This window comes from Hypanus sabinus, chromosome 4 (genome assembly GCF_030144855.1).
Source record: "Hypanus sabinus isolate sHypSab1 chromosome 4, sHypSab1.hap1, whole genome shotgun sequence".
NCBI lineage: Eukaryota > Metazoa > Chordata > Chondrichthyes > Myliobatiformes > Dasyatidae > Hypanus > Hypanus sabinus.
Window position 1 is genome coordinate 124191934 of NC_082709.1, and position 72089 is coordinate 124264022.

Consider the following 72089-nt stretch of genomic DNA (forward strand, 5'->3'; position numbering starts at 1 on the left):
TCCGTTTGCAAAAATGCCTTATTATGATGGCTTCTTTTTAGAAAGTGCATCTGCACAGTTGAATTATTCTCTTCAGGAGCAATACATTTCATGTCCCAAGAGTGTTTATTCAGGCTATTTTTTTCAAGAATCAAGATTATCTAATGTCATTTCCCGTACACAAGTGTAAAGAGAACAAAATAATTATTACTCTGGATCCGATGCAGGACAAAATATAAAAAAAACACAACAGCAATAATAAAAAGAACACACATAAATACATAAATACATAAGATAGCTTATAAACATACACTCACGGTATACAAAGACTGCCCATTGGGACACTAGGGGAGGTGACACTAGGCTGAAGGAAAATAATAAAGCAGTGGTGGAGTTAGTGGGTGGAGGTGTTCATCAGACTTGCTGTTTGGGGAAATAACCATTTTTGAGTTGGACGGTCCTGGTGTGGATACTAAATAGCCTCCAACCTGTTAGGAGTGGGACACACAATCCAAGAGCAGGGTGGGTGAGATCCTTCATGATGTTACTGGCCCTTTTCACAAGCAGTCTGATTCCAGTGATGCAATGGGCAGTTTTAAACAACCCATTGGAAAGCCTTCCTGTCCACCACAGAGCAGTTTCTGTACCAAGCACTGATACAGCATCACAACAAGTATAAAGAAGATTACGATTACCAAGAGTGGTTAGCAATCTTGTCCATGCCCCTAACTTTAATTGGTATGCTGTTGGAACACAACAGGCCATTGCTTTCAGAAGAGTTATTCTTTTACAGCAGTCCTGATCATATTCCATTTTTGTGTTTACAATATTTAGTTAATTATAATAAAAACTGTCCCTTTATGTTAATTCACATCACCTCTGATGGCTTTACTTTTGCCAGTGAAAGCTAAAATTGAAGTTTTGCACACGTTACCTAAGAAATGTCATCTATACACATGAAGCATTCACTTCAAGTTAAATTTTTCTGTCTGATAAATTGAAGTTCAAAATTAAACAAAGAAATCCTCACCATCAAATTTTTCATATTCAGGCATTTTGGAGATCATCTCCGATGAACATACAAATGACTCTGAACTGTTCATATCATCTTGTAGTTCTCCAGCTTCTTCACATTCTAACTCCAATCTTAGCTTGGAATTCATCCATTCCTGTAGTAACTCCTGAGCTACATAGAAAGGGAAACTGTAAACAGCATTTTATGATAGACATCTATTCACCTAACACAGGGCTCTCTCCACAAATAGTTTACCTGTGATTTTAAAATGATTTAACTTATACCCTAAAAGCAGAACTCATTACTCTGTTATAATCCAAGTATTACTGGCAAATGGAATTTTATTCTGTCTAATTGGGGCCTCAGCTAGAAAAAAAAAGGAAAATGTGGACAAAGGCAATCTTTAGAATAATGTAGATGAAAAAAAAGCACAAGTCATATGAATCACAATTTTACTGAAAGTAAAATTTTCTAAGATTCACTAGATATGGTTTCATCAAATTTTAATAGCTAGTGAAATATGCACCAAATGTAATGTAGGTATGCAAATATTTCAATAATTTTGACAAAAAAAATCTTTAAGTTGCATATTGTGGCAAACAGTAGATGCTTTGGTTGTCATTTCCAAATCTGATTATTATGAAACAGGGCATTCAGACTGGAAGGGTGGAGCAAATGTAACCTTATTACTTAAAAGCAAAATGCGAGAGAAAACAGGAACAAGTTACCAGCTAGCCTTACAGTACTAGGGAAAATGAGAGTTCATTATAGGCAACCCCTACAATATGGGTATTTTTAGGGCAAAAATACAGAAATTTGCCCTTACAGATATTCACAAATCACTACACAAAAATTTGAAATACTGGAAAAAAACTCACTCTCACAGAACTTATGTCAGGTAAATAAAGTTAATACAAAATTTTTTTTTAAAGCAGCTGGTTTCTTGACACATGCATAGGTGATGCAAGTTTGCATTACGGAAAATTACGATACCTCATTTCTAAAAACTTCCCACTTTCAGTCTTTACCTACAGTCTTTTCCAATGAACTTCTGGAAGTTCCAAATGCCTTTAAGATTTGCCTTGCCCTAATTTAGGACCTTAACTTGCAAACCAGGCCTACCTTTCTCCCACAGTATTTTAAAATTAATAGAATGATGATCACAGATCCCAAAGCACTCTCCTACTTGCACTGCCTCCAATTTCAATAGGATATCCAGTATTGCCTCCTTTTTTCAAACTTTCCTGGACACATTTAAGAAATTGAACATTTTGATGTGATTGGGTTTGTCCAACACTTCTGAACATCTAGTAGTATCCGGGAATTAATAAAACATTACTTCAGCTATGTGTGTGCAAACAACACTTGTAATTTAGAATCAGAATTAGGTTTAATACCATTGGCATACATTCTGAAATGCATTGTTTTGAGGCAGCAGTACATTGCAATACACAATAATGAAAAACTATAAATTACCATAAGTATATATCCCTGATTATTGTCCAGTTTACTGACTCTAAGCAGTTCTGTAAGAATCCCCTGCCTCCCATGGCCATACCTTCTTAGTTTTCACCACTGATGATGCCTATACACAGGGAGTACGGCCAGATGATTGGGCTTTCTAAAATGTGGGTGCAGGATGGCACAGTAAGAGTTCTTGATGGTGCTATAACAGTGGTCAAGTATGCTGGGTTTTCTAGTTAGATGTTAGAAGAACCTTCCTGAAGATAAATCCAAGGAAGGTGACAGGCCCAGATGGCGTCCTGGGACGGGTTCTCCGGGCCTGTGCAAGCAAGCTAGCTGGAGTGGTTACTGACATCTTCAACTTCTCCCTGCTTCCGTCTAAGATCCCCTCATGTTTTAAGAAGGCAACGATAATCCCAGTGCCAAAGAAAAGCAAGGTGGCATCCCTGAATGATTACCAACCTGTGGCTCTAACATCAATTGCTATGAAGTGCTTCGAGTGATTGGTTATGGCACACATCAACCATAACCTACCGGTCTACCTCGACGCTTTGCAATTCGCCTACCGGAGCAACAGGTCAATGGCAGATGCCATCTCTCTGGCACTACATTCCTCCTTAGAACACCTGGAGAATAAAGACGCATATATAAGGCTCCTTTTCATTGACTACAACTCAGTCTTTAATACCATCATTCCAAATAAACTGATTCCTCAGCTCCGGACCCTGGGTCTTAACACCCAGATCTGCTTCTGGATCTTCAACTTCCTCACAGACAGAACCCAGGCTGTAAAGATAGGGGACAAGCTCTCCTCTACAATCACTCTGAGCACTGGTGCCCCACAAGGCTGTGTACTCAGCCCCCTGCTGTACTCACTGTACACCCATGATTGTGTAGCCAAGTTTCCAATGAACTCAATATATAAGTTTGCTGATGACACCACAATTGTAGGCCGTATCTTGGATAATGTTGAGTCTGAGTACAGAGAGGAGATTAAGAACCTGGTGGCATGGTGCGAAGATGATAACCTATCCTTCAATATCAGCAAGACGAAGGAATTGGTTGTTGTCTTCAGAAGGAGTAGTGGACCGCACAACTCCATTTACATCGGTGCTGCACAGGTGGAACAGGTCAAAAGCTTTAAGTTCCTCAGGGTGAATATCGCAAATGACCTGACTTGGTCTAACCAAGCAGAGTCCACTGCCAAGAAGGCTCACCAGCGTCTTTACTTCCTGAGGAAGCTGAAGAAATTTGGCCTGTCCCCTAAAACCCTCACTGATTTTTATAGATGCACCGTAGAAAGCATTCTTCTCGAGTGCATCACAACCTGGTATGGAAGTTGTCCTGTCCAAGACCGGAAGAAGCTGCAGAAGGTCATGAACATAGCCCAGCACATCACACAAACCAATCTTCCATCCTTGGACTCACTTTACACCGCACATTGTCAAAGCAGTGCTGCCAGGATAATCAAGGACACGACCCACCCTGCCAACACACTTTTTGTCCCTCTTCCCTCCGGGAGAAGGTTCAGGAGCATGAAGATTCGTACGGCCAGATTTGGGAACAGCTTCTTTCCAACTGTGATAAGACTGCTGAACAGATCCTGACCTGGATCTGGGCCGTATTGTCCAAATATCTGGACCTGACTTGCACTACCTTACTTTCCCTTTTCTATTTTCTAATTATGATTTATAATTTAAATTTTTATTATATTTACTTTGATTTGTACTTCAGGGAGCGTGAAGCGCAGAATCAAATATTACTGTGATGATGGTACACTCTAGCATCAATTGTTTGGTGACAATAAAGTATTAAGTAGTCCCACGTGGGTTATGTTGGTGGCAGTTGTTCGGAGACTTCTTCAAGTTGGCGTCATTGAAATCTCCCACAATGACAGGAAAGCATCTGGGTGCACAGTTTTATTCTTGTTGATTACTGTACGTTGCTCGGTTCCTCCAGTGCCCGCCTACACCGCTATGAGGATGATGGCAGAAACCTTCCTTAGCAGATAAAATGGACGACCCAGATGTTCCAGGTTGGTCAGCAGACTGAGGCAGAACTGCCACATTAGGGCACCACCTAATCTGACCCTTAAGTGCAAACCCACAATGCTGGGAACTGCAAGAAACACTTTATACAACACACTTTCTGTGAATTATCTCTACAGTGAGAGAATCATCAAGGTACAATCACTGAGACTCTTACCTTCAGCATAGGCATTATCATGGTCACGAAGCTGATCAACTGTCTCCATTGTCATAACATAGCCACCGACCTTTGGAGTTTGCAACCTTTTTGAAGGAAATACTTCTGCTACAGCACATTCAGATGCCTGTTCAACTCTCTATCAAAAATTAATAAATATTTAAATAATGTTAAATAACATCATCTGCATAAATTCCACTTTGCCACTCCCATCCCAACAAACTGTGCTAACAACGTATTCATGAATTCAGTTACCCATACTTACTTTAATCCAGTCTTGAATATCATCATGATTCATGCTTTGCTGTGAGGGAAAATCACAGTATTGTTAACAACTTTTTAAAAAATTAACAGATAATGTATATATACAGCCAATCAAATACATTTTAGCTCCTTTGTAACTGAATTTAACAATGGAAATTCATTTAGGATATAAATATTAATATTAATGCACTGATATTTGACACATAACCCATGTCAAATATAAAAATATTAAATATGTATTCACAAGATGAAGCAGTTAGGTTAATTGATCACATGGGTGTAAATAGGTTGTACGGTCTTGTTGGGATAGAAGGGCCTGTTACCATGCTATATTATTAAAGAAAACTAGATTTTAAAATCAAGATTTCTAAATGTGGAGAACCTTGTAAAAAATGCACAAGCTTGGTTCAATTTTGATTTAGTGTAGGTGAGCAACAATCTAGATTTCCATTTTCTGCCTGGCAGCTCTTAAAGAAATCTTAATCTCCTTTTGGTTAGGCTTCATTCCTCATATAACTGGCTAAATTGCTTGAGATGTTCTTCATTATTAAATGAGTATATACATATCCTGTATATGCTGCCCACCACCTCACCTCTGCTCCTTCCCCAAAACTACAATTTTATTCATTCAATTGTATATGTTTTGTTTTAAACTAGTTGATGGATTTATTTTCAGAATATATTCAGCAACTACTGGTTAGAAGGATGGCCTAGCACCTGCAAATTAAACGCTGAAAGAATTTGCTTTGCCTGAGCAAATGTAAGCAAGATTTCAAATTGGTACTACAATAATGGGACATTGTTGCTTTCTCTACAAGGAGGACTTGGAAAACTAGAGAAAACACAGGAAGCACATACTACTTCCCAAACAGTCCACTCAATCCATCCCACCCCAAATCTCTCACCCCAAAGTCTGCAGATCCAACACTGACCTTATCAGTCACCTCAAAATTGTAGTTGAAACGGAGACTGCACAAGAAACAACAGATGCCAGGATTTGCAGCAAACTCAAATAGCTGGAGGAATTCAGCATGTCAGGCAGCATCTGCAGAGGGAAATGGACATTTGGAACTTTGGGTTGAGACGAATGGTTTGAGTCCAGAAGAGGGTTTTGAACTGAAACACTAATTTTCCATCTCCCTCTACAGTAGGGATGTTGTATAACATGCTGAATTCCTTCAGCAGCTCATTTCAGATTGTAATGGAAGCATGTCCTCTCCACTCAAGGGACTGCAGTTCACACACACTCCCAATCACATTCGTGGGACAAATGTACAATTCTACTTAAATGCCAATTGGCATGGGCCCCTCAGATATAACTGGTTTATTTTACTGCTAATTCAGTCATGGCTGCAGCCCTTAGTACAGCTGCAGGATTAGGGCTAGCAGTAGATCAATGCCAGCAGCTGAACTGTTCCAGAGGCTACAAAGTTCAGAATGACAATGATTTTGGCCTCCATAGGCAGAGTAGTTTAGGAACTGGACCATGCTGGAAGTGGAAGTCAAGGGAACACGCAACAGTCCTCATTGAGGACTGGTGGTCAACACCTGAGGATCGATCCAGGGTCCAACATATTGATGCAATTATGAAGGAGGCATGACAACAGCTATATTTCATGGGAATATAAGTAGTTTGAGGAGAATTGGAATGTCTTGAAAGACACAAATTTCTACAAATGTACCGTGGAGAGCTTCGAACTGATTGAAGCACCATCTCGTATGGAGGGGCCCCTGCACAGGATCAGAAAAAGCTGCAGAAAGTTGTCAGCTCTTCCAGCTCCATCATGGACACCAGCCTCCCCAGCCCCCAGGACACTGTCAAATGGCGATGACACAAAAAGGCAGCATCCATTATTAAGGACCTCCCATCACCTAATCTGCTAATTAAATTTGCCGAGGACACTACATTGATTGGCCTTATCTCAAACAATAACGAAGTAGCTAACAGGGAAGAAGTCATCTCACTGACACGGTGGTGTCAAGAAAACAATCTCTCCCTCAATGTTGCAAAAACAAAGGAGCTGGTTGTGGATTACAGGAGAATGGAGATGGGCTAACCCCTATTGACATCAATGGATCTAAGGTTGAGAAGGTAAACAGCTTTAAGTACCTCAGCATCCACATCACTGAGGACCTCACATGGTCTGTACACACTAACTGTGTGATGAAAAAGGCACACAGCGCCTCTTTCACTTCAGACAGTTGAGGAAGTTTGGTATGGGCCCCCAAATCCTAAGAACTTTCTACAGGGGCACAATTGAGAGCATCCTGACTGGCTGCATCACTGCCTGGTATGGGAACTGTATTTCCTTCAATTGCAGGACTCTGTAGCCCAGCACATCTGTAGTTGTGAACTTCCTTTGATTCAGGACATTTACAAGGACAGGTGTGTAAAAAAAGGGCCAGTAGGATCATTGGGAACCTAAGTCACCCTAATCATAATCTATTCCAGCTGCTACCATCCAGGAAGTGGTAATGCAGCATAAAAGCCAGGACCAAAAGGCTCCCAGACAGCTTCTTCCACCAGGTCATCAGACTGATGAACTCACCCTGATTTGAGTGTACTCTATATTACATTGACTGTTCTATTTATTATGAATTACTATGATTACACATTTAGATGGAGAAGGAATGTTAAGATTTCTCATGTATGCGAAAGATGTAAGAAATAAAATCAATTCAATTCACCTAGGGGACATAAGTCTTTTCATTACTACCATCAAGGAGGTGGTAGTGGAGCCTGAAGACACACACTTTTGCAATACTTATTAATTTTTGAAATATATGTACTTATTGTGATTTATAGTTTTTAATATTATGTATTCCAATGTACTGCTGGAGCAAAACAACTAATTTCTTGACATGGCTGGTCCCATACTCCTCTAAACCAGTGGCTTCCAAAATGGGCAATATCATCCCCCCACCCCCTGAGGGCACTGGGAGTTTCTAGGAGGGCAATAAAGATAAAAGGAGTGCTGGGGTTGGGTGCTCAGTAGCAAAGGGGGCAGCTGAGGGATTACTTGCTTAAATTAAGAAAATAATTACTAATTTTAAGCATTTGATTCTCAGTGCTCCATGACTGATTACAATGATCACGTAATCAGCTCATCTCTTGCTAACCCACCGTTCTCTTCGACTTTGCTTGAAATGGTGAAAACCAATGTGATACTACTGTACTTGGCTTATCATGGGAAACCTGGACTGAGGAGATTGTGTTATTTCTGGACCCAGCTGTGCATTATTGCCACTCACTACTGCAGTATATATATTTGCTAGTATAATTCCCAAATTCTAATCACGCAGAGGCAATTTCTGTGAATTAGAGCATGGCGTTTAAAGTAGAGTCTGCCCTTTCGAATGGCCTTGACAGCATTTATCTAGCCCACGGCCCAATCGAGACATCACTTCCCCACTTTATATATCTTCAGACACAGTCACACTTTGCCTAAGCTATGGTGACCCCAATACTTTCCCCTTTATTGATTGCAGCGCTTGAGGTTGGACTTAAGCAATAGTGGTTGACCGTGCTCATTAATCCACAACAAAAGTGGCAGAAGCAAACCAAACAGAAAAGTGTAGACAGTATAGTGTGGAGTAAATGAAATATGGATTTACATCAGCACCAAGCAACCAACAGCAGACAATGTGGCTGCTGTGTGAAAAAGTTTTTTCAAATGAGGCAATTAAATCGCCCAGGCCCCTTCAACACTTGAAGAGAATACACTGTGATAAAGCAAAGAAGATTTTGGTTTATTTTCAGACAATTCATGAAGATTTTCAGAAAAGAAAACACTTCAAAACATTTTTGCTTGCACTTCACAACAAAACACAGATGGCCTACATGCTTCATACAACATTTCATTGTTTATTGCTAAATCTGGAAAGCTCCATACAATTGAAGGACTGATTCTGTAAGGCAAGTTCTGAGTATGGTTTTACATAAAATCAGCAAGACCAAATAATTAAAGTGATTCTTCTTGGTGAACACTCTGTTCAAGGACAAACATATGAAGTGTCTGCAAATGTTGTGTAACATACTAAAGACAACAGAATTTGCTCTGCAGCTCGATGAGTTAACTTTGCTAGGCAACAAATCTTTGTTGGTTCAAGAGCTGTTATTTACAGACACGAAAGAAAATGGTGCCAGTGAACAGTACTACCAAGGGTGACATCTTTAAGATGAGTCACAAAGCAATTCTTTTCACTTCTTTTAATTTCAGATATGGTTCTGCTACTGTTGGAGCCTGTTATCTACATTCTGACAGTGTGTTTTCAAGTCGAACAAGCAATCTGACATTTTACTTTCTCTAAGAGAGTACCACGAGGCTGAGAGCAAAGCATGGGCCCTGGAGACGGGGCACAAGCCCATGATCGACTCCATCTCTTGCTGATTAAAGCACCTGCAAAGACCAGAGGAGGGTGCCTGTGTGTGACGGCTGCTCTCTCAATTCTCCCGAGAGAAGGTCCCTGCATTTGTATAATCTCTCTCTCAATGCTGTTGGACAAAGGAGCCAGAGCAAGATTTGATTGGCGCGGTTTGTGGATTGTGGACTGTGGATTCATATTTATGATGCGTTCTAGATTTAGGTCCCTTTTTGTTTTTGTAGCTTTAGGTGATTCTGAATTGGGGCAGCCTGCAGATAATGAGCACCGAGATGAAATGAAATATGCTTTTTGATGTTGTGTTTTACTTCCTGTATTTTTGCTCATTTTTTTGGTTCCCATTTGCATGATTTTTTTGCGCGTGGGGGGGGGAAGGGTCAGTTTGATGTTTTCTTTGAATGGGTTCCATGGTTTTTCTTTGTTCTATGGCTGTACCTGGGAAGTCAAATCTCAGGGTTGTATACTGCATACATATTTTGATAATAAATGTACTCTGAGTCCTTTGAATTGAAAGGTGAGTCAATATTTTGGATTGTTGAGCAGTATTTCAAAGAGAAGGACACTCCACTCACCAACATTCTAGCCCATGCAACAGATGGGGCACCATCAATGACAGGATACTCCTGTGGGAATAAAAACTGGAACTAACATAATTACCATTCACCGTGTAATTCACAGACAACGTGTTGTTGTGAAAACCCCAAGTGTTTGGCTGCACAGATTATTAAATGCTGTTATCACAGTGGTAAATTAAATCAAGTCCCAAGATGTCAAATTCAAGTTTTATATTGAGAATGATTAACAGTTTGAACACTTGCTGTTGCACACAGAAGCCAAATGAGTTTCAAAAGGAAACTGACCATTTTATGCACTTTTTGACCAAGTTAACCCTATTTAAGTACAACACTGGCCATGATGACCTTTTCCAATTTCTGAGCCTGAGTTGGAAGAGAAAGAAATAATACCAGATGATGATCTTCAAGTATACTTTGTCCACCCGAGTGAGCTGCATAAATACATTATCAGAGAGATTTCAAAATCTACCTTCAAACCAATTTCCAGCTTTGGTAATACATCCATTCCTGAACACTTGAGATGAGGAATTAACAGGAAGGATGGAGGAAGAACTGCTCTCTCCACAAGATGACTTTGAGCTGAAGTGAGATTTAAAAACTCCTATCAGGACTTTTGGTTGCAGAAAAAATCTGAGCTCCATCCTGCACTGTGGAGAAAGGTCAAGAATTTCTTTAATGCCTTTCCAACATTTTTAGTGGGGTGCAGTTTCAGTGCTGTAGCCCAATTTCTTTCAAAGTAATAAAGCAGACTGCAATTTACTGAACATGGGGATCTGAGACTCCTAAGTGACATTCAGCCTGTTGTTGAGAAGCTGATATCACTGCACCAAGCCCATCCATCTCATTGAAAGGTGACAAAGCAATGAAAAGCAATAGTTGGACTACTAATGTAAACTCTAAAATTATTGTTTTAAATCTATTTTACTGTAATTAAAGACATAATTTTATTTGTAATTTTAAATAGATGTGATTAGTTTTTGCAATTATTTGTCACTGCTTTGAATTTGCAGTTCCTATTTTCTTTCACTGTGCATCACAATTCAAAATTCTTTATAGTTATAATGTAATGGTTGGAAAGGGGGGTGGGATGTGGTCAAGAGGGCAGTAACGCGAAAAAGGTTGGGAACCACTGCTCTAAACATTTCCAGTTATTCCTGAACTATGGTGTTTTTGTAACTTAATTATAAAATATCAGTTTTCCATTTGGTAGTGCTGAGAAAGGTAGCACTTGGTAATCTACTTTCCAGGCTTAGAGCAAACTGCTGGAGAAACTCAACAGGTCAGACCACATCTGTGGAGAAAGTTTTCAGTTAACATTTCTTGTCAAGTCTCATCATCTGAATAATTGGTCCAGATGGAAAGTTTTGACCCATAATGTCAACTGGTTACTTTCTTCCACAGATGCTTCCTGACCTACAGCAGTTTGCCTCTGCAGTTACGATATATCACTTTGACTGGTTTCGCTTTATCCATTCTACCAGTCACATTCTTAAAGGGCAAGAAGCATTTTCTCTTTCAGAAATTCATTTCACATTTTCAAGTTGGAATTATTTAGTTCCATCATTTGTTTTCTAGGAATTCTATTATACCATCGTTAAATGTGGTTTTCCCCTACTAGGCTAACAGTAGTTTCATGTTTTCTTTCTGAGTTATTCTTGAATAGTGGGGTCTTGCTACTCCTTACAGAATCCATCATATAAACAGGACTTGGATGGAATGAACAAGCAAGAAAAAGTAGCGGAGAATGTGTTAAAAGGACTGTGGAAAGGCCATTAGAAGCAACGAGAAAGACGAAAGACAGAACAGTAACAGGCAGTGACGGTTGAGGAAACTATGACAGCGGACTCGTTTGGAGAAACCCCTCCCCAGTTAACTTTCCAAAAGTCGGTCGCTCAGCTACCTTTGATCCTTTTTGGTGCTTGGTGAACCGCTTCCAGCGGAAAAGCCCAGACGTATCAAGCTTTAACTCATCGACCTCTCCCAACATCTTCGGTCGTTTATTTCAAACAACTTAACTTGGAAACAGCCCCCCCCCCCCCGTCGCTTGCTGTTGCTCAGTCAGTTGGCAGTGCGGGACACTGGGACTTGTAGTTCCACTGTACGGGGGACCTGTTGATATCAGGTAACAGAAACAGTCCCCAAACTACAACTCCCAACATGCAGTACGTGCAAACACACCATCTCGCTGCTTATCACTATGACAACGACGAACGGCTACAATGAAACATCAAACTTGAAACATAAATATTAAGTTTAAAACCGGGGATCGTTCATGACAATCAAGGAATTCAAAAATTATAACGGAGAATCAGAGGTTTATAACAATGAACGTCCATATTCATGAACGTTCCTACCTTGCTATTAACATTACATCCCTTCGAAGACTTCCACAGGTTGAACGAGTCCACTCTGAACCTTTTAATTTGCCCACTGGTGCATTATGATGGATACCTTGGTGCAGTTTCCTCTTCTTCGAACGGAGAAATGTAGTCAATTTGTAGCCTTCCTTCAATTTAATCTATCTTTCCAGGCAAAATCTCAAAATCGTGGTTGATTTCTATATCTCCCGGCACAATGCATAACCTCCAGGGTCAGCATTTGGTGGGACAGCTGGTGCTTGATTGTGCAGGAAAGCATGTAATTTGGGAGTTGGCTTACTCCTTTCATCATTCATGAAAAACAATGTTCCAAAGCATTAATAAAAACACAAAATGCTGGCAGAACTCAGCAGGCCAGACAGCATCTATGGGAGGAGGTAGTGACGACGTTTCGGGCCGAAACATCAAAAATAGAAGATTGTCAATACCTCTAGTTGAACTGACTTTTTGTGTGTTTTCCCCTAGCTGTCAGTCTGTGGTTTTGTATTGCCATGTGTCCCTGCCCCTGCTCTACTCCGGACCCTGTATTACTGAGTACTGCATCTCTCACCTGTTTCTCATTATTACCTGTATTGCTGTCACCTGTGTCTCATTGTGCTCCACCTGTCATCTGCCTCTCTGTTTATTGCTCAGTGTATTTCAGTCCTGTGTTTTCACCTGTTTGATGCCAGATTGTGCCAGTGAGTTTTCCTGAGCCTTTCCAGTATTTGTATCTGACCTCTATCCATCTGAGTACTGACTCTGCTTGTTTCCAGATTCTGGTTTTTGGATTTCTCTGGAATTTTTTATCTCTGCCTGAACTTTGACACTGACTTTGTTGCCTCCCCCCACCCCCGGATTTGCTACTCAGTAAATATCACAGAGCACACAGTACGTGGTCTGTGATTGGGTACCTGCTTCAGTGTCCTGACAAAGATGTAATAATAATTTTGTATTTGTCTCTGTAGCCTTTAATCTGTGTTTTTATCTTGCTTTACAAATGTGTTTAAATTCAAATCACTTTGGAATAGTATGAAATATTATTTACAGTTGATCTATATTTAATATTCACACAGAACTTAAACAATGAATAAATCAAGTATTATTTACAATGGTGTGGTTGTTGGACTTACCATTCTCACAAACATCATCAATCAGAATTTCATAGCATAGTAAACAGATATTAACACAAAACAAACATACTGCAGACACTGGAAACATGAACAAATAAAAACAAACGCCTCTCAGGTCAGACAAGATCTAGCAAAGAGAAACAAAAAAAACCAAAGCAATGAGGATTAAACATGTTATTTTTGATGGATATTATTCCTTGATGCTAGAGCCAACTCTCTGAAAGAGCTGTTCACTTGCTGGTTTCTCATTTACAGCTTTTGATTCCAAATATTTTTCACTGTCCCTCTTAAAATCTCTCATGAATATATTATTTTTCTTTTAGGATATTAAGAACCAGAATGTCTATTTATCTCTTGTATGCTTTTGGTGGTAATCTATAATTTGACTTCTTGTAAGAGACTAAGAAAAAGACTTGCTCCTATTCACTTTAATTTCCATCACAACTTGCCATAGAATTTTCTTGCCAAAGTGCTAATGAAGAATAAAAACTGGCCACTATCTCAGCTTCTGACTTTGGTATGTATGTTATTTAAAATCTGGATTAGACATGCTCAATCCTGTTAACTGGCAAAGATAAAATAAGAAAATGAGATGCTGGAAGCTTGGAATAGAAACAAATATTCCAGAAAAACTGAGCAGGCGAAGCTACACAGATGAAGGGGCTTAGACCATCCTCTGGCTCTCCTACAGGTTCTGCCTGACAAACAAGAGAAAAAATAAGGATCATGTAGGAAAACTAGTGGGAGAAAAAACACTCAGTTACCTCCCCTCATCAAAGCTCCACACCTTGAGAAAACAATTACCTAGGATAAATTCTAATGACTCTTGAGATTGTGTATAAGGTGCAGAGATTTAAGCTGAAAGATACATAGAGTCTTTATTCAGCAGAACAAATGGCTGTATTCTTGGAGAAGAGCAATTTCAATAGCTCACAGTTCAAAGTACATTTATTATCAAAGTATAGAACCTTGAGGTTCATCTCCTTACAGGCAGCCACACAACAAAGAGATCCTAGAAGAAGCCATTTAAAAAACTGTCAAACACCCAATGCGCAGAGAGAAGAAGAATCCTGCAAACAATAAAAATAACCAAATAACATTCAGAACTGAAGTTTTGCAAAAGCCACAAAGCCAGGCATCACTGCAGCTGGAGTAGGCTACAACCTCAATTCAGCGCAGTCCTGAGTAAACATCACAGAGCAGCAAGCAGAACCAGCCAGAAATGGCCCATCCCTTGCCTCCAGTCCTGACATCCTGACTTTTCCAATCTGGTCTGGAGCTTAAATAGTCCAAACATCGGGTCATTCCTCACTTTTGGATAGCTCTGGGGCCCGGATTCTGCCATCACAATTCAGCCCATACGACCTTTCCAATTCAGCCAAGCGCTTAAATTGATCAGACATTGGGACTTTCTTTGCTCCCACCTCCACTATGCCTTGCCTCTCCATTGTTAGCAGTGATCGTTAGTAATAAAGTGTTATTAATAATGTGTTTGGTAGTTTTCATTGCTCCCTTTATCAATATGTAATACAATTTAAGCATTTCTTAGACTCAAAACATTGACAGTAACTCTGCTGAAGTACATATTGACCAAGAGAACACACTGTAACTGATAAACCACCTCTGAATGTTCACACACCATTGTAAGAACAAGTAATACTCATAGATGGTTTGAAAGTTCATAGAATAGAGAACCCTGATATCCAAAATAGTGTCTTGAGAGATGACTCACTGGGTACACAAATATCCCAGTTATTGATAGACAGAGCAAATATGCCTATGACCGTGTTTGATGTGCTAAGTGAAAATATAAGTATAGTCTGGAAACTTCATTGAGCGCCATCACAATAAAGGGAAATAACTTAGCTGAAGGTATCTGATACCCTGTTTGACATAGGTCAATTACTACAGCCCCCTTGTCATATGTTTGATCAATGCATGCAAGAACATCTCATAGTCATGTCAGTCTACAAACCATATGACTAGAGTGGCCTCCTGCTATGAGCCAGTAGTCTGGGTTTTGCAGATGGTTCTGTGTGTTTATAAAGCTGTCCTTTTAATTTCTGTTCAAAATTGATTACTGCTTGCAATTTACATTTGAACTGGCTCTTTTGAAGACTGTCTTACTTGTATTAATGCCTGCTAGCCACATAATTCTAGTAGGATATCCTATGTCTAATGGCACTGAAAATTGACAGCCTCTGTACACCCTCAAAATTTTTGAGGTTGTAACGAAATGTATTAATGAGAACTGTGCAGTATATGTGCTTTACACTTGCTTCAGTAAGACCCCAGCATTGTTTATCCATTCACAAAAACAACCCTCTATGTGCTGTGGATCCCATGAGTCCCAGTCTTTAGAACTAGTCTCTCATGTGAGACCATGTTGAGAGTCTTACTGAAGCGAATGTAAAGGACATCTACTGCACTGTCCTCATTAATACATTTTGTTACAAGTTCAGTTTACACCGCTAAAAAGCCAGGTCATAAAGGCAGTTCAAAAGCTCAACTCCGAAAGGAAAACTACAGGCATGACGGACTGGGCTGTGTCCACCACTTTCTGTAGACTTTTCCATTCCTGGGCAGTGATGCTTCCATACCAGACTATGACGCAATCAGTCAAAATGTTCTCCACCGTGCATCTACAGAAGTTTGTCAGTTTTAGAAGACATGCCAAATCTACACAAACTTCTCAGTAGAAGCACTATGGTGCCTTTTTTGTGATGGACTAATGTGCATGTCCCAGGACAGATCCTCTAACATGATAACACCAAAAAATTTAAAGTTACTGATCCTCTCCACCTAATGAGGATTGGCTCATGCCTTCAGACTTCTTCCTCCTGTAGTCGATAATTAGTTTTTTGGATTTGCTGATATCGAGTGAGAAATTATTATTATGGCACTATTCAACCAGGTTTTCAATGTCTCCCCTGTATGCTGATTTGTCACTACCTTTGATTTAGCCAGCAATAGTGATGTTATCAGCAAAATTAAATACAAGTTTAGAGTTGTGCTTAGCCACATAATCATAGGTATAAAGTGAGTAGAGCAGGGGGCTAAGCTTAGTGGTGCACCTGTGCTGATGGTGATCGTTGAGGAGATATTATTGCCAATTTGTACTGACTGGGGTCTGCAAGTGAGGAAATTAAGGACTCAATTGCATATGGAGGTATCAAGGCCCAGGCCTTGGAGTTTATTGATTAGTTTCGAGGGGATGATGGTGTTGAATGCTGAGCTGCAGTCAATGAAGCACATCCTTATGTACACACTTGTATTGCCCCCATGTTCCAAAGATGAGTAAAGCACCAATGAAATGGCATCTGATGTTGACCTATCACAAACAAGTTAGGGGGCAAAAGTTTCGGGGTAACACGAGGGGGAGCTTCTTTACTCAGAGAGTGGTAGCTGTGTGGAACAAGCTTCCAGTAGAAGTGGTAGAGGCAGATTCGATATTGTCATTTTAAAAAAAATTGGCTAGGTATATGGACAGGAAAGGAATGGAAGGTTATGGGCTGAGGCAGGTTGGTGGGACTAGCTGAGAGTAAGTGCTCGGTATGGACTATAAGGGCCCAGATGGCCTGTTTCTGTGCCATAATTGTTATTTGGTTATAAGGGAAAATCTGCAGATGCTGGAAATCCTAAGAACATACACAAAGTGCTGGAGGAATTCAGTAGGCCAGGCAGCATCTTCGGAAAATAGTTGGCAGTCGACCTTTCAGGCCGAGACCCTGCATCAGGACTGGAGAGAAAAGAGGAGAAGTCGGAGTAAGAAGGTTGGGGGAGGGAGGAAGAAACACAAGACAGTAGGTGATATGTGAAACTGGGAGGGCTGAAGTCGAGATCTGGGAAGTCAATTGGTGAAAAAGATAAAGTGCTGGAGAAGGGAGAATCTGATAAGAGAGGACAGAATGCTATGGAAGAAAGAGAAGGCGAGGAGCACCAGAGGGAGGTGATGGGCAGGTAAGGAGATAAGGTGAGAGAGGGAAATGGGAATGGAGAATAGTGGAGGAGGGGCCACTACCAGAAGTTTGAGAAATTGATATTCATGCCAACAGGTTGGAGGCTACCCAGATGGAATATAAGGTGTTGTTCCTCCAACCTGAGTGCGGCCTCAGCTGTCTAATCTGAGAGTGGAATGAGTCTTTTTATTCAAGAGCTAAGGAGATGTCCTCTTTCTTCAAAGAAAGGGGCTTCCCTTCCTTCACCATCAACGCTGCCCTCACCCACGTTTTCCATTTCGCACCTGTCACACCTCACCACATCCTCCCACAATCCCAGCAGGAATCGGGTTCCTCTTGTCCTCACCTACCACCCCATTGCCTCTGTGTCCAGCACATAATTCTCCATAATTATCACCATCAAGCATATCTTACCCTCCCCCTCATCTTCTGCTTTCTGTAAGGATTGCTCCCTATGTGTCTCCCCTGTCCGCTCGTCCCTCTCCACTGATCTCCCTCTCAGCTTGTTCCTTTGCAAGCAGAACAAGTGCAACACCTCCTCCCTCACCACCATTCAGGGCCCTAACCAGTCCTTCCAGGTGAGACGACACTTCACCTGTGAGTCTGTTGGGGTCATCTACTGTATCCGGTGCTCTTGGTGTGGCCTTTTGTATATTGGTGAGACCCGATGTAGATTGGGAGACTGTTTCGCTACACTTCATCCGCCAGAAAAAGCAGGATCTCCCAGTGGCCACCCATTTTAATTCTACTTCCCATTCCCACATGTCAGTCCATGGCGATGAGGTCACACGCAGGTTGGAGGAGCAGCACCTTACATTCCATCTGGGTAGCCTCCAACCTGATGGCATGAACATCAATATCTCTAACTCTGGTAATGGCCTCCCCTCTCCTTCACCATTCCCATTCCCTCTCTCAGCATATCTCTTTACCTGCCCATCACCTCCTTCTGGTGCTCCTCCACATTCCCTTCCATGGCCTTCTGTACTCTCCTATCAGATTCCCCCTTCTCCACCAGTCCACTTCCCAGCTCTTTACTTCATCTTTCCACCTCTCCTGGTTTCACCTACTACCTTGTATTTCTTCTTCCTTCCCCCCCCCCCCCAACCCTAAACCTTACTCATCTTTCTTCTTCAGTGCCTATGAAGGCTCTCAGCCTGAAACATTGGCAGTTTACTCCCTTCCATGGATGCTGCTTGGCCTGCTGAGTTCCTCCTGCAGTTTGTGTCTGCTGTTGACCTATGGTGACAGTAGGCACATTGGAATGGATCCGGTCACACCTCAGGCTGGAGTTGATTTGCTTCATGGCCAATCTCTTAAAAGCATTTCATCTCTAGAGTATGTAAGTGTTACTGGATGATAGTCATTGAAGTAGGTTACCATCATTTTTCTGGGTACTGGGATGATTGAAACAGGTAGCTACCTCAGATTGCCAAAGTGAGAGGTTGGAAATGTCACTCCAGTCAGTTGGTTAGCATTCAGTACTCAACCAGATACTCTATCTGGGTTTGATACTTTCCGTGGATTCACTCTCCTGAAGGATACTTTCCCATCAGCCTCAGAGACTGAAATCACAGGGTCATCAAAGGCTGTGGAGGTTATGTTCCGTCGGTCAAAGTGACTATTAAAGACATGAAGCTCATCCAAGAGTGAAACCTTGATGACATTTCTGTTGCTTGGTTTCACTTTGTTGGAGGTGATGGCAGTCAAGCTACCTCTTGTACTTTCCAGGATCACCAATCCTGAATGCCAATGATCTGGTCCTCAGCAGATTGCAGATCTTTTAGCTCATCCGGTGCCTATGGTTGGGGAAGATTCGAAATGAGAGATATCCATCCACAAAAGTCTTTATAAAGTCCGTAACAACTATGGCATATTCATTCAGGTGCTCTGATGAGTCTTTGAACATGGCCCAGACCACAAACAAAGCAATTCTGTTACCACTCTTCTGTATCCTATGGCCACCTCTTTAGAAACATAGAAACACAGAAAAGTTACAGCACAATACAGGCCCTTCAGCCCACAAAGCTGTGCCGAAAATGTCTTTACCTTAGAAATTACCTAAGCCTACCCATAGCCCTCTATTTTTCTAAGCTCCATGTACCTATTCAGGAGTCTCTTAAAAGACCCTATTGTATCCACCTCCACCAACGCTGCCAGCAGCCTATTCCATGCACTCACCACTCTCTGCATAAAAAACTTACCCCTGACATCTCCTCTGTACCTCCTTCCAAGCACCTTAAAACTATGCCCTGTCATGCTAGCCATTTCAGCCTCTGACTACCCACACAATCAATGCCTCTCATCATCTTGTACACCTCTATCAGGTCACCTCTCATCCTCCATCGCTCCAAGGAGAGAAGGCCGTGTTCACTCAACCTATTCTCATAAAGGCATGCTCCCCAATCCAGGCAACATCCTTGTAAATCTCCTCTGCACCCCTTCTATGGTTTCCACATCCTTCCTGTAGTGAGGTGATCAGAACTGAGCACAGTACACCAAGTGGGGTCTGACCAGGGCCCTATATAGCTGCAACATTACCTCTCAGCTCCTAAACTCAATCCCACGATTGATGAAGGCCATTGCTTTCTTAACCACAGAGTCAACCTGCACAGCAGCTTTGAGTGTCCTATGGACTTGGACCCCAAGATCTGTTGTCCTTATCTCTGGTGCTTTGCTCTTTAGCCTCTACCTATATAAAAGAGTCAAGATTGGTTAATGTCATTTCCCAGTACACATGTGTAAAGGAGAATGGAGTAATTGTTACCTGGGATCTAAAGCAGCATGAAACAAAACACATTTAGGTAAAGAACACAATATAAATACACAATAAATTTAAGTACATAAGATAGCTTATATACAGGCAGTCCCCGGGTTATGAACGAGTTCCATTCCTGAGTCCATCTTTAAGTCGGATTTGTACGCAAGTCGGAACAAGTACATCCGGTATTATTTAGCGTCAGTTAGTCAAATGTTTGTCTTATAGTATACATTTTACCTCTCTATGCATATAAAACACTTAAGAAACATATGTATTCCAATAATTAACCCCCTGCGTTGCTTAGTAATTGTTGCTTTCATCGGGGCAGGGCCTTTCACATGCTCCATTATTCTCACTTTATCCTTTAAAACTGTTCTGATCGTTGACTGACTGTAGCCTAATGCTTTTCCAATGATTGATTGTGTTTCACCTCTTTCCAAACGCTTTATTATTTCCACTTTATTTTCAATCGTGATCGTTTCCCATCAATGGAACAGAAACACTGCGGGTGGTGGGTCCCGACCTCCACCGGGTCCTAAGGACCACCACACTGAGACAGGTTAAATGGGACAAATGGGGTCTGTGCTGGGTTTGGGTATTTGACCCTCCACTATATTCCGCGTGGGAATTTAAACTGGAGGTGGCAGTGTTTTTTTTACGAGGTTGAATTGCGAGCTCGACATCAACCTGGCATGGATGAAGAGTGCAGTCGGGAGCAGTCTGTCAGTGGATTGAACTCAGAAACCTCCGTTCTCGAGCCCGGTGCTGATCTCACTGCGCCACCAGCCGAATGGAAAGTGGGGGGGGTGGGGGTCAGGGCGAACCTTGCTAAGAAAAATACAAAGTTACACCTCAATACAGTGTCAATGGCAAGACTTAAAATGGTGGACAGCATCGCTATCCAACTTAAAATGGCAGACAGCATTCTCTTTCCTTGGTTCATAAGTACGAATTGTTCATAAGTCAGATGTTCGTAACTCGGGGACTACCTGTACATTTATTCACTATATGTCCATAAAGTGACACTAGGCAGAGAAGTGTCTGTACATAAGGTGACTGACAGGAAATGATGAAGTAATGGTGATTATGGGTTTGGAGGAGTAGATTAGTGGGTAGAGATGTTGATCATGCTTACTACTTGGGGAAAGTAACTGTTTTGAGTCTGGTGGTCCTGGCATGGATGCAACATGAGGATGAGGCTAGAGAAGCCAGAGTTGGCTTTGCCATCCCGACCGCAATCATCAGGAACCTGGAGTCCTTCCCCAGAGGCATCAACGATCGCTTCATGGTAATGAGGCTGCCTCTGAAAGCCAAGACTCATCTGACTCTGATCAGTGCTTATGCACCCACCATGACCTACACCTCTGAACAGAAGGAACTGTTTTACCAGGAAGTCAACCAGCTACAGCACTCTGTCTCCAAAGATGACAAGATCCTGCTACTTGGTGACCTTAATGCCCAAGTAGCAGTGAACATCAGTCATTGGCAAGCGTGGCCTTGGAAAGGAGAATTCAAATGGGCAGCTACCACTCACCTTCCGTGCAGAAGATATGCTGACAATCACCATCACCCTCTTTCAGCTTCCAGACATTCACATGGTAACCTGGATGTACCCAGGCTCCAAGAACTGGCACCTGATCGATTATGTGATCATCAGGCACTGGGATATTAGGGCAATGAGGGGTGCAGACTGCTGGACTGACCACATCCTGCTGTCGTTTCAGATCGCCAGGGCACACAGGCACCAGCAGGCTGACACTAAGCAGAAGCTGAACATTCAATAGCTCGCTGACCCCAGCATCAAAGAAGAACTGATCAGGAAACTGGAGGAACAACTTGAGCAACTGCCTGAGGAAGCAGACCCAGAAACAGGATGGGCTGTCTTCAGAGACACCCTATACAGCACTGCGAGTGCCATTCTCGGGCACCCCAACAGGAAGCATCAGAATTGGTTTAATGAGAACATCTCTGATATCGTCACCCTTCTCAAGCAGAAGCAGGAAGCCTTTGCAAGATGGCTCAGTGACAAGCAGTCAATCTCCAAACACGACCATTTGAAGCACTGCCAGGCTGAGCTGCAGCAGATGAAAGGTTAGTGGTGGGAGGCCAAAGCAGTAGAGCTTCAGCACTATGCTGACCAGAACAACACAAAGAAGTTTTTTTGATAGCCTAAATGCAGTGTACAGACCTTCCTCCAACAAAATGACACCAGTCCGCTCCATAGATGGAGAGCTCCTCACTGACAAAGGCAACATTGTCTAACGCTGGGCAGACCACTTCAACCAGATGCTGAACAGGCCATCCCACAGAGACGACCAGGCCATAGAAGACATGCCCCAGTGCCCAGTCTTGGAGACCCTTGATGATCCCCCCACACTGGTAGAAGCTAGGAAGGCGGTCAGCCAGCTGCAGCCAGGTAAGGCCCCTGGCCTAGATGGAATCCCAACAGAAGTCTTCAAGGAGGGTGGCGAAACCCTTCTTCAAAGGCTGACAGAGCTCATGCAGCAGTTCTGGGAGAAAGCCTGCATACCACAGGATTTTAGGGATGCAAACATCAACAAACCTGTACAAGAACAAGGGGGTCAGGGCATTCTATGACAACCTTGGCCAAAGTCTGCACCACCTGGCACCTGGCAGTCTACAAAGGCACCAGCACACTCAAAGAGCAGCGGCTGAAGGACCTCGATCAAAAGCACCAGGACTACAAGGAGAAATGACCCGGCCCTTTAATGGCTGTAATGTCCCGACCTGCAGGTACATCTACGCTTCCCAGTTCGGGCTTCACTCTCATCAGAGGCATCACTGATGTCATCATTCCTGACAGACTTCCAAGAAGGAGTCTGGTGGTCCTGGCATGGATGCTACATAGTCTCCTCTCAGATGAGTGAGACAATCAATTCATGAGCAGGGTGCATGAGATCCTTCATGATGTTACTGGGCCTTTTCCATCACCTCTGTGTATATACTGTATGGCAAATAGACTGGTACCAGTGATGCATTGGGCAGTTTAACTACCATTGTAGAGCCTTCCTGTCTGCCACAGTGCAGTCTCCTTTTCCTAGCTGGATGCTCTTTACTGTGTACCTGCAGAATAATGAGAGCATAAATGTGCATTGTCCAGCTCTCTTCAGCCTCCTCAGAAAGCAGAGGCATCGGTGAGCTTCCCAGATTGTGTAGAAAGTGTTCTGGGACCTTGAGAGGTTGTGCGAGATGATCACTCCCAGGAGTTTCAAACTGCTGGTAGTTTCCACTGATGTGCCGCCAATGAATGGTTCAAGTTCCCCTGAAATTGATATCCATCTCCTTTGTCTTATTGACATTAAGGAAAAGATAATTTCCTGGCCTCATGCTCTTCCACCTCCTCTCTGGTCATTGTTGGTGATCAGCCCCACCATTGCCATGTCATCAGCGAACTTGGCAATGAGATTACTCAGGTGTTTAGCCATGCAGTCATGTGTGAGCAGAGTGTACAGCAATGGGCTCACACACAGCCTTGGGGGGCACCTGGTTGAGGATGATGGGGAGGGAGGAGCATTTGTGCATACTGACTATCTGAGGTCTGTTGCTTAGTAAGTCCAACACCCAGTTGCATAGTGGGGTATTTAGACCAAAGAGTAGGAGTTTGTTCGCCAAGGTCTGTGGGACAGTAGTGTTGGATGTTAGAAATGAAATCCAGAAACAGCATTCTGACATTGGTGTCCTTGTCTTCAAGCTGTGACAGGATCAGGTGCATGACAGATGCTTTGGCATGTGTCATAGAGCGGTTCTGTTGGGAAGCATATTGGTGAGTGTCAAATATGGCAGGAACGGAGTTTTTGACATGTGCCATTACCAGCTGTTCATATCACTTCATGGTGACTCCAAGTTGGACTGCGACCAATCACTGAGCAGGATTCATTAGAAAGGGCAAATAAAAATAACACAAGTGCAAACAGGGTGGCCAATGTTGTGAGCAGTCCAGTGTTTTAGTGGCTTTGGCTCGTCAGGCTTGGTACCTGATAAGTTTCTCTTTTTATTCTTAATTCTTTATTCTTCATTTGGTAGGGCATAGTAGTGCAGTGAGAATGGTTCCAGGAGCAGTGTTTTGTACTGTGCACGAGATGTGGGTATTCTGGGAGAACTCCAGTCTCCTAGATAAACCAGGTGTACAAAACTGCAGCTCCTCAGAGAAAGTATTAAGGAACTGGAACAGCAGCTCAATGGCCTTAGGCTCATATGGGAGAATGAGAAAGTGACTGACAGGAGCTACAGGGAGGTAGTCACTCCTAGGTTGCAGGGGACAGGTAACTGGGTGACTGTCAGGAGAAGGAGGGGAAATGCACAGCCAGTGCAGAGTATACCTGTGGCCATTCCCTTCAACAATAAACATATAACATTAGATACTTCTGAGGGGTTGACCTACTTGCAGGAGCCACAGTGACTGAGTCTCTGGCACTGAGTCTGGTGCTGTGGCTTGGAAGAGCAGAGTTGAAGAGGACTTCAGTGTTGACAGCAGATTCCTTAGTCAGAGGAACAGAGAGGAGATTCTGTGGGTGCAACAGAAACACCCAGATGGTATGTTGCCTCCCTGGTGCCAGGATCAGGGATGTCTCAGTTTGGATCCATAGCATTCTGAAGGAGGAGGGTGAACAGCCAGAAGTCTCGGTACATATTGATCAACAATGACATAGGTGAAGAGGTTCTAAAGAGAGATTTTAGGGAGCTGGATAGATGGCTAAGAAAACGGGACCTCCGGGATAGTAATCTCTGGATTTCTGCCCTTGCGACGCACCAGTGAGGGTAGGAATAGGATGATTTGCCAGGTGAATGAGTTGCTGAGGAACTGGTGCAAATGGCAAGGGTTCACATTTATGAATCATTGGGATCTCTTCTGGAGAAAGTATGACCTGTACAAAAGGCATAAGTTATACCTGGGCTTGAGGGATAAGTATCCTTGTGGGCAGGTTGGCTAGAGTTGTTCAGATGGGTTTAAAGTAATTTGGTAGGGGATGGGAACTAGAGTGATAGTGCTGAGGATGAAGTAGTTGGTTTACAAGCAGAGGCAATGTGTAGTGAGACTGCTAGCAAGGAGAGGTTAATGACGGGGAAAATTGCAGTCAACAGGATGAGTTGCAATGTAAAAGGCGGATAAAATTGAAAAGGGTGAATACAGGACTAAAGGTGTTATATTTGAATGCACACAGTATACAGAATAAGATAGATGAACTTGTAGTATAGTTACAGATTGACACGTATGGCGTTGGGAGCTTAACATCCAAGGATACACGTTGTTTTGAAAGGATAGGCAGGTAGGCAGAAGAGGTGGCATAGCACTTGTTGGTAAAAAAAAAAGAAATCAAATCATTGCAAAGAGGTGACATGAGGTTGGAAGGCATTGAATTGTTGTAGGTAGAGCTAAAGAACTGCAAGGGTAAAAGGACCCTGATGGGAGTTACATACATATCCTCGAACAGTAACAAAAATGTGGTCTACATACTACAATGAGAGATAGAAAATGCATGCCAAAAAGGTAATGTTACAATAGTGATGGGGGATTTCAATATGCAAGTAAATTGGAAAAATCAGTTGGTGCCAGATCCAAGAGGGGGAATTTGAAAAATGCCTACGAGATGGCTTTTCAGAGCAGCTTGTGGAAGAATCCACTGAGGATATCTATTCTGGATAGGGTGTTGTACAAAGAATTGTTTAGAGTGTTGAAGGCAATGGAACCCTTAGTGAAAAAGTGATCATAATGTGATTGAATTCACCTTGCAATTTGATAAGGAAAGCTAAAGTCAGATGTATCAGTATTACAGCGGAATAAAGGAAATCACAGAGGCATGAGAGAGGAGTTGGCCAAAACTGATTGGAAAAGAACACTGGCGGGGATGACAGCAGAGCAGCAATGTCTGGAATTTCTGGAAGCAATTCGAAAGGCACAGGATATATACATACTGAAGAAGAATCCTAAAGGAAAGATGACACAACCATGGATAACAAGGGAAGTCAAAGCCAACATAAGAGCCAAAGAGAGGGCATATAATAGAGCAAAAATAAGTGGGAGGTTAGAGGATTGGGAAGCTTTCAAAAACTAACAGAAGGCAACTAAAAAAGTCATTAAGAAGGAAAAGATGGAATACGAAGGTGATGTAGCCAATAATATTAAAGTGGACACCACTTTAATTTCTTCAGATAAAATTTCTTCAGATACGTAAAGTGTAAAAGAGAAGCGACAGTAGATATAGCATCGCTGGAAAATGATGCTGGAGGGGTAGTAATGGAGGACAGGGATATGGTAGACTAACTCAATATGAATTTTACATCAGTCCTCATTGTGGAAAACACTAGTAGTATGCCAGAATTTCGAGTGTTAGGGGGCAGAAGAGTGTGACGTTGCCATTACTAGGGAGAAGGTTCTTGGGAAACTGAAAGGTCTGAAGGTAGATAAGTTACCTGGACCAGATGGCATGCACCCCAGGGTTCTGAAAGAGATGGCTGAAGATATTGAGGCATTCGTAATGATCTTTCAAGAATCAATTGATTCTGACATGCTTCTGGAGGACTCGAAAATTGCAATGGTCACTCCACTCTTCAAGAAGGGAGAGAGGCAGAAGAAAGAGTATCAACCTGCTCATTTGACCTCAGTGGTTGAAAAGATGTTGGAGTTGATTGTTAAGGATATGATTTAGGGGTGCTAGGAGGTGCATGATAAAATAGTCTGCAGTCAGCATGGTTTCCTTAAAGGAAACTCTTACTTGACAAATCTGTTGGAATTCTTTGATGCAATAACAAGCAGGATAGACAAAGGATGTTGTGTATTTGGATTTTCAGAAGGCCTTTGACAAAGTGCCAAACATGAGGTTGCTTAACAGAATAAGAGCCCACGGTATTACAGGAAAGACACTAGCATGGATAAAGCAGTGGCTGATTGGCAAGAGGCAAAGGCTGGGAATAAAGAGAGCCTTTTCTGGTGACTAGTGGTGTTCCATAACGATCTGTGTTGGGACCGCTTATTTTTACATTGTTTGTCAATGACTTGGATGATGAAATTGATGGCTTTGTAGCACAGCTTGCAGAAGATATGAAGAGGTGCACGTAGTTTTGAGGAAGTAGAGAGGCCACAGAAAGACTTAGACAGATTAAGAGAATGGGCAAAGAAGTGGCAAATGGAATACAGTGTCTGGAAGTGTATGATCATGCACTTTGGTGGAAGAAATAAAAGGGTAAACTATTTTCTGAATGGAGAGAAGATTCAAAAATCTGAGGTTTAAAGGGACTTTGTGGAGTCCTTGTGCCAGATTTCCTATAAGTAATTTGGAGGTTGAGTCGGTGGTGAGGAAAGCAAATGTGATGCTAACATTCAGTTCAAGAGGCCTAGAATATAAAAGCAGTGACGTAATGTTGAGACTTTATAAAGCACTGGTGAGGCCTCACTTGGAGTATTGTGAGCAGTTTTGGGCTCCTTATCTAAGAAAGGATGTGCTGACATTGAAGAGGGCTCAAAGAAGGTTCACAACAATGGTTCCAGGATTGAATGGCTTGTCATATGAAGAGTGTCTGATGGCTCTGGGCCTGTATTCACTAGGATTCAGAAGAATGAGGGGTGACCTCACTGAAGCCTATTGAATGGTGAAATGCCTTGATATAGTGGATGTGGAGAGGATGTTTCCTATGGTGTGGGAGTCTAAGACCACAGGACACAGCCTCAGACCAGAGGGACATCCTTTTAGACTGGAGATGAGGAGGTATTTCTTTAGCTACAGAGTGATGAATCTGAAATTCTTTGCCAGTCATCTGTGAAGGTCAAGTCATTAGGTATATTCAAGGCAGAGGCTGATAGATTCTTGATTAGTCAAGCATGAATGGATATGGGGAGAAGGCAGGAGATTGGGGCTGAGAGGAAAATTGGATTAGCCATGATGAAATGGCGGAGCAGACTCGATGGACCAAATGGCTAATTCTGCTCCTGTACCTTATAGTCTTACAGCATCAGTGCTACTGGGTGGTAGTCATTTAATCCTGAGGGTGCAGAGTTTTTTGGTACAGGGATGATGGTGGCTGATTTGGAGCATGAGAGGACAGCAGCCTGGTTGAGTGAAGTGTTGAAGATGCAGGTTGGAGGACACAGATTATCTTATTTCTGGAAATACATTCAAGGGATGGAATGGTGCATGCTTTCAATATCTGACCAGACAGAATCATCCCCATCCTGGAATGGGCATTAAGAAAGCCACCCACTAATTCTCTCTCATCTCCCAGAACTGGTCTGGGAATATTTTCCTTGGGAACTACAAAGGTTTGAGAGATGAGTTTACTTTCAAACTAAGAGTCCAACAGGGTTCTGTGGGATAGAAGCTGAAATAATGTTTCATGTTTTTTTTCTAGAACCAAGGAGCAGTTTCAGAAAAAGGAGGTCAAGACAAGGGGGATAAGGATTTTTTTTCCCTCTCGGAATAACCTACATTTTTGGGATTTTCTGACAGAGGTGGGAGGTTGAATTATCCAAAGGTGAGATGGGCGTAAATTTTTGAGAGGAGTAGAGGAAGCTTGAGAACCAATTTGACCTATTCCAACTCTCACTTAATGCTCTTGCATCTTGTAGTGGCGAGGCTTTGACTAAAACGATAATTTGCACGCCGAGCGCTTGTCCTACAACAGTTGGGGGGGGGGGGTCAGATCAGTATTGAGACTAGGTTTAGTATCTCAGACGCTGCCTGGCCCACTGTGTCCCCGACATCCGAAGCACTTCGCTTTCTCATGAACGCGGACACCACCAGGCGCGCGCTCCAAGAAGATGCGCGAGCTCTGCGCGGCTCGTGTCACATGACCGCACGGGGCCCCCATGACGTAATTCCGGGCAGGCGCTGGCGGTGATTTGATTGGGTGGGATTGGATAGCGACCGCCGTTTCCGGGTAGCCTCTGCAGGTGAGCGTGGTTTTGTTCTGGAGGCTCTAGATTCTTAGATCCGGGATGCACAATCTTTGTTAGCAGTTAAATATAGAATGGTTTAGTCATTAACAACTCTCTCCTTCCTTTGGGATTATCTCAAGCATGTTTAGTGGCGATGAGCGTGGCGTTCGGACGCACAGATTGGTAACGGGGCAGAGCTCAATTGCTCGTTGACTTGAGAGTATCTCCCCGTCCCTTCTGTAGCAGAGTTTATGCAATCATTGGTGATTGCTAAAGTCATAAAGTCCTATGGAATAGGAAATACGCGGATGTTAGAACCACAAGTTGTTCCTTAATGTTGCCTTTAAAATCAACGTTATTTAAAAATGTACATCCTTGCTCTTTAGTGGTGGTGTACGAACTTTGTAAGGTCCTGTACTGAAAGATCTTTGTGCGTCACCAGTTGCTGTCCCTCTTAACTTCTATTCATTCCTCTATTACGTGTGTGCCTGCGTCTTGAGCTTTTAAGACTTTAATCTCTGGAATTGTTGTAACCTCTAATCTACCGTGCAGAAAAGATTCCTCTTTTTAGAAACTTTTTCAAACTATGCTATTGTGACGAAACTGTTGTTCAGCTTTAAGTGGGTCTGTGTCGATTTGACAGTGCTCTTGTAAAGTGCTTTGAAATGTTTTACTGCATCGCACTACTATTGAAAGTTGTGGCACATTGATATAACTGGGTAAGTTAATGGTTAAATTACTGGACAATTAATCAAAAGCACACAAATTCACATTTCAGAATGAGAATTAAGTTTATTATCACTGAGCAACACACACAAAATGCTGGAGGAACTCAACAGGTCAGGCAGCATCAATGGAATAAACAAACTGTCGACACTTCTAACTTGAGACCCTTCAGGATTGGAAACAAAAGAGGGAAGATGCCAGAATTAAAAGATGGAGGAAAGGAGGTCTAGCAGAAGCTGAAGCTAGGTGGGTGGGAAATCATCACTTGACATATGTTGTGAAATCTGATGGTGGAAGGGAAGAAACTGTACCTAAAGTGCTGAGTGTGCCTCCTCCCTGATGGTAGTAATGAGAAGAGGGCATGTCCTGGATGGTGAGTGCCTTCTTGAAGCACTGCATTGCCTTTTGAATATTCTCTCTCTGGTGGGGAAGCTAGTGCCCGTGATGGAGCTGGCCGAATGTGCAATCTTCTGCAGCTTTTCCCAATCCCATTTATTGGCCCCTCCATACCAGACAGTGATGGAATATGCCCTACTGTACATTTATATGAATTTGCTAGTCTTTGGTGCTTGAGTCAAATTTAAAGAATTTATAAATAAAATACGGGTAAAGGCAGTTACAAAATGATTGAAGTCTATTGGTCTTTCCTAACTTTTTATGACATTGAAGGAGGCTGCTTAGTGCCAGGAATCTATGCTGGCTCTCAGAGCAGTAACATCCCCCACTTCACTGCAATTTAACTGTTAGGCAGACATGGGTAATGTTTCACGGGGTTGCTCAAAGCAGGGAATCAGCATTTGGGATGGCATTGACAAGCATGCACTGGGAATGTATGCAGGTCCTGTGTAAGTGGCAGAAGCTGCTCACCAGCTCACAAACCACCTACACCTGCCCTATCGAATACCCATCTGTGGAAGAGATTGCAGACTGCCCTCATCATCACTTCATAACCCACAAAACTGGAGTGGATGTATGTCCTTTTTGATCATGAGGGACTGCCTAAGATGTAGTATTAATGTTTAAAGATAATTAGGATGTTTAGCTCACCAGTACTCCACTTAAATGTAAATCCTACACCAGGTCTCACTTAGCATTGATTCAGAGGATGGATTCCCCAGCGTGGGTAGTGCTGAACTTGGATAAGGGTGTCAGGTGATGGAGCATAGATAGTAAGTCATTTAGATATTTAAATAGAGTGCCTTGGTCTTAGATTTGTGTGTAGGGTCCTGAAAATGCTCATGGACTTGAGAGGACCCATGAAGAAATTCCAGAAGTCAGCAAAATTTAAACCATTACCTTATGATGAACCCTTTTACATTGACATCCAATAATCATTGCATCTTCTTTCCTGAACTCTATTAGAACTCATGATAAGCATCTTAATTTGATCAGCATTCTACAGTTTTGTTCACTTTCTATTCCGAAGTTAGTATCCTGTATAATCAACTCTGTTGGTCAACGAAAACTTGACAGAAATGACATCTCATCTGGTTGCATGCATTATTCTTTATTCCTCCATGTTTCCTTTCCCATTCAGACCTTTAAAATCCAAACAGGATACCTCCCAATTACTGTTTCCAGATTTACCTTTTCTTACTAGGTGATGTCGTGTCTGACCAGCTTAAGTAGTTTGTCTTTTAAAGTTTTATAAAGGCCAGTAAGTAGTCCTGTCATTTCCGTTTCCCTAAGTCTGAAGTACTTGGGTGCTGAATTCTCATTATACAGTCGGCCCTCCTTATCCATGGGGAATTGGTTCCGGGACCCCCCGCAGATACCAAAATTCGCAGATGCTCAAGTCCCTTATTCAACCTGTCTCAATGCGGTGGATCTTAGGACCCAGCAGAACTCAAGACCTTATCTAACCTGTCTCAGTGCGTAGACATTAGGACCAGTGGCAGAGATCTGAATCTGCAGTGTTTCTGTTCACAAAAATAATCACGATAATGATTGATAATAAAGTGGAAATAATAAAGTAATCGGTAAGAGGTGAAATGCCATCGGTCATTGGAAAAGCTTTAGGCTACGTCAGTCAACGATTGGAACAATTTTAAAGGATAAAGTGAGAAAGGCTGTGCCCCGATGAAAGCTACAATTATTACTAAACAACGCAGTGGTTTAATTATTGTGTTTTGGGTTTTTGATCCTCCACCTCAACCCGGCAAGGTGGAGAGTGCAGTCCATAGCGATCTGTCACTAGATCGAACTCGTGAACTTGCATTCCCGAGCCTGGCGCTGAAACATAGGTCCTTAAGTGTTTTATATGCATGGAAACGTAAAATATATACTATATCCGAAGACAAACGTTTGACTGACGCTAAATAATACCAGATGTACCTGTTCCGATTTACTTTGTTAAGAGAACTTCCGATTTTTTTGATCCTGATCCACGATAACCTACGCTATGCTCCTGTATAAATAATCTCTAGATTACTTATAATACATAATTGAATAGTTGTTATACTGCATTGTTCAGGGAATAATGACAAGAAAAAAAGTCTGTACATGCTTGAACAACAAGTGCTGGTAAAGCACTTCCAGGTTTTCGTGATTCGCGGTTGGTTAAATTCGCGCATGCGGAATTCGCGGATAAGGAGGGCCGACTGTACATGTTTGGTTGTTAGAATGATACTATTTAGCTCAACGCTAAGTGGTGTATTTAACTTGATTTTGGTGGTGCATCAAGAATAGAAAGGCTAGCGTGTTTAGACTTAAAAAGAAATTAAATACATGGATAAACAGGCTGGAGAAAAAAAATAAGCATAAATGGAAGACAACTAATAAAAGGGTGGAAATGGTTGAGAAGAAAATATGGTTGCGTAAGTTTAAAAAAAAAGCAATTTTGAAAACCTTCATTTAAAGGTAAACACATTTGTCTTGTGGAGATGGTTCATGGTGAGTTGGTTATGGGTTTCGAATTGGAAAATATGTTTTGCTATTGAGGTCAGTACAGTTTAAGGCAAATTTCTTTATTTCAAGTCGTGAGGTTTATTGTCTTGTGCACAAGTATAGTGAGCTTTAGGTACATAATTCAGACAACGTACAAGCATAAGTTATATATTTGGACTAAATGATGAGGGAATTTCACAAACCTGCCACAGAATTCCCCGTCTTCAGGGCATTGTTGCAATCTGATCAAGTTTTCCTATTGGAGTAGGGGTGCTCTGCCAAGGTGGAAGTAAAATTCAAGATCAACTGTTTTGACTGAAATGTTAACTGGCTAATTTCCTCCATAGATGCTGCCTGACTTGTTGAGTTCCTCCAGTATTTTGTGTTTGTTTTAGATTCTAGCATCTGTAGTCTCTAGTGTCTCCTGAAGTAAGAAATTTTGTGAGGCACTAGAAGTCTTACCAGAAACTTAGACATGATGTATCTGACGAGTTTTCTTGGATGGCAATGTGGAAAATATTTCTATTCCTAGGTGCTAATGTCTTTTACCTTGATAAACACATTTCTCATTTTCTCCAGCAATTCGGATAGATTTTAATTCATGTTTGAAAATCAGATTGTTCCCTGGATTGTAACAAATGGAAAAGATACAGTAGCATATTCTTTAATGCCATTTGTTTTTTTCACAGAAGCTTCAGCAGTGTGGTGAGTTTTTCTTAAACTAACAAACCCACACAGTTAGCAGTGAACTTGCCTCCAAGAAACGATCAACCAATTGGAAATTTTCTCTAGCTATTGCAGCAAAGATGAAGTTAGTCCTCTCCAGCATTGTGAACGGTTGCCGTCAGGGCAAGTTGATTGAAGCAGGACGGAACGGCAGTAAAAGTCTCGATATTCCTGGTTGCCTTCTTTATACACGGACAGGCACAGCTCCGCACCTAACCCATGACACGCTTAGCCTTGTAGAAGGAGTTCCTGAACCTGTGCATCTGACGTTATCTACACTGTATGTGCAAGTATAATTTTTTATTTTCCTAACACTTGGGTTGAGGTGTAAATGTGATGTTGTGTTCTGTGTAGAAATTCTTATATCTGCTTTGAAAAATAGAAACTAGTGTTCTAAAATCTGTGTTGATTGGGAGTTGTTTAATTCAGGTTGTCATTTAAAAACTAGTTACATTGAAGTCAGTTTCAGAGTCATGATGTCTGCAGTATGATAAGTAATCTGGAAGTTATACTGTCAATTATATTTCACACTGATGGTCACATTGATAATTGCTTGATAGCCCCACTATACCATGAATACAAGAACAAAAACTATTGCATTCTTCTCTAGCTTTTGAGATATTGAAAAGTAAAAAAAAATCACTTTGTTTTATAAATCCCTTTATCAAACTGTTGTTCAGTTCATTTTAAAATTATATTTGGGTTCTAACAATGAAAAAAAGCAACCTTTGTTTTTTTCAGTCCAGAAGCAATCCTGGTAGTGATTTTAAACCAATGCTATCAATTGACCAGTTACACTGTAAGTTGGGTATAGATAACCTGAAGGGAGGTCTCAAAGCTCTGAAGTTTCCTGGTTGAAACATAGAAAACCTACAGCACAATTCAGGCCCTTTGGCCCACAAAGTTATGCCGAACATGTCCCTACCTTAGAAATTACGAGGGTTACCCATAGTCCTCTACTTTTCTAAGCTCCATGTACCTATCCAAAAGTCTCTTAAAAGACCCTATTGTATCCACCTCCGCCACTGTCGCCGGCAGTCTATTCCATGCACTCACCACTCTCTGCATAAAAAAACTTACCCCTGACATCTCCTCTGTACCTACTCCCAAGCACCCGTCTGTGCCGTCTTGTGGCAGCCATTTCAGCCCTGGGAAAAAGCCTCTGACTATCCACGTGATCAGTGCCTCTCAACATCTTATACACCTAATGACCAATAATGCATGCTTAATTTACGTTCTGCTTTTCTATCTGATAAATATGAACAATATGAAGTGCATGGGCATTACTAGTTGTGTACATTGTAATTATGCTTGGGCTTTGCTGTATCAGCTTTTGGAATGAACCACCCAATAAAGAAATGTCCCTTTGAGGCAATGCATTCCTGGCAAAAATCATGCCACTTTCCATGGTCTCACAACGTTATCTGTAATTATCACTGATAAGAGAATCTCTGAACAGTTTCTTGAATCAGTCTTTACCCTATTCTCTTTGCCTCATTCAAGCTTACTTCATGCTGTTTTTGCAGTCTATGGACATCATTGTCTGCAATATCATTTCGGGAAAGCTTTTCATCATTTACTAAACACTTTTGTATTCCATTGTATTAGTCTTCAGCTCAGATTCATCCTGTTACTTTGGCAGGCATTAAATCACATCTTCCATCAGCATTGATGTTCATGTCCATGTTAAGTCTATCATTTTCTCACATCCCCCTCCCAATATATGATCTCTGCTTGTTCAAGCACCAAATGCTTTTGGGGAACACATGGGTTAAACATTCATAGAGGATCTAATGAACCATTTGCATTTTTAGCAGCTTCGAAATTACTCACTATTCAAACGTTACCATAAGTGCTTAGACATTCACTGGATTATTTCACTTTACAAACGACATTCTTAAGCTTTAACCCCCTCTCATGACAAGAAGTGGTATGAAATTTTATCACAAGGATCAAATTCTTTCAGCAGGCTATTTGAGTGTGTTGCCCCTCTTTTTGTAGGCTATCAAGTTAAATGTTTTAAGGTGAAATTGGGGAGAAATTCCGTGGTTTAAAACTCTTACTTAAGCTTCTCGCACTTGACTATGTTTTCAATAGTTGCCTCTCCACCATTATCTTTATGATAACATTACCACACCCCATCCGTAAATCTCTCAGACTGTCTGCTAACTCTCCTTCCTCCAATGCCAACTCGTAACAATGAACCTCCTTTCTCTTCTTACTTGCCCCATCCAAACTTGCTTCCTGTACGATGTCTGCTTGGCTTAGTATAAATGAAAGCTCAGTATTTTTGAAGTTCAGTCTTGTATGAGACTAAAACTTCAGAAGTCTGGCTTATTAGTTGGCTGCCCTCTCATCTCTTCCCTTGCCTGTGGGACCCTACCCTTGTGGCCTTGAACTGTTTCTAACAAACTAATGATTACCCTGATCCCTTGAAAGCTGGTGTTGACAATTCCGTTGGGCTAGCTATGGTTCCTACCAACCATCCTGACTGACCCCGTACTAAATCCCTTTTTCCTCAAATACATACCTGTGGTCTTTCTATTCTTGCAAATCACTGTCAAACTTTCCTGTCGGAAATTTTAGAATACATTACCTTCTTTTCTGCAACTATGTGTTTGAATTATCATGATTGCATTCCCACCTTTGCTTTACCAGTGATTCAGGTTCATTTGTCAGATGTACATAGAAACATACAGTGAAAGGTGTTGTTTGCGTCACCATACATTCAGGCACCAATATTGTACACCCACAATGTTCAGCAGAGCAGCAACACAAAACAGCAATGGTAAAGCAAGCTCTTTTCCCACCCTACACACGTACACATGGGTGCACACACAGATGGACTCCAGCCTCAGTGCAAGCTGTCTCCAGACTCTCGACCTCCTGTCCTTGGCACCGGATTCTCAGGTTCGAGACATTAGGCACTCACCCAAACAGGTAGACCTCCAGCTCCAGGGCAGGCCTCTCCAGGCCCCTGACCTCAGCACTAGACTCTCAGACTCAAGACATGGGTCCTCCAACCTCCAGACCCTCGCCCTGACTTGCAGAGTCACAGACACAGGCCTCTGACCGCTGGACGTGCTGATCCAGGGGTTTGACCTTTGAACCTCAACTTCTGGATTCACCAACTGCAGTCTTTGACCTTTGGCTTCAACCTCCGGACTTTACTGACCCTAGGACCCTGACCACTGACTTCTGCTTATCAAACTCCCATTACATTCTGTCACTGTAACCACGGGACAAGCTGTTCTTTTTCATCCTTATTGGTTGTCTGCAGTTTGCACTATGGTTTGATGAATCTTTCCTCCAATAGCTGGGCAAACTGTCCATACTCCATCTAGCTACTGAATTGCACCCAGCATACATGTTATAGCTTCTCTCCTACTCCTGTGCCATTGCTGCTGTAGCTCCCCAAGGTTTGTATGCTGCTCTGCAGCATTTCTCATCATAATTCACAATGTCTGTGTCCCACATGGATGCTGATCACCTTCAGCTCCAACTTGCCACTAACTTCTTATTCCACCGCCATCTGACAACTTGCCTGAGCAGAAATTTCTCCAGACCTAAAGGTCTGTTGTGTTTGATGGTCAGCATAAAATCAATGAACAACTACCTTAAACCCTGCTCTCACACATATTGGTTATCTGACCCAATGGAAGCAAACTTGTCAAGTTTGGGCCAGATATCAAAACAATGTAGATCCTGAGACTTGCTTGAAATAAATAAAAACTCAATATCTTTTAGAGCCCAGAGGATCTAGCTTCAGTTTTGCTCGAGACAAACTATAAGGCTTCAGATTAATGTATTTAGGTTTTAATTTTCTAACTGAGTGTCTCTGGTACTCTTCTGTAAGCAGATTTTATTTTTTTCCCTCAGTGCAGAGCATCAAGAAGTTCTGGAAGAATATAAAGAGGGCATTGGGAAATTCATAGGTATTAAATGTTAATTTTTCTCTCACAGCAGACAGCAATCCATCCCAGGTTATGTTGCATATTGTAGGTGTCTAATTTTGTGTTTTGTTGTAACATTGTAGTCAATGGTGTAGATAAATCCTCCTTTCCTCAGTTAGTCTGAGGTTCCATTGAATAGTTCCAATTTTTCTGAGAAGTAAATACAGAGTCATACAGCATAGAAACAGGACCTTCAGCCCAATTGGTCCCTGCTAATGAAAATGCTCCAACCAAGCTTATCCCATTTGGCAGAATTTGGAACACCAATCACTTTATAAATCTTACCAATCCATGTACCTGTCCAACTGTCTTTTAAAAGTTGATATTGTATCTGCCTCGATCACTTTCTCTGGTAGCTCGTTTCACATACTGCAGGTGCGGTCTCACCAGCATTCTGTACAAATTACAATGAGCACTAGCAAGGAAAAATAAAATCAATGCTGGAAATTTCAAATTAAAGCAAGCGAAATGTTTTGATACTGTACAATCCTCCAGCAAATCCATCTGGTTTCATAGTATCAAGCAACAACAGGCTCTAGCCTATTAAGTCTGTGCCAACCACCTTTCAACCAGGGTAATATTCCCATACTAATCCCATTGTAGTATCCCTTCATTCCCACCCAGATCCACAGTACATCTCACACTGAAGACAATGATTACTGACCTGCACCTCTTTGGAATGTGGAAGGGAATTGGAGCACCAGAGGTCAGGAATGAACCTTGATCACTGAAGCTGTGAGAAGTCACCTTCACCACCTGTGCCATTATATTGATTTATATTGCGCTTTTGTGAATTTAACCGACTATGTTGATAAACAAAAAAAAAACTGCAGGTGTTGACAGGAGCAGCGCAGTAAATGTAGTGGTTAGTACAATGTTTTACAGTACCAGCCACCTGCGTTTGTATGTCCTCCCCATGGAATGTGTGGGTTTTCTCCAGGTACTTTGATTTTTTCCCACAGTCCAAAGACGTACAGGTTAGTAGGTTAGTACAGGTAATTGGTCGTTGTAAATTGACCTGTGATTAGGCTGGGTTAAATCAGGGGTTGCCAGTGGCATAGCCAGAAGGGTCTATTCTGAACCATATCTCAATAAAAAAATAAATCTGAAATAAAAATACAGAAAATGTTAGGGAAGTAGTCATGCCGGATCTATTGAGATGGAGACAATTAATGTTTCAGACTGATGACGCTTATGAGGATATTAACTCTAAATGCTGTCTGACTTACTGAGCAATTCCATCACTTGCTTTTATTTTAATTGCATTGTCTTATGTTTTACTCTACTTTTAGATAAGTTTTTTTGGAAGAATCCTTTCATAGAAATGCTGTTCCATTTGAGTTTGGTCACTTAAGGTTTCTGATTTACACTGAATTATTAAACAAGTGCTTATCATTCTGTTTTATCACAGGCATGCCAGACTCGCTAATTTATTGTTCTTTATACGACCCAGTTAGTCCATGTCCATCAGGGTACAACACAAATAAAGTAAGTTAGTAACAGGTACAGGAACAGAGTTTAAAATGTACTTGTAATCTTTCCTTTTGTTTTCCTTTATTTCTTTTATTTAATTGGCTGTTCGTGTAGTTTGTTATTGTTTTAGTTAGTTTTAACTGAAGGGCCAGTCACAATTGCATAAATCCTAGTATCAGTATCTTTGCATGTTATCTAACAGTGTTACATCCTCTTTTTTTCAGATTCAAAAAGATTCTGGCTCCTACTTAGCTGTACTGATACATTGACCACACACTGGATAGTTTTAAGTTTAATGCTTGTTCCACAGTTGTATGGCAATTGTAGTTTGTACGCTTGTCTTCAACAAGCCTAGTAAGAAAGAAAATTCAACTAGGACCACTGGTTTTTGTATACAGTGCTGTAACTACCATGGGACCATGAGATAAGGGAGCAGAATTAGACCTCTTGGTCCATCGAGTCTGTTTTGCCATTCGGTTCGATTTATTTTCCCTCTCAACCCACTCATCTGTCTTCTCCCCATAATCTTCAACACCCTTAGTAATCAAGAGCCTGTCAACCTCTGCTTTAAATATACCCAATGATTTGCCTCCACAGCTGTCTATTGCAATGAATTCCACAGATTCACCATACACTGGCTAAAAAAATTTCTCCTGATCTTTGTTCTAAAGAGATAGAATTTGCAGTAAATTCTCATATTGGTTTCAAACCCCCTCCTGGAACTTTTCACCCCTATGTCTTAAAATGTTTCAAGATCACTGCATGCCATCAGCTTTAGTCATGAATGTGCTTTTGGTTTCCTTAACTCAATATGCCCGTTCTATATACAGTATCTCTGGAGTATATCTACCTTGTCCTTCTTTAAGATTTTCCATAAAACCCACTGGGGCAGAGTCTGTTCTAATATTATTTGGCTCTGTGCCAGTTTCTGTTGCGAATTGCCCTGAGGTGCTTTGTTCCAGTTGAAATGTAAGTTATTGCAGAAACTATTAGAGGCAGAAGAGAACTGGAGACATTGAATTATACATCTGATGGCAATGTTCAGTTGATTAATTATGTTGATGTTTATGCAATGTAATTTAGTTTGAGATTTGCTTGAGTATAACCTGGGAAGTACTAGAGGACGTTTTTTTCATAATTCAAATATGACACGTAATCAGGTCCCTTTAAGCTTGAGTTAATCAGGATCTTTTCTGTAGCATAATTTAAAAACTTTTGGATTTGTGTATTTATTTTCAGGTATTATCATTGCTTTAGTACCATCCTCCATAAATTAAGGACTTTAGTTTGGTGTCTTAAAGATCTGATATTTTTATTATCTTACTTTAAAAAGACTGTTTCAGTGTGGGGTGGAGGTGGTCGAATTGAGCTGACGATGTCAAAATTCATGGCAATACAACAAGCTTTCAAGCCTGACTGGTACCAGTGTATGGCAGATGGAGAGCTACTGCCTCCAGGGTCGTCAAGGAAGAGGATAAGTAAACTAGTGGATCGAACTCTGTGCTTCCTGGATGAATGTCTCAAGGTGCATCAGAATTCAGAGGTAAAAACACTCACTTGATTGATTCCAGGTGTGAAGAAATAATTAAGCAGATTGGTTATTTATTGTGGTTTAGAAGAAAAAAGATGTGATTTTATTGAAATACACCAAGTCCTGTCAGGACTCAACAGAGTCAACAGACTGATTCTTCTGATGGGGAAATATTTAAAATAGGGAGCGTAATCTCAAGGTAAAGGCTCACGAATTTTTGAGATGGATCTTAAAGGTGGAGCCATAGCAGGAAGCTCTTGCAGGAAATATTAGATATTAGATATTACCCTTGGAAAGAGTACAGGGAAGCCAGACTGCTCAGAAAGAACAACCCTAAATAAAATATCGGGTTACGCAGGATGATTCAGATTGAGCAAGGACAGATTACAGATGGATTTAAGAAAGTTGTATGAGAAAGAGCCATTAAGATCAGAAATGAAGATGATCGGTGAATATCACAGTGCCAGAGGGATAGTGGCAGTAGAATGTGAGGGTTAACTGGTGAGGAATGAAAAATGAGCAAGGAGAATATTTATTATAGTCATACCCGAAGGTACAACAGATTGGCAATGTTCGTGAGGACTGTAAAAAGCTAGAGTCAAGGAGATTTGATAGTGGAGAGCAAAGCCAAAGATACTTCATGTCAAAATTTTGGGTTTAATTGGTCTTGGAATGAGCAGTCTTGATTGCTGCCATTCAAGGATGACCAAGAAAAAGTCACTGTGTATTCAGTGAAGTTCCAAAGGGAATAAAGAATTGCAAAGGATAGTGATCATTTATTTAGGTTTGTCCCATTTACAATTGTGGAGATTTTTTGAAAGATATGATAATAAGTGGAGAGGAGGTGCTTCTCAGGAAGAAGGCTGAGCCTCACTATCCAATAGGGATGAAATATTAGCAGGTTGTACCAATGGAAATTACACTCTGGTATCATGCCCAAGGAGCCATGTCTGTACGAATCTTCACAGTGTATATTGTCAGGGATTTTGACCATAGAAATATGGCCAATCCTATAATTTTCACATGTGACTATAGAACAGAAGTTAAGAGCAGAAATATCAGCTGAGAACTTAATATGATTTCTGTGACATTATGGTGTAGCAAATCTTTAGCCACTTGAGGTTAAGATGAGCAAGTCAAAAGAAGCACGAATACATAAGTAAAATGATTAAATGCAACTACAAATCAGTATGCAATATTTTCCAGAATTGCAGTATGATTGACCCAAGTTGTGTCATAATATATTGAGGAAAGTTAACACTTGTTGTGGGTTTGGTTGCTGTCCAGGATCTGAAGAACACAGAAATTATAGGAGCTGTAGAAGGAGGAGACATTCTTGAGGAGAGGCTGCGGTCGGTCAGAGAAACGATGAAGCGGCCAGTTGGAGGTTTTCTTTTGGATGGTTTTCAGGGAGAGACCTTGCCTGATGACCTGAAACTGGATTTAATCTCTTCAGTTACAGGAGAATTGCCTGCAGACAAACCAAGGTATGGGACCAGTTAGAACATGACTGTTATTGTGTCTTTATTAAATCTGTATTACTATGTAGTTATTTTTCACCAATTCTCTTGCTCTAAAGCTGACTGTGAGAACTAGTAGTAGCAGCCAGTTATTTCATCTTCTCATTTTGAGAAGAGGATTCATTTTTATTCAAATTCAAAATCATTAAACATCATATTTACACTGCATTTGAAATTAGATATTTGTGGATCACTTCCATCATGTAACAGTCAGGTTCATTGTATTCATAAAGTTCCTTCATAGCAAACTGCCCAAGATGCCTCACAGTTGCAAAAGCTTTAGAGGGAATTTCAGTGGAGAGAGACATTAAAGTTAAGGTGAAGTTCTTCCAGAATTGACAACTGAAGCCACTATTGTCAAAGTGGGGAGGGGGAGGGTTTAAATATCTTAAAAGAAAAATAATAAATTGGGTATTGTGAGAAGGAACTAAGTGATGGTTGGAATTGACAGCATAGATAAAACTTTCAATGTCAAGGCACTTACTAATTGAAAAACAATGTAGCTCACTAGTCTGGACTTTGAACCAATTTGGATAGATTCAACAAAGTTTGCATCATCTCAAGTTTACAGAGGATGGTACAAGAGGAATAGCCAAGCAAAGATCCGACTAGTTAAGTCTAGAGACAAAACATCTGTGGTTCAGGGTTTCAGCAGAAGACCATCTGAGCCAGTGCAGATAGTGATAGATAAAGGCAACCTTAATGATGATGTGTATATATTCCCTGAAGCTCATCTCAGTGTCAGATATAAAACCAAAGTTGTACACTGTCTAGTTGTGTTTCTAGATGGTTGCTAAAGAATAGGATGTAATGACTGGGTAGGAAATTAGATTATAGCATAGACCAAGACATTGGTGTCATTTCCCACAATATTCAGTCGCACAACTTCTCCTCTGTCTTGTGTGTCAACACCACAGGAGGCACTGCCATGGTTCTGGTTCTAATACAGTCCAGGTTCACTTATGGAGGTTCAGCTGGAGACAAGACCTTGGTGCACATTGGTATCTTCAAGAGTTAATGATAGTTGGAAGGAAAAAGCAAGCATACCATCAATTGTTTTGATGGTTCATTTCTCTTAGTAAGAAGATCTATTACATTGGTGATCGTTAAATGCTAAGGATGGATTTGTTTGAAAATCATTGAATTGTCTAAAATGTGAATTCTGAACAAGTTTAATGTAAAATTGGATTTATGCCATGTTTACCACTAGAGCACCTTTCTGAATTTAGGTTAACTATGTGATGCCATCAAGCCAGCTGAGGATTTCTAGCATTAGTTTTAACCATGTTTTAACTACTACATTATTTTACATTCTAATACTTATTAAGATTTTCTCTCCTTTTCCCTTTCTCTCCCAATTCTAAGGTTGATCCATGGGATTGGAAAGCCAGATGAAGTACTAGAATGTGTATCAAGAGGAGTGGACTTGTTTGAGGGTTTTTTCCCCTATCAGGTTACTGAGCAAGGAAGAGCTCTGTCGTTCAATTTTAAATACAAGGAGGACCCAGAGGCTGAAGGTATCTATGACAGAAAACCACTATTCAAATGATGAGTACATCGACAAAGCATGACACATCGATAGAGACTCAGGATTCTGCAGATATTGGAAATCTTGAGCAATGAACATAAAAAGCTGGGGGACTTCAGGATGTCTGGCAGCATCTATGGAGGGAAATAAAAGTAGATGTGTTGGACTGACCCCTTTCACCAAGACTGGAAAAGAAGTGGGGGAGAAGCCAGAATAGAAAGGCAGTGGGTATGGGAGACGTACAAGCTGTCAGGCAATAGATTGATCCAGGTGGGGGGCAGGGCCCAAACTCGGCAACAAGATGTAGATGTATTGAGTGGGCTTGTTGTGCCAGGAGAGCTTGTTACAGTGCTATATCTCTAGAGTAAAATATCAATGTTCTTGTGCACAAATTGCTGAGGATCAGCAGACAGGTGCAGCAAGTTACGTGGACACACTTTACTTAGTTTTAGTCCATTATTTAAGAAAGGATACGTTATATTAGTATTGAAAACAGTCTAAAAATAATTCACCAGGATAATTTCTATCATGAATGGCTAAAGAAAATGCATTTTTGTTCTTTGGAATTTATGAAAATAAAGGTGATCTTATTGAAAGGTTAAGATCTTGAGAAAATAATCTTGAATAAGGGAACATTGTTATAAAACTGTGGGGCAGTCATTTACGTCTGAGGTGTGTTGAAGCTGTTTACTGAATGTGGTGAATCTCTAGAATTCTCTACCTTGGTACATAATGGAAGCAATATCTTGATATTTAAAGAGCGAGCAGATTTTTGTGCCAGATCCAGGAAATGAATGCAGTGAAGCAGGAAATGAGGCCTAGTGCAGATCAGCTATGATCATACCAAGCAGCGGCAGTCCTGAGGGTGCTACGTTACCTATTCCTGCTAATATTTTCATGTTTTGAACTGTTGGCCCCTTAGGTCAAATCTTTGTTGGAGTCACTGGTTTGAGTTTGGCCCACTTTCAACCAAGTCACAGAACACCATTCCCAAACCTCAAAATAATTTTCCTGACTAATGAAATCCTCTGTCTCCCATTTACACTTCAGCCCAGGTAGTATGCTGCCTTTCTTGTTTGAGTTGCCTGCCTGGCTCCCCCAACATCTAGAAGTCTCTCTCACTTAGTCCTTTCAACACATGCCCCAGGTCTTTGCACATCGCTTTGACAAATTTAATCATCTGTTCAGATTGCTTATTGAATTCTTGAACTTTTAAAGTATGTTTTAATAGTTTTTTTATATTTTGAAATGTTTGTGTCAGAAATTTTCCAAACTTTTGATAGCCTTTTCTACTGAACATCATAAAAATTTATCTGGATAATTTTATTCCATGTAACCCAGAGGGCACTTTTTATGAAGGGAGAAACAATTTAAAATATTATGAACTATAATAGCCAAAGCTTTTCTTACCATGGCACACCTGCTAGACCTGCTTTTGCACAGGCCTTCTTGTAAGAAGTTGTTTTAAGCCAGTTCTGTACTCATTGGATTTTCTGATTGGAAATCTGACAGAAATGCTTTGATGATTAGTTTTAAAGTGCTGCCAGGCAGAGTGATCAAACAATAGGGTTAGGGTTCACAAATACTTCAAAATGTTTCAAAACTATTAAAACTGAGATATGATTTTTGAAATCGCTAAACAATTAATTAAGTATTTACATCAACTCAATTAAGTGAAAAGGTTATAAATTACTTGCAACTTATTTTTTGCAGCATACATGTTTTTGCTGTAAGGTTACTGTTGCTGCTGCAGGCCCAAATGAAGGGTCTTGATCTGAAATATAGAATGCCCATTTCCCTCCACTCATGCTGCCTGACCTGGTGAGTTCCTTCAGTGGTTTTTGCTCCACACTCTGGTACCTGCAGTCTCTTTTGTCTGCCTGCTTCAGGTCTAACCTGGCACAGATTCGGCAGGCAGATTTACCAGCACAAAGTGGCGGAACTCCAGTATTGGTGCGGAGGTGGAATGACCGATCTGATCCTCTGGGAGGACTTTTGGAGCTGCTTTGTTTGTGTGCAGGAATCCTGAGATCTAGACATTTACAGAAGTGCATTCTGTACAGAACTGCCCAGGACCCAAGGGATTGAACCTCTGGTCTACAATTCCTTGAAAATTTAAGGTCCCATCAACTGGACTATTCCTTTCTCTGGTAAACTGGATTTTGCAGCTTTGAAGATCATCTTGGATTGTATATTAGACTGCAGGACTCTTGCTATTTCATAAAAGGTTTTATTGAAATATTGATTTACATTTTAGTCTCTGCGTTTTGGGAATGTTTTGTGCTTCTGTTAATTTTGTTTTTGGTGCAGTTTGTGTATGTAAATGTTTGCTGGTTTGGCTGATAATCTGACTTGCATCACACATGCTGATCTCCTGAGTGTTTACAACTGTGCCTGCACCAACAGTGGTGCAGTGTAGTTCTTCAATGTTCCACAGTCCCACAGTAGAGAGCATGAAGCTTTAAATTGTCACAGTGCAATGTCTGGTGATTGATTTATATGAATAACTGAGGAATAACTGCAGAAATTCCATGCTACTTATGTCAAAAAGTTGTCTTTGAGATTGAGGAGCAAAAGCTGTATTAGGGTCAATTGCAGACTTGTTTAACTTTATCACTGGGTGCATTTATGCATTTGTACTTTACAATGGAATTTGTTCTTTAGTGCTCAGTTTGGAAGGTTGTTCAATTACACAGTTAAGAATTGGAATTGAAGACTCCATACACCACTGTGTATGATTGAGCTGGCAGAATGTTCAGAAAGTAATTCAATTTGATCACCAACTTTATCTGTATCTCAAATGTGAATGATGATTATGAAGCATTGAAATTTCTGTTTTAAAAACCTCACTCAGGAAATCATCAGCATCATGATAAAACTGTCACCTGCAATATTCTCAGAAGTCTCTGTCATTACTTAAATGTTCAATTTCTATATTTTCAGTTTTCAGCAATGAGGAAATTTTTTTCAATATCTACTCAAAAACCTCAAAGTATCATGATTTTAATTTGCTTAACTTTCTAAACAATATCTTTCACATACACCAATGTGTGGCCTTTAAACTGAATTGCAGTTTACAATTGCATCACCCAAAATGACAGAAATAAATATTCTCTGAAAAAAATTGATGACTGGTGACTTAACTAGTGGAGGTTTTTTTTCAAAAGCCGAACTTCACCTAATAATATTTTGTGAAATTACGTCAGAGGACTGGAACGGAATGATGTATAATACAAGATAAGCTTATAAGTGCTTTGGATTAAATTTCAGTGTTACACAGAAATGGTTCTGGGGATAATGAGATCAAAAGTAAAAGCTCGGACTGTGAAGGAAGGATGACTGCTTTTTCAATTGACCTGAAAAATGAAAAGTAAGTGTTATCAGATTGTTAATAAACATTTTTATTCCGTAAATGCATTGAAGTAAGTGAGTCTGTATGTACATGCAGTCGGCCCTCCTTATCCGCGGATTCCACCAACCACGGATCAGGAAAACCCGGAAGTTCTCTCTCCAGTACTCGTTGCTTGAGCATGTACAGACTAATTTTTCTTGTCATTATTCCCTAAACAATACAGTATAACATCTTTTTACATAGTATTTACATTGTATTAGGTATTATAAGTAATCTAGAAATGACTTAAAAGTACAGGCAGCCCCGGGTTATGAATGAGTTCCGTTCCTGAGTCCTTCTTTAAATCAGATTTGAAGTCGGAACAGGTACATCTGGAATTATTTAGTGTCAGTTAGTCATACGTTTTTCTTAGTATATAGTACATATTTTACCTTTCTATGCATATAAACACTTAAGAAACATACGTATTTCAATAATTTAGCCACTGCTTTGCTTAGTAATAATTGTAGCTTTCATCGGGCAGTGCCTTTCACATGCTCCATTAAATGTGTTCCGATCATTGACCGATTGTAGCCTAGCGCTTTTCCAATGACTGATCGCGTCTCACCTCTTTCCGATCGCTTTATTACTTCCACCTTATTTTCAATTGCGATTGTGATTATTTTCGTGAACAGAAACACTGCAGATTCAGAGCTGCGCCACCAGGTCCTAATGTCCACCGCACAGAGACACATTAAATAAAGTCCAGGGTTCTGCTGGGTCCTAAAGACTACCACACTGATACATGTTAAATAAGGGACTTGAGCATCCATGAATTTTGGTATCCGCGGGGGGTCCCGGAACCCATCCCCCACGGATAAGGAGGGCCGACTCTGTGTGTGTGTGTGTGTGTGTTTTATATATATAATGCTGTGGCATTGTATAATTATGATATTAAGATACATTATATAGAATGATCACAAAAGGTGGTTGTTAAAACATAGTAATGCTGATACTAACAGACTGATCAAAGCATGTTAAAGCTCCAAATCAAGATATCTCAACAAAGTGAGATTAGAAAATATGCCTGTTTGACATGGGTCAAATTAAATTTGAATTGCTTCTGCATAGTGAAATTTGCAATGATCCTGAGCAAGAAACTAGTGGATTCTGAATGTTCCTGCACTTTTGTTTTCGTCATTGTTTCCTTTGAGCATTTGTACAGTGTGACACTTGTAGAGAGAATTAGCCCTTTAATATGTGCTGTGGAACAATATACCTGCAGGAGGATGAAGTAAAGCACAAATTGCTGAAAGCACATACTGCTGGCCAGACTGTATCTGTGAGAAGAGGAACAGAGTTAAACTTGAGGTCTGAGACCATTCTTCTCTGTTAATCTTTCCACACATGTTATCTAACCTGCTGAGTGTTTTTGGCATTTTCTGTTTTTATTTGATCTGCAGACCTTATTTCTTTTACATGGCTAACCTATTTAATCCACTGTGGTTCTCTGTTACCCCACTGCTCACGTCCTGTTCTTGTAATGTTTTATGCCTTTCTTCATGAGAAGCCTAAATATTACAAGGTTCGGTCTGACACCTTAATCTATTTGCTTAGATGTATCTCTAATCTATCCAAATAGACCTCATGATATATAACTACTTTAACTGCTGTTGTATTTAACAACACTCTCCAGCATTAGTGATCGCTTATGCCAAAAGAAATGGGAAATTTATCATTTACAGGCCTTCCTGTCTGTAGTTCCTAATCATTTGATTAGCAAATGAATTTGCATTTGGGCTTAAATCATCATTGCTTCCACTAAGCAGTCTGTTTGGGTAAGAGTTGGTATATACTGTAGCTAACTTTTACTTAGTAGTATGAGCCAAGTTTTGCTTAATAGTTCCCTGTCGATAATTGGTGGGTAATTCTTGTCAGCAGTTTACTCTCCTATGGAAAATTTCTTTCTTGGATGCCATTTGCTTAGTTCAGAAAAAAATAAATAAAGGACAGATATTACAATTGCAAGCTTTATTCCTGATTAAATGAGTGGTCTAAAGGGAAGCTTATTTAGCATTATTTTGAGAAATTATATTCTACTTTTACTTGTACTGATTAATGCCATTTATCTTAAGTTTACTTGTGGTTGAAGACTGATGCTAGTTGTTTAGGGGAATCATTGGTTTTGGAATGCTTAGTGACATGGTGTTTATGTGATTCTCAATGTTTAGGTTCCGTGATGACTTAAGCCCCTTGGTGGAGAGCTGTGCTTGCTATTGCTGCCAGAATCACACACGTGCCTATCTCTACCATCTTCTACTGACCAATGAGCTATTGGCTGGAGTTCTCCTCATGATCCACAACTTTCACCACTACTTTGCATTCTTCCAAGCTATCCGTGATTCTTTGAAGGATGGTCACTGGAAGGAACTTAAAGAGCTCATTGAAAAACAGAAGGTATAACAAAGACATAGTTGCCAGGACACATGATGGATATCTATTCTTTAAGGCTTCTGGCAGGCATTGGATGCCGTGATATGTTACTGAGATACGTACGCTCACAACTTGAGCTAGTTATTTTAACATTTTATTTAATTGGGATCAGAACTTCCTAGCACTCTGACTTGTGATTTCCTCTGTCATGTGGTGTATTATTAACATGTGATGATAGAAGACCAGCATAAGGTCTGAAATCTGTGCTTTGGTTCATTGATTTTTCATTTGTGTTATATGTATTTTATATGAACTATTTTTTCTATTAAAATATGGGAAATGTAGTACCATTTGATTTGATTTGAGATGAGTTCTGATGAAGTGGGTTTCTATATCTTAGACCAATGAACTCTGGAGACTTGTAGTGATGAATGAATTTTAACAATATTATTCCATTCAGTTTTTACGGTTCCCATCTAATTATGAGGGAGGTACTTTGTAAATATGGGGACGGAATTGAATGTTTTTTAAACTCAAACCAATGTTTTAGCAATTGAGATTCTGCAGATACTGAAATCTAGAGTAACACACAAAGTGCTAAAGGAACTCAGCCAGTCTTTCATCATCTGACATCTTTCATCAGGACCGGATGAAGACTTTCAGCCTGGAACATCGACTGTTCGTTCCTCTCTGAGGACGCTGCCTGACCAGCTGAGTTCCTCCAGCATTTTGTGTGTGCTGCCCAAAGCAGATGCATGGGTGGTTTAAGTAAATTAGGGTCCAATTCTGGCTGCTAGAATCCAGCGTAAGTTCTCTGACTGATCTGATAGTCCAAGCAATTTTTTTTAAAAGAGATTGTTAAAAATTTCTCAAAAAGCAAACATAAAACAGTTACTTTTAAGGATGATTTTGCAAGATGAAGGACCAGGTTTGAGGTCCATGAATCCACACATAAGTTAATGCAGGCCTACAATCGTACCTTTCTGGGTGGGAATTTGGGTAGTTGGATTTCACCCTCAAACTATTTTAATACCAGGTTTCCTTAGGCCTTTTGATGGTATGAATCTGTTTAGACTAAACTGGTGTTATTTGTTCCATAATCTTAAACAGTGAGTTATTTATGAAAATTATCATTTTTGAAGTTTCAACAGTTGTATTATGCTTCAATCTCGTGTCTTTAAATTAATTCTGTCATAACCAACACATGCCCATTTTATTTAAAGCATCAAAATGAACGGGTGTCTGCAAAATTATGGACCTTTATTTATATTGTAAAGGCACTTGAAGAATTTCAAAGGGTGAGAGTTACAATGCACTTTATTAAACAGATTTATCCCTTCAGAAATTCATCATTATTGAAAACAGCTGACATTTCTAACATGACACTGTTGAGAGGAAGTGTGGCTCTGATGTATAAGCAGGCCTGTCCCTTTCAGGCTAACACCTTGAGATTGCCTGAAAGCCTTTGTTGTGGTAGGAATATCTTTAGGACCAACTGGAGATGAATTACGACAGCTCATTCTACAGTTGGCAGCTACTGCTCCATCTTTTGTCCTGAGTCTTAAATCAAGTGTTTTTTTAAATATTATTTTGGAAATTAAATGTGACTGTGTGCTAATCATTCAATGCATGGTGTGCTACATCTACTATACATATAGTGTACAACGAGTGAATCAATGTTAAAGTGTCCTTTATCCAATTAGGATGTTGGTATCAGTGACAGCCTCTGATAAGAATAGGAGAACTACCTTGGTGCTATTTCAATCTAACATGTATATCCCTCAATCATAAGACATAGGAGCTGAATTAGGCCATTTGACCCATCGAGTCTGCTCTGCCACTAAATCATGGCTGATCTTTTATTTTTTAACCCGTCGTCAGCCCCATTCCCCGTAAGCTTTGATATCATGTCCAAGAACCTATCAAGCTCTGCCTTAAATACACCCAACGACCTGGCTTCCTCAGCTGTCTGTGGTAATAAATTTCACAAATTCGCCACCCTCTGGCTGAAGAAATTTCTCTGAATCTCTGTTTTAATAGGACACCCCCTCTATCCTGAGGCTGTGCCCTCCTCTGCTAGACTCCCCCCACCATGTGAAACTTCTTTTCCGCATCCACTTCGTTGAGGCCTTTTAATCAGAAGTTTTTATTTCAATGAGATCCCCCTCATCCTTCTAAATTCCATATCAACACTTTAAAGAAACTCGTTATTTAGTAACGTAAGTGGTAAGTAAGTGTCATAATTGAGATCTTGCTGTGTGCCAATTGACCTCTACATTTTGTTATCTTCTTGGGCGGTCTCAGGATCAAGAGTGATTTGTTTTCATTTCAGTTCAGTGTGCTCTGAGGTGGTGAATAAGGTCAATATGGGAACTGCAGACCTTCCCATTCTTGGGACATCAGGTCACTGATGAGGTGGGCAGGTGGGTAGTTGTGAGGCCTTGCGCTCCTCCCATCACTAATGAAGGTCAGCTCTGTGGTCCTGGTTCATGGTCCTCAATATCATCCTGAATGGCAGTTCTCCGCTGGGGTTAGTCATGAGCAAGTTCTCAAGAGTCAGAGGGAATGTTGCATTTCTTCAAGAATGCTTTGAACACATCCTGCAATATTTTTTCTCTCTCCTGGTAATCTCCTCCCCTGATGGAGCTCAGAATCCAGTGTCTGCTCCAGAAGTCTAGTGTTAGGAAAGCAAACAAAATGGTCCGTCCACTGTAGTTAACTAGGGCCTCAGTACCTGGAACATTGGCATAAGGATACTGACATTGGTGAATTTTGATGATGTTGCATGTTGTTTTGATGATATATTTCCCCAGAGCCTTGAGATGACTGCTTCAGGTAGTCCTGGTCTCTGACATATGTTGGAGGGCAAAGATCCTTCCTACCTTGTGGACCATGAGGACTGTGCCAGGACTGAGGTTTCGATTTTCAAATTACTTTCCCTCAGTTGATCAAAGGCTGCCCTGGCACGTTGAAGGTGGATTTCATAGTTGATGGCCGCCTTTGCTGAGAGATTGGAAGTGGTCCACTTTTTCCAAGGTTTATCATTAAACTTTATTGTCATTTGTCTTGTTGCAGCAGTAGTTGTAAAATGTTTGGTAATATCTGATAGTTATATTCTGTACTTTATAACTTAAAATCTTTCCTGCCATTAAATGAACAGTGTAACCTTTGTGATTACAAATGGTAGTGACAAAGGAAAATAACATTTTTTAACATGATCGCTAGATGGCAGTGTAATCCAACATTAATTTCTCCTCGTGTGGAGGAATAAAATTATTCAATACTTGTAATTTAAACATAAAGAGAGATTTATATAGAGGCCTGGGCCTAAAGGAAAGTGTGTGCTGCGAATGTTATTGAATGCAAGTAAACAATGTGTTATTTACTCATGTTTTATTAATTGATGTATGAAAGGTAATGCTGAGATAAGAAAGCTAAATGCTAAAGGGCTACCATTCAACAATCTTCATCTGATTTATTTGTAATAGCTATTACTTCCAGATGTATAAATTATGGCTGAGTAATCTACAGTAAATTCAGCTTTATCTGACTTCTAACATTCTTAAGTTCATCCTTAAAATGTAAACTTTTCCATGTGTTACTTACTGTTCAATTACAGGATTTGAGAATCTACCTGCCAAAATGGGGAGATCAATTAATTTATTTATGGCCTAGTACAAATCTTAAGCTTATATTGATGACTGAAATTTTAGACTGCACTTCTGTAGTTGTGACTTGCCTGAATTCACAGAACAATTAACTCAGTATAACTGATCAGCAGCAAATCATTCAGATAAAAAAGGCAAAAAGCAGATTGCTTTAACACCATATAAATATATATTTATTGTTACATGTGTCGGTCTGTCTTTTGGCTATAAACGACACTTGTCCATCTGTGGAGTAGTTTTGTGAAACCATTTCTGAAGTGCAGAAAGATAGAGGTGAGCAGTGGATCAGGAACCCAATTATCTTTAAACAGAGAAGAAAGCCACAATAAATATCAAGCAAAACAAAATTGCAAAAGACCTTTAGCGATGGTGATTGAAGAAACGGGCATCACTGGAGACAAGTTAACACAAACTGTACATCTCTTTCATATGCATGGTTATAAGGTCATGCTTCTTAGCATTGACTGTAATCAAAACAAAATAAAATTTCTGGGTTTTGTTTGAAGATGATTTGCTCTTTTATACCTGTAACTCTTGCTTCGGCTAGCAGCTTAATATAGGAGATGTTAGCCCCTGGCCCGGCCAAACTTAAGAAATCTCATTTGGATGGATGCGTGATGTGTCCCCTGTTACAAATCAATACCATGAAATAACAAGCAGTATACAATATGTCATTAAACGATTGAGCTATATAATTCTGAATTTGACTATACAGTTAGTAAAGAAAACAAAAAAGAAAAAGGGCCCATTCTCATGAAACTAGTCTATTGCGCAAGGGTGGAGCTCACTGATAAGGTTGTTCGTCCACCGTCGGCCTCCTCCGATAGTTGCTGACCCTTGGTCCCTCACTCCAGGTCCACTCCGTCTTGCAGTCTACCAACTTTCTTGCGTCTTCTCTCCTCAACTTACCCCGGACAAAAACCCATGAATTACCAGCTCCCAGACACAAGAAAGAACAAAATCCTGCTCATTGGCTGGCATGCCCCATTATCTCTAGTCAACCCAAACATTGCTGCTACAGGGAAATCATTACCTCAGCAGTGAAACCTTACAGCACGTTACATACCTTAGCCCTCAATTCCACAACAATGCAGTAAGCAAATACATTCACCATTCCTACAAATAAGGCAGATTTGTCAGGTATTTCGAATGAGGGGTGTTCATTAAGGATTGACAGGATAGGTGTTGTAATTGAACACAAAGGTTCAGTATTTCAAGTGAATCACTCATGGACATTCCATTTTCATGTTCCAGCAACTCCCTCCCTACAGTTGGTGTTACACTTTTCATTTCGAATGGACAAAATCTCTGTCTTCCCATTGAAAGAGTGCAGCACTAAGCCACGTTGTGGGAAATCAGTGTAAAGGTCTGGGTGCTCTATATGCACTGTGAGGTCAGTGACTTTGAATTAAATCAGCATAATGAGCCAAGTGCTTCTGGCCAAACTTAATAGATTCAGAAATTTACAGCCTTTTGCCCCACATTGTTGTGCTGACCATGTAACCTACTCGAGAAACTGCCTAGAACTTCCCTACTGCATAGCCTTCTATTTTTCTAAGCTTAATGTAGCTATCTAAGAGTTTTAAAAGACCCTATTGTATCAGCCTTCACCACCGTTGCCTGCAGTGCATTCCACGCACCCACCACTCTCTGTGGAAAAACTTACCTCTCTCATCCCCCTTGTCCTTACTTCCAAGCACCTTAAAACTATGCCCCCTCATGTTAGCTAGTTCAGCATTGGAGGAAGAATCCTCTGGCTATCCACACAGGATGCCTCTCGTCATCTTATACACCTCTGTCAGGTCACCTTTCATCCTCCGTCACTCCAAGGAGAAAAGGCCAAGTTCACTCAACCTATTCTCATAAGGAATGCTCCCCAATCCAGGCAACATCCTTGTAAATCTCCTCTGCACTCTCCATAGTATCCACATGCTTCCTGCAGAGAGGTGACCAGAACTGAATACAGTACTCTACATGGAATCTGACCAAGGTCCTGTATAGCTGTTTCATTACCCCCTGGCTCTTGAATTCAATTCCACTGTTGACGAATGCCAACACACCATAAGCCTTCTTAACAACACTGTCAACCTGCACAGCAGTTTTGAGTGTCCTATGGACACGGACCCCAGTATCTCGCTGAGCCTGCACACTCCCAAGAATCATACTGTTAATATTATATTCTATCTTCAAATTTGACCTACCGAAATAAACCACTTCACACTTATCTGGGTTGAACTCTATCTGGCACTTCTCAGCCCAATTCTGCATCCTATCAATGTCCTGCTGTAACCTCCAGTCTGTCCACAGCAGCCCCAATGTTTGTGTCATCTTTTCCATAATCTGATAGAGCTGGTGTCTTGTCTCTGGTAGAATTGTAGCATCAAAAAAAATAGGTACTTAACCTAATCTCACCTTCCCTCACTCCTGCAAACTTGCTGATTCTGGCTCCTCAGCACCTTTACAATCCAATGATGATATCTACTGCCCTCAACTTTTCAGTGAATTCCAGACCCTCCTACTTACTGGATAAAAGATATATCCTTTGTCTCTGATCCCCCTAACAAACTCTACAACCTCATCTGCTCCATTTTTTAATGCTATAATTCCTTCTTTTTGACCGCAAAATACCCGCGATATATTGCTCAATTAAGTCTCCCTTCATCCATCTCTACTCTTTAAAATAATGAGTCCAGCCTTACTTAAAATTAGTTTCCCAGTCCTAGCTTTGCCTCCTCTGTGGGATGAGGTAACTGGAAATGTAAGCAGTACTTAAACAACACACACAAAATGCTGGTGGAACACAGCAGGCCAGGCAGCACCTGTAAGGAGAAGCACTGTTGACGTTTCAGGCTGAGACCCTGACAAAGGTTGACTGTACTCCATTCATATTGCAGTAATAACAGTTAATTCTTGGTTCTCCTTGATCTCATCTGCTTATGCTGCATTGATGCAGTGACAGGCTGCATCTTGGCAATTCTATCAGATTACTGCTTGGCCACCTTGCTTGGTTTTTGTACTGCTTGTTTATGCAACTATACTGTATATCTATCATTAAATGTTCATTAGCAAGAAACAATCACTATTTTTATAAAGCATTATTGCGTATTCAGTTCTGTTTCTAATTTATATTGCCACTTTCTAAGCCTTTTTCAATAAAGAATGTGATTAATTGATTTTACTACATCATTATGTTTACTTGACAATCTCTCCCTTGGCCATATTTTCAGCACATTTTTTGAAAAGTGATGAGATGAACAAGCAGTAAAATCAAAACAATAAAATACCCTTATTTACCCCTCCCCTGCCATCAACACCCTCCCATACCCTGTTTCCATCCCCTCCCCCGAAATAGCTTGTTGAATTTTGATTTTATAGTAACTGTCCATTTCCTTTGGAATTAAGTATCCCATCATAGAACAGTGGAAAAATATGATCTACAAACCTGAGTAAGTCCATTTTTGTGAATACTCTATATTATCAATTCAATTTTCATTTGTACTTTCATATAATGTGGAAATAGGCCTGTTGACTTGGAGCCATGCTGACCATTCAACATCTATAACACTAATCCTACTCTAACCGAGAGGTTATAACACCTAACAGACCCTTCATTTCTGTGTTGACAATCAATCACCCACTTATACCAGTCCCATTTGATTCTCCCACACTCCCATCAACTGCCCCCAGGTTCTGCCACTTGCCCACATACAGGAGGCAATTTATAATGCTAGTTAACCTACCTTACATGACTTTGTGAGATGAGAGCTTCCAGAGGAAAACCACGTGGTCAGAATTCTACACTGACAGCACTAGAGGTCAGGATTGAAGTGAGGTTGCTGGAGCAGGTTTACCAGATGGGCCATTGTGCCTCCCAACAGTATTAAGTTATTCCATTTATTTCTTGAAAGCACTCCTACGTGGTTAATGTGCATTGCAACAACTCCATCGTAAAGCTGACACAACAGCTCCTTCTCATGCATCATTAATCAGTTAGTCCCCATAGTACAGCAGGCAAAATTATTTGTGTTGAGCCAAATGGCTGAAGGCATTAGGTGGTTTCATAGAAATAATGAATTTTAATTGATGCTGGACTCCAAAGTGTTCCTTTTGAAATGATTGAGTATAATGAATAATTTTTGGCATTTAATAATAAATTGTCCCCATACCATCCAACTGAAATGGTGAATCCCTGAAGGAGTTGTCAATACACTGTGCAGTCCCATGTAAATGTCCATTATATAATCTGTCAGCTGAAGATTTTAACCATATAACATATAACCATATAACAATCACAGCACGGAAACAGGCCATCTCGGCCCTCCTAGTCCGTGCCGAACTCTTAATCTCACCTAGTCCCACCTACCCGCACTCAGCCCATAACCCTCCACTCCTTTCCTGTCCATATACCTATCCAATTTTACCTTAAATGACACAACTGATGTGGCCTCTACTACTTCTACAGGAAGCTCATTCCACACAGCTATCACTCTCTGAGTAAAGAAATACCCCCTCGTGTTTTCCTTAAACTTCTGCCCCCTAACTCTCAAATCATGTCCTGTCGTTTGAATCTCCCCTACTCTCAATGGAAACAGCCTATTCACGTCAACTCTATCTATCCCTCTCAAAATTTTAAATACCTCGATCAAATCCCCCCTCAACCTTCTACGCTCCAATGAATGCATTTTGAGCGCATTATACTTCTGATCTAACATTTTTGGGTATGTAAACTAATACAACACCTGGCTTGTACAAAATTAATGTTAATGTACGTGCAGGATCACTGCTTCGGTGATAGGCAGTCCTCCTCCGGGATATTTTTGCTTGCAGAGCTACTTTGAGTAATTTTGAATGTTCTGCAAACAGAACCATGATCAGTTGACAATCAATAAGAAATGCCATTGCTACCCAGGTTTAATTTTTAAAATTCTCTATTTTAATGCCATAGACGACATTGTACTTACCTGGTAGACAAACATCCCCAAAAGTCCCTGCACATATGGCTCCCCAAGTTTAGGAACTTATCCTTTCCATGTGCTAATGCAACAACTTGCACTTCCATAACACTTTCTACACTTTCCTAAGATCATTCTGTTTAGTCAGAGGTAAGGAAAACATCACCACTAGATTCTTGGTTCTGACAGTAAGCCCAGAAAGCATTGAAGTTATTTTCTTAAGTACTAACGTGAAGGAATTTGTTGCTATGAAGCCAAAAAACTGTAGAAGCATTTCTTTTACATACTGATGGGATTCTCCACTGTATTTTATAGGCAATCATTTAGTTATTATAATTAGCCTTGATTTGATATGTATACACAGCAGAATTAATTAGCCTCTAATTTCTGTGTCTGAATCATTGCTTAGTCTTAATCAAGTACAAAATGCAACCACCATTGAAATAGTTATACTTCTATTTAAATGACGAGAACTCTGAAATAAATGTTATTCATAGCATTAATAAAGCATGATAGAACTCATTTGGACATAAATTAGTGTTATTTCGCTATAGCCCCCTCCAGGTAATTTTAACTATCAACTGCAGCTAGTTTCATATATTAGCCAGCGGTAAGCATGGACAGTTTTATTATTTCCAAGAAGCCCTTAAAGTTATAGGGTCTGACAGGGATTCAATTGGAGCAATCAGACTGGATTTTACAATCTGTCTTCATCATTCTCAACCCATTGAGAGCAATCTGAATCACACAGAGGAATGAATGAGCAAACTCATAATAATGGTGGCCTTACTTTCTGCCTTTAATGCTATCCTCATTCAAAATATGCCTTGTCCTCCTCACACAAGGCTAGATAAATGAACCACAGTGCACCAACTCGGGAAAGGGAGTGATTAATGTGTACTTCTAATATTGTATTTGCATAGGTTTGGCTAAATGGAATATTTACTGTATAATTATGATGGATAAAATGTTCTTTATTATAGAATTAGATTTGTGAAGAATGATAGCATAGGAAGCCAAGTTTGTTAGGTTCATAGAGCAATACAGCAAGCAGGCAGACCCTTTGGCCCAATGAGTCCATGCTAGCCACTGTGTTCACCTAGATAGTCCAACTTTTCAGCCTCAAATGGCATATGTAGATAACTTGAAAGTTCCCAGAACTTTTTATGAAGCCTGGCCAACATTCATCCTCAAGCAATATTGCTTGGCAGTAAGGGTCTACTGTTTGTTTTCTGGCTATGCTGTTCATAAATTAGTTGTTTTGTTACTAAATGGCAAGACAGGCTTTGTTTTTAAAAGTATTCTTATACTCTGAAGCTCGTTAGCCACCTCTATGGTCTTGAAAGGCATTAAATAAATGGATATAATCTTTCCATGGGTATAATCAACAAATCTCTCAATTCTCTCAAATGCTCCCTTGACCTTGCTACTGTTTTGTTTTGGATCACCTTTTTCTTTTCTTGTGCCTCACAGACAATTAGCTTGTTGATTGGGATGTACTGGAAGGGAAAAGGCACGTTGCACTTCTCGTCTTGAAGCTGGCATTCAGCTTCTTAAGCCTTTAGCTGTGGCTATTTTGATCAATGGTGGCAATTTCTATGCATCAGTCTAAATCACTAATCATTCTATGAAGAGTTATCAGAATCCTAAATGCATTAGTCAGCATTGAAGTTGTCCTTCTTTCAAACCATTGCAAACTTTAAAAAGGTGCATGGCATGATTTCGGGCTAAATAATTTCATATTATATACATTCGCCAACTTGTTCAATTCAGATTTACATTACTCTTCTGGTCCCCTCACTACAGGAAGGATGTGGATACTATAGACAGAGTGCAGAGGAGATTTACAAGGATGATGCCTGGATTGGAGGCGTACCTTATGAAAAAGGTAGTAGGGATAGTCCGGGTAATTATAAACCAGTGAGCCTTACGTCTGTGGTGGGAAAGCTGTTGATAAATATTCTTAGAGATAGGATCTTCCCCAGGGTACCACTGCTCAATACAAGAGGACATGGCTTTAAGGTAAGGGGTGGGAAGTTCAAGGGGGATATTAGAGGAAGGTTTTTTTACTCAGAGTGGTTGGTGCATGGAACGCACTGCCTGAGACAGTGGTGGAGGCAGATACACTAGTGAGATTTAAGAGACTACTAGACAGGTATATGGAGGAATTTAAGGTGGGGAGTTATATGGGAAGTAGGGTTTAAGGGTCGGCACAACATTGTGGGCCAAAAGGCTTGTACTGTGGTGTACTATTCTATGTTCTAGAATAGGTTGAGTGGTTGTGTGGATAGCCAGAAGCTTTTTCCCAGGGCTGAAGTGGCTAACACAGAAGGGGGTTGCATAGTTTTAATAGGTGTTGTGTTAATGTCAGGTGTAAGTTTTACACACAGAGAGTGGTTGGTGTGTGGAATAAACTGTTGGCGGTTGTGGTGGAAGAGAATACAATAAGGTCTTTTAAGAGCCTCTTAGATCGGTACATGGAGCTTAGAAAAATAGAGGGCTATGCGCCAGGAAGGTTCTAGGCAGTCTCTAGTGTAGGTTGCATGGTCGGCACAACATTGTGGGCTGAAGGGCCTGTAATGTGCTGTAGATTTCTGTTCTATGTTCTTTTTTTGGTATTTTGGGAAGTTTTTTCTTCTTCCCTCATTTACATTTCCTCCCGACTGAATTCCATTGACTTACATTGCTCCTATACACATTCCCCTTATTCCATTTAATCTCTCCTGCTTTGTACCCATTACAGATCTTGCCTTTTGTCTCCCCATCCCTCGTCTCTGCATTTTAAAACCCACTCAGCTCTACTTTTTGTTTTGATAAAAGAACTCCAAGCTTAACAATAAACTGTTTATCATCCCAAACTAAGGGAGAACTTTAGATATTTCTATTCATTTTAAATTTAAAATTAAACTAATATAATGCTTTATTTTAATCTCTTAAGAATCATCTGTATCTTAATAAGCAGTATCAGTAACTTTCAGGCTGATATATGAGGTTCTTGTGTTAAATTGCTCTTCCACTTGCAATTGTTTAACCTTATTGTCCAAGGAAGGCATTGACCTTGGATTATGACTAGAATTTAATATAAAACAATTAACTCTTCTCTGTGGTGCTTTTAATTGCTGAGGAAATGCATTTAAGAGAGTAGTTTGTCAGGATGTTCAAGCTGTCAGTCCACAATTTGAGTTGCTATAAAAAGCTTGTGCATTGTTAACTGGTGTAGAAAATGTAATTTCTGAAATACAATGAACACATCTGTTCTATCCAGGCTCCAGGATATTAAAGCTAATGGGCAATTGTGTGCAAAATTTCTGATGTACATCATTCAACATACTTTACCAATTGATTTAGTAGCTGAGGGTAAAGATTTGGAACTGAAGCTTATGTTGTGAACTTGCACTTGTGATCCCCACAAACTCCTTTGAAATGATAGATTGGGATGAATACGCTGCGTTATTTGAAACCTATTTCAGTGCTTCGGCAGCTTCAAGGCTGTGAATTGGGCAAGGCTGATGATGACTGTTCAGCAGAGGCAAAAGCTCCCACTGTAAACACACTAGCAAGTGCAGCTGCAGAAGAGTCATAGAGTCATATAGCGCAGAAACAGGCCCCTTGGCTCCACTGGTCCATGCCAATCAAGAAGCCAATCCAAGCTGGTCCCATTTGACCACATTTGGCCTGAGCTCCTCCAAACCTTTCCTATCCGTGTACCTGTCCAACTGTTTTTTCAATAGTTGTAATACTTGCCTCAACAACTTCCTCTGGCAGCCTTATTCCAAATATAGATTGGCTGTGCAAAATTATTGCCCCTCGAGTTACAAGAAAGTCTTTTCCCCTCTCACCTTAAACCTATGCTCTCTAGTTCACGATTCTGTAGCCCTGGGAAGAAGACTGAGTACCTTTTGTCTACCTACTGTATGTCCCCATGATCTTATACACCCGTAGAAGTGTAATGTTCAATCAGATTCGTGGGTCTGGCAAGTGATACAGATAGCACTCACTGTGAATAAGTATATTACTTATTTATTTGCAGACAGCAAGAATTCGACCAAACATTCTTGTTCCCCAAGTTACAGACACTAGAAAGCTGAATAATCAGCAAACGCATGTACATTCAACAAACATACACAGTTGCACAGAGTGCACCTTCCCAATGGTCTTGCCTTAAACAAAGGAATAAGAGAGCAAACCCCTTCCACGTGCTATTTTATATACCCAGGATATCTATCCAATGGAAAAAGCAGCTGCAGCTTCTAAACTAACCAATCACAGTGGAAGTGACTTTAGACAACGATAATAAGACACGTCCCCAAAGGACAATAAGATCAATTGGTATTGAGTTGGGGCTGTTGTTCCTTTGGGCAGTAACAGGGCAGTGACCAAGTGAGATGTGGGGAGTAGGCTTCTCTCTGTCCTGTAGTTCCAGGAGATGCGGTAGCATCACATTTTATAGCACCAGCATTCCGGGTTCAACTTACACCTTCATCTGTAAGGAGTTTGTATGTTCTCCATGTGAGTTTTCTCCAGGTGCTCTTGTTTCCTCCTGCGTTCCAAAGACACATGGGTTAGGGTTAGTAAGTTATGGGCATGCTGTTCTGGCACCAGAGGCCTGGTGCCATTGGAGGGCTACCCCCGGCACATCCTCAGACCGTATTGTTCATTGAAGCCTATGTATCTTTCAAAGTACGTGTGACAAACAAAAATAACCTTTAAAAGATCTTTAAATCTTTATTGAGAAAGGCAAGCAGCTGGCAAATGTACAGGATCATGTGGATGAGTTGCCCATTGAAGAGCAGCAGATTCAAGCTTGTCTGATATATTTTGCTTTTGCCTTGGCACTTCTCACTATTGACTAGAATTATTTGGACACGTTAAATCAACTTCCTATTTGAGAAGCTTTTTGGCTTTTTGGCTATTTTGGTATTTTCCATGAGGGTACAAAGCATTGTCTGGGCAAATTACTGTTTACACTGAAAAGTACACATCATATCATGTGTTTACTGTGTGCTTCTAATTTTTCAGCCAATATTTTGTTGTTCTGAGAAATGCCCCCAGGCAGTTAAATCATCTAGAGATCTTTGGCACGTAAGATCACATCAATGAGGACTTCATTTTCTCTGTCATTTTTGCTGCAGGGGGGAAGATATAGTTCGCATGCCATTGAGAATCTGAGAAGCATTGAGATAAATGCAGGGTTAGTGTAAATAGTGTATTCAGTATGCCAAATCCTGTCTCTGTACTGTATCTCTCTACAGTCTCTATACCTCATAGATACTGCATTGATGTTGCTTTGAGGATTCACGGGGTAGTGACCCACTGTATGTAGGGAACAAGCTCTCTCTGTTTCTCCACTTACCTCTCTATGCCAAAGGCCTATTCCTGTACTGTAACTCTCTGTGATCAATGAGCTCACATTCAGACTGAGTTTGGGATGTTATTTATTTGGGAATTCGCAGGGTAGTGATGTAGGGTTCCCTCTGTTTCCTTGTGATGGTGTAAGGCAGCAGGATGTGGCAGTGAGTTTGAGCTAGAACCAAGGGACATAGCCTCAAGATTCAGGGGAATAGTTGAGGAGGAACTTCCCAGAGAGTGGTGAATCTGTGGAATTCTCTGCCCAATGAAGCAGTGGAGGCTACTTCAGTAAATATATTTAAGACAAGGTTGGATAGATTTTTGCATAGAAGGGGAATTAAGGGTTATGGGGGAAAGGCAGGTAGGTAGAGATGAGCCCATGGCCAGGTCAGCCGTGATATTATTGAATGGTGGAGCAGACATGACGAGCCAGATGGCCTACTCCTGCTCCTATTTCTTATGTTCTTATGTGCGATCAGTCGTGGCCATATGTGGAAAATAAGTCAAACACCCTACCAGGACTCAACAGTCAAACAGGAGCAACAAGAACTGAGGAAGGAGGATCCCAATCAGAAGCAGGTTTATTATCACAGGCCTTTGTTGTGAAATTGTTGTTTGGTGATATTGACATTGGAGACACCAATGCCTATATTCTCCCACCACAGATCACAGGTGAGATCCCATAGTGGCAGCATTGAAAGAATGTTTACTGTAATCCAAAGCTATAAAGGACTTATAAATTACAAATTCAGAATCAGAATCAGGTTTATTATCACGGGCATGTGATGTGAAATTTATTAACTTAGCAACAGCAGTTCAATGCAATACATAATATAGAAGAGAAAAAAATAAATAAATAAAAATAATAATAATAAACACATAAGTAAATCAATTACAGTATTACAGTAGAATTACAATTACAATTACAGTAAAATCAAGTACAAATATACAGTAATTGAATAGATTTTAAAATCATGCAAAAAACAGAAATAATGTATCTTAAAAAAAGTGAGGTAGTGTCCAAGGGTTCAATATCTGTTTAGGAATCGGATGGCAGAGGGGAAGAAGCTGTTCCTGAATTGCTGAGTGTGTGTCTTCAGGCTTCTGTACCTCCCTCCTGATGGTAACAGTGAGAAAAGGGCATGCCCTGGGTGTTGGAGGTCCTTAACAATGGACTCTGCCTTTCTGAGACACTGTTCCCTGCATGCACAGCCAGAATGTACATGGTATAATCAGTTGGCAAATAAATGGTCAAGCTAAAGACGCTGACAGAATGGTGAAATTTCCAGTCCTCTTCAGATTGCAGAATTGTTTGATGTGCAGACCAGTGAAACAGCATAATCAGTCAAAATTGTTTCTTATGCTGGCCTTAATCTTTAAGGGACAGTGTGGAACAGTTGCCGGACTGGAAATGGGGCTTAAAGCTTGAAGTATTTTCAAACATGGCACAATTTTGAAGTGAGACACTGCTGAAGCCCGCAGGAACTGTGAAGGACCCAGGTTTTTCTTCATCATCGCACGCTATAAGCAAGTTTGTTGGGAAACCAGTGGGTCACATGAGTGCAAAGGGTGCGAAAGCTGCATACGGTATGGGTGCAAATATTGCAGGAACCACCTGGCTGCGTAATGCCTACTGAAGGTGTCTGTGTGCTGTAACTGTCATGAAATACAGAATATTACATAGTGAGTCCAAATCCCTGAATGAAGCAGCCACTGATAACGAAGGTAGCCACTGTCTGCCTGAGGGATAAGTGCACCACTTCTTTAAATATCATTGTGAGCATGTGACACTTTACTGAATCTTCCCTGCCTAGATGTGGTCAGAATTTCATCCAGACAAAACCCTAGGAACTGATGAGCTTTTGTGAAAGTCAGTTTTCTAATGTCAGATAGAAGTTGGCCAAGTTGCCCACAGCTGAAAATGTCCCTATGAACAGATCTGTTTTAATGCTGTTATTTGAGGGGAGAGAAGCCATTGCAACACCAGACAGTCCTGATCTGATATTTCATCTCCAACAGGGTGGCACTCTGCCAGTACCGCACTGTAATATCAGTTCAAAATGTATTCGTATCTCAGTCTCATAACCTTCTGACTCAGAAGAGAAGTTGATTAACTGAGCCATGGCTGACATTAATGGAAATGTCTTTAAAATGCAAGAGATAATTAAATTGCTTTTGCAATTGCAGCTAATTATTGCATGAAAATTGCAGCATTGCTCAGATTGCTGTGAGCTTCACTTGACGTGGATTTTGTCCTTCAGTTTATTGTCATTCCATTTAATTCAAACAATATTGATGCCAAGAGAGTTCCTGGGCCAAATGTTTCTGTTACCAAGAGGCCTGGCAGCAAGACGGAGGAGGAACAACAGTTCAAGATGCATGTTAGTAGTGAACAACAATTTGCTTTGTTACTGAAAGGCCAAGTAGCGAGGGATGCTCCGGCAGAGTGGCCACTTTGTGATGGGCTGCCTTAAGGTACATGGGCTGCTGCTGAGGGTAAAATATAAGGAGAGCCAGCTGCAGCAAGGTACGGAAAAATAAGAATTTTCCTTTTCTTTCTTCTGCTAGATGTCAAAGGGTTGGAGACGAAGTGGTTTGTACTTCCTGTGGGATGAAGGGGGAGTCTGGCACCTCTGATGATTATGCCTGTAGGAAGTAGGTGCAACTGCGGCTTCCCCTAGATCACAGGGTTGAGCAGTGTTAGCACTCACCAAGAAACATACAGGAGGCAGTCAGTGTTCCTTGAAGTTTTAGTGTAGTGGAGATTCAGACGAGGGGGAAGGCAGATAATGCAGGAGTCTCCTGTAGTTGCGTCCTTCTCAGAAAGAGTATATTATTTAGATACTCTAGGGGAGGGGGACAGTCTCTTCGGACAAAAGGATAGCTGCCACCAGATCAGAGGCAACATGATTTGCCTTGTTGTTCACCAGGGTGTGTCAATGTCTAGATTAGGAACAGGGATCGTTGTAAGTTTTCTCTGTACACTTTCAACAGCCCCCGCTCACTGTGTAAGAGCTACCCTGGTGGGTCCTACCAAAGGGCAGCACCTCACACTTGTCGGCATTAAATTCTATCGGCCATTTTTAGCCTGTTTTTTATGCTGATCCAGATCCCTCTGCAAGCCGTGATACCCTTCCTTGCTGTCCAGTACACCCCTCATTTTAGACCATAACACATAGGAGCAGAATTAGGCCATTTGGCCCATCGAGTCTGCTCCACCATTCAATCATGGCTGATCCCTTTTTCCCCTCCTCAGCTCTACTCCCAGCCCTTCTCTCCATAACCATTGATGCCACATCTAATCAAAAACCTATCAAGCTCTACATTAAATACACTCAGTAACCTGGCCTCCACAGCTGCCTATGGTAATAAATTCCACAAATTCACCACCCTCTGGCTGAAGAAATTTTTCCACACCTGTTTTAAATGGACACCTCTCTATCCTGAGGCTGTGCCCTCTGTCCTAGACTCCCCCACCATGTGAAACATCCTTTCCATATCTACTCTGTCTAGGCCTTTCAATATTTGAAAGGTTTCAATGAGATCCCCCCTTTCCTTCTAAATTCCAGTGAGACCAGACCCAGAGTTATCAAATATTTTTTGTATGACAACACTTTCTTCCTGGAATCACCCTTGTGAACCTCCGCTGAACCCTCTCCAATGGCAGTACATCTTTTCATAGATGAGGAGCCCAAAACTGTTCACAATACTCAAGGTGAGGCCTCACCAGTTCTTTATCAAGCCTCAGCAACACATCCCTGCTCATGTATTCTGGACCTCTTGAAATGAACATTAATATTGCATTTGCCTTCTTCACCATTGACGCTACCTGCAAGTTAACCTTTGCACAAGGACTCCCAAGTCCCTTTGCATCGCGGATTTTTGGATTTTCTCCTCATTCAGAAAATAGTCTACATATTTATTTCTACTACCAAAGGGCATGACTATGCATTTTCCAACATTGTATTTCATTTGCCACTCTCTTGCCCATTCTTCTAACCTGTTTTGTCCTTCTGCAGACTGTTTCCTCAACACTACTCGCCCCTCCACTAATCTTCGTATCATCTGCAAACTTGACAGCAAAGCCATCTTTTCCATCATCTAATTCATTGAGATACAGCATAAAAAGAAGCGGTCCCAACACCGAACCACTAGTCACTGGCAGCCAATCAAAAAAGGATCCTTTCATTCCCACTCACTCCCTCTTATCAATCAGCCAAAGCTCTAACCATGCCAGTACCTTTCCTGTAATACCATAGGCTCTTAACTTGGTCTAAATATACAACATACACTGCATCCCCTTTATCTATCTCACTTGAAATCTTCTCAAAGAATTCCAACAGGTTTGTCAGGCAAGATTTTCCCTTCAGAAAACCAAGCTGACTTTGTCCTATCTTGTCTTGTGTCACTAAGTACCTCATAACCTCATCCTTAACAATTGACTCTAACATCTCCCCAACCACTGAGGTCAGGCTAACTGGTCTATAATTTATTTTCTGCTGCCTTTCTCCTTTCTTAAAGAGTGGAGTGACATTTGCAATTTTCCAGTCCTCTGGCACCATGCCAGAGTCCAATGATTTTTAAAAGCTCATTACTAATGGCTCCACAATCTCTACTGCTACCTCTTTCAGAACCCTAGGGTGCAGTTCATCCATTCCAGGTGACTTATGTACCTTTAGGTCTTTCAGCTTTTTGAGCACCTTCTCCCTTGTTATAGTAACTGCACCCACTTCTCTTCCTTCACACACTACAACATCTGGCACACTGCTAGTGTCTTCCACAGTAGCAACTGATGCAAAATACTCATTTAGTTCAGCAGTCATCTCCTTGTCTCACGTTATTATTTCTCCAGCTTCATTTTCTGGCCATCCTATATCCACTCTCATCTCTCTTTTATTTTTTACATACTCAAAAAGATTTTACTATGCACTTGCATATTGTTTGCTAGCTTGTTTTCATATTTCATCTTTTCCCGCCTAATGATTGTTTTACTTGCTCTCTGTAGGTTTTTAGAAACATCCCAATCCTCTATCTTTCCACTCATTTTCACGTTGTTGTATGCCCTCTCTTTTGTTTTTACATTTGCTTTGACTTTCCTTGTTAGCCACGGTTGTACTATTTTGTCATTTGAGTATTTCTTTGTTATTGGAATACATCTATCCTCATTTTTCCCAGAAGCTCAGGCCATTGCTGCTCTGCTGTCATCCCTGCCAGCATCTCCTTTCTGCTTACTTTGGCCAACTCCTCTCTCATACCACTAACTTCCTTTACTCCACTGAAATGCTGCTATGTCGGACTTTACTTTCACCCTATCAAATTTCAAGTTGCACTCAATAATATAGTGATCACTGTCTTCTAAGGGGTCTTTAACCTTAAGCTCCCTAATCATCTCCAGTTTGTTATACAACATCCAATCCAGTCTAGCTGATCCCCTAGTAGGTTCAATGACTAACTGCTCTAAAAAGCCATCTCATAAGTATCCAACAAACTCACTCTTTTGAGGTTCATTTCCAACCTGATTTTTCCAATTGACCCCCATGCTATCACAACATTGCCCTTTTGACTGGTCTTTTTGATTTCCTGTTATAAGCTGTCTTCCACACCCTAGCTACTGTTGGGAGGTCTGTATATAATTGCCATCAGAGTTCCTTTACTCTTGCAGTTTCTTCACTCAACTCACAAGGATTCAACATATTCTGATCCTATGTCACATCTTTCCACTGATTTGATGTTACTCTTTACCAGCAGAGCCATGCCACCCCCTCTGCCTATCTTCCTATCCCTCCAATCCAACGTTTAACCTTGGACATTCAGCTCCCAACTATAACCATCCTTCAGCCACAATTCAGTGATGGCCACAACATCCTACCTGACAATCCGTAATAGTGCAACAAGATAATCTTATTTCTTATACTGCGTGCATTGAAATATAACACTTTGAATACTGTATTTGCTATCCTCATTGATTCTGCATCCCTAATGCACTGATACTCATTCTGCTGGCTGCAATTCTGTCCTATCATCTGCCTGCCCTTCCTGACAGTCTGACTGCATGCTATCTTTGCTTTTTTTTAAGCATCCATCCTATCGTGAATTCCTTCACTTCGGTTCCAACCCCCTGCCAAGTTGGTTTAGGCCCTTCCCAACAGCTCTAACAAACCTGTCCTCAAGAATTTTGGTCTCCCTCAAGTTCAGGTGCAACCCATCACTTTTGTACAAGTCATATCTCCCCCAGAAGAGATCCCAATGGTCCAAAAACTTGAAGCCCTGCCCCCTGCAACAGCTTCTCAGCCACGCATTTATCTGCCAAATTATCCTGTTTCTACCCTCACTGGTGCATGGCACAGGCAGTAATCCAGAAATTACTGCTCAGGAAGTCCTGCGTCTCAGCTTTCTGCCTAACTCTTTAAATTCCCTTTTCAGGATCTCTTTGCTTTTCCCTCCTATGTCGTTGGTACCAGTATGTACCAAGACATCTGGCCACTCCCCCTCCCTCTCCAAAATGTTGTGCACGCGATCTGAGACATCCCTGATTCTGGCAGCAGGGAGGCAACATACCATCTGGATGTCCTGTTCACATCCACAGAACCTCCTGTCTGTTCCCCTCACTATTGAGTTCCCTATCACTACCCCTCTTGATGTCATCTGCAAATTTGCTCATCCAGTTAACCACATTATCATCTGGATCATTGATAGAGATGACAAACAGCAACAGACCCAGCACTGATCTCTGAGGCAATCCACTACTGCCACTCTCTGTCTTCTCCCACAAAGCCAATGCCTAATCAAATTTAATACCTCATCTTGAATACTGAGCGACTGATTCTTCTTGACCAACTTTCCATGAGAGACCTTGCTGAAGTGCATGTAAACAATATCCACTGCCTTGCCTTCATGCCCTTGCCTCGTAACTTCCTCAAAAGCTCTATAATATTAGTTAGACATGATCCACCATGCTCAAAGCCATGCTGACTATCCTTAAGTAGTCCATGTCTATCCAAGTAGTTGTATCTTAGAACTCCTTCCAATTACTTTTCCATAACTGATGTCAAACTCACCAGCCTATAATTTCCTAGTTTATGTTTAGACCCTTTCTTAAACAACGTAACAACATTGGCTCACCTCCAATCCTCTGGTACCTCTCCTGTTGATAAGCATGATTTAAATATCTCTGCTTGGGCCCAGGCAACTTCTGCACTTGTTACCCGTAGGGTCTGAGGGAACACTTTGTCAGGCCCTGGAGATTTACCCACCCTGAGTTGCCTCAGGAAAGCAAACACCTCCTCCTCTGTAGTTTGTGTAGGGTCCATGAAATTAATGCCACTTTGCCTCACTTCTATAGACATTGTGTCCGGCTCCTGAGTAAATACAGATGCAAATCCTTTTGCTCTTAACATACCTGTAAAATCTCTTAAGATTCTCCTTCACCTTGTCTGCTGGAGCAACCTCATGCCTATGTTTAACCCTCCTGATTTCTTTCCTAAGTGTTCTCTTGTATTTCTTATACCCCATCAACACCTCATTTGTTCCTGCTGCCTATAACTGCTACGCATCTCCTTTTTTTTGCTTAACCAGGACCTCAAAATGTCTTGTAAACCAAGGTTTCCTACGCTTGCTATCTTTACCTTTTATTCTGAGATGTATATACAAGCTTTGTCCTCTCAAAATTTCACTTTTGAAGGCCTCCCACTTACCAAGTACACCTTTGCCAGAAAACAGCCTGTTGCACTGCACACTTGCCAGATCATTTCTGATACCACCAAAATTGGCCTTTCTCCAACTTATAAACTCAACCCACGGACCAGGCCAATTGCTTTGCATATTTATTTTGAAACTAATGGCATTGTGATCATTAGATGCAAGTTGTTCCCTTGTACAAATGTCTCTGTCACCTGCCCTGTCTTATTCACTAACAGCAGATCCCGTATCGTATGCTCTCTCATTGAGACTTCTACGTACCGATGAAGGAAACTTTCTTGAACACATTTGACAAACTCTATCCTTTCCAGTCCTTTTACAGTATGGGAATCCCAGTCAATATGTGGAAAGTTAAAATCACCTACAATCACAACCTTATGTTTCTTGCAACAGTCTATGATCTCTCTATAAATGTGTTCCCCTAAATCCAGTGGACTGTTGGCTGTTCTGTAATATAGCCTCATAAACTGGTCATACCATTCTTATTTCTCAGTTCCACCTATAACACTTCACTAGACAAGTTCTCCAGTCTGTCCTGCCTGAGCACTGCACTGACATTTTCCCTGACTAGTAACACCATTGCTCCTCCTTTAATCTCTCCTGCTCTGTTGCGTCTCAAACAATGGAATCACAGAATATTGAGCTGCCAGTCCTGCCCCTCCTGCAACCAAGTCTCACTAATGGCTACAATATCATAATTCCAGGTGTTGATCCACACCCTGAGCTCATCCACCTTTCCCTAAATACTTCTTGCATTGAAATATACACAGCTCAGGGCACTAGTCGACCCATGCTCAACCTTTTGATCCGTGACTTTGTCTGAGGTCTTACCAACTACTGCCTCAATAACCTCTCCACTAACAGTTCTGGCACTCTGGTTCCCATCCCCCTGCAACTCTAGTTTAAACCCCACCATGCAGCACTCGGAAACCCTTCTCCTAGGATATTAATTCCCTTCCAGTTCAGGTGCAAACTATCTCACCCTCCGGGGAAAAGAGCCCGATGTCCCAAAAATCTTATGTCCTCCCTCTTACACCAACTCCTTAACCACATGTTAAACTGCATAATCTTCCTATTTCTGGCCTCACTAGTGTATGCCATGGATAGCAATCCTGAGATCACGGCCCTGGAGGTCCTTACCTTTAACTTAGCACCTTACTCCCTGAACTGTCTTTGCAGAATCTCATCACTCTTCTGATCTATGTCATTGGCACCTACATGGACCATGACCTCTCGCTGTTCACCCTTCCACACAAGAATGCTGAGGACTTGAACCAAGATGTCTCGGTCCCTTCTACCCGGGAGGGAACATACCATCCAGAAATCTCGTTCT

At 41.0% G+C, this 72089-nt stretch overlaps 2 protein-coding genes across 7 annotated transcripts in view; one reads left to right on the forward strand and one right to left on the reverse strand.

The window, feature by feature from the left end:
• ccdc191 (coiled-coil domain containing 191) overlaps positions 1–11920 on the reverse strand; it is a 53367-nt gene extending 41447 nt beyond the window's left edge. Inside the window, exons 1-5 of one of the 4 annotated variants that reach the window (XM_059968075.1) lie at positions 11786–11890; positions 9883–9933; positions 4929–4967; positions 4664–4802; positions 1010–1165 (exon numbers count right to left, since the gene is read on the reverse strand). In XM_059968075.1, the coding sequence (XP_059824058.1) occupies positions 1010–1165; positions 4664–4802; positions 4929–4967; positions 9883–9933; positions 11786–11872 (472 nt within the window). In that variant the 5' untranslated portion in view covers positions 11873–11890. Of the gene's footprint in view, positions 1–1009; positions 1166–2920; positions 3085–4663; positions 4803–4928; positions 4968–5859; positions 5973–9882; positions 9934–11785 lie in introns of those variants that run through there. The other 3 variants (XM_059968077.1, XM_059968076.1, XM_059968078.1) reach the window with 3 other exon arrangements.
• A 17007-nt stretch (positions 11921–28927) lies between these two features.
• qtrt2 (queuine tRNA-ribosyltransferase accessory subunit 2) lies at positions 28928–49454 on the forward strand. Of its 3 annotated transcripts, none has more exons than XM_059968079.1 (9): positions 28928–28997; positions 33284–33600; positions 37200–37255; positions 38685–38761; positions 40080–40289; positions 41565–41764; positions 43163–43314; positions 46596–46695; positions 48888–49454. In XM_059968079.1, exons 2-9 carry the CDS (start codon positions 33401–33403, stop codon positions 49117–49119), a joined length of 1227 nt encoding a protein of 408 aa, XP_059824062.1. In that variant the 5' UTR covers positions 28928–28997; positions 33284–33400; the 3' UTR covers positions 49120–49454. The 3 variants fall into 3 exon arrangements, with proteins under 3 accessions (XP_059824062.1, XP_059824063.1, XP_059824064.1); XM_059968080.1 differs by having other exon boundaries at positions 28975–28997; positions 33287–33600; XM_059968081.1 differs by lacking the exon at positions 28928–28997 and having other exon boundaries at positions 33284–33299; positions 33387–33600.
• The last annotated feature ends 22635 nt before the right edge of the window (positions 49455–72089 follow it).

What these genes read in the sequence shown, in the direction of transcription:
- qtrt2 (XM_059968079.1), top strand. Translation starts at nt 33,401, where the DNA reads ATGAAGTTAGTCCTCTCCAGCATTGTGAACGGTTGCCGTCAGGGCAAG. An exon ending in GGGCATTGGGAAATTCATAG is followed by an intron (nt 37,256 to 38,684) that starts GTATTAAATGTT and finishes GTTTTATCACAG; the next exon opens with GCATGCCAGACTCGCTAATT. An exon ending in GGAGGACCCAGAGGCTGAAG is followed by an intron (nt 43,315 to 46,595) that starts GTATCTATGACA and finishes ATTAAATTTCAG; the next exon opens with TGTTACACAGAAATGGTTCT.